Here is a 60,948-nt window from a genome sequence, read left to right on the forward strand (position 1 = left end):
CAAGTCACCCTGAAAGAGGGTCTCCAGCATTTCTGTGGGGCCGCAATCATTGGGGAGCGATGGCTGCTTTCAGCTGCACATTGTTTTAAACAGTAAGTGTTTGTTAGTAGGATCTCTTTGGCAGCTGGGCTCTCTTCTGGAAGGCTCATGTTTTGGTTCCACCGAGGGGAAGTAATTGAGCAGCTGCTGTTGTGGTCTGTTCAGCAGGAGGTGGCAGTGGAGAACCTGAGGGAGGGGTGCCCCATTGGGGCTGAGGCACTCCTGAAAGTCACCTGCCATTCTGCCTCATGTCTGCCTCCACCAAGGCGGGCCCTGCTCCATCCAACCTCAACCCTGGGGGTGGCCCGGGGTGCACGGAAGGTGCACAGGGCATGCTCTGCCTGTGGACAAATGGGCCATCGTTCCTGTTCCTGTATCAGCAGGACCAAGGTAGGACACCTCACTGCCTTCGCAGGCACCACCTCACTCTCAGCCATGGACAGCTCTTCTGTGAAGGTTGGCATCCAACAGGTGGTGCTCCACCCTTCTTACGACCCTGCCCTACTGGACTTCGACGTCGCGGTGCTGGAACTGGTCAGGCCGCTGCGCTTTGGCAGATACATCCAGCCCATCTGCCTCCCATTGGCCGTCCACAAGTTCCCTGTGGGCAGAAAATGCCTGGTTTCGGGCTGGGGCAGCCTCCAGGATGGCAATGGTAGGAAGAGCTTCCTCAGAGTAGATGGGGAACCGGGCATCAGATTGTGTCCTGTGGGTAGAAGAGTGCCCCCCTTGCGTACTGAACCCCATTGGGCAAGATCAGTCTGTGCTACACTGGGCAAGATTGCCCAGGGTCTGGGGTGGTTTGAAATGGGGCCTGGAACTTTGGGCTGACTAGTCTCCTGCAAAGTCTCCTCCTCCTCCTCCTCCTCCTTTTGGGCTTCCAGCTTCTCAGCCAGAGAACCTGCACCAAGCCGCAGTTGGGATCCTTGAGCAGAAGACCTGTGAAGAATTGTACAATGTTTCCCTCTCGGACCAAATGATCTGTGCGGGGTTCCTCGAGGGGAAAGTGGATGCCTGCCAGGTACCAGGAGCACTTCTTCCCCACCCTGGCCCTTTCAGGACTGAGCCCCACCCCCTCCTGGAGGAGAGGGGCATAAAGGCTGAAAGTGTGTTTTGGACAGATATCACCATTTTCCAACAGTGTTCTTTTCCGTTTTCAGTAGCGGGAGTCTAAAGGATACACAACTGGGGAGGCCTTTGGTGCTGAGTTTGGTGGTTTTCTTGAAGATGTTTCATGACCCAACTAGGCATCGGTAACAGTGCTAAAAGACAATAGGGTGTCTAGCACTTGAGATGTTCCTTAGTTGGGTCACAAAACGTCTGGCCGGAAACCACCAAGCTCAGAGAGCAGCACAGGGCCTGCAGTTCAACACTCTTCTGCTGGGTTACATGGACCCTTCGCAGCCGTCTCCCAGACCTGACCCCTCACCTCACCGTTGCTGCTGCTACTCGGAGACAGGATGCCCATTTCCCTGGACCGCTCCCCTTCCTTTGCAATGCAGGGAAAGGCCCCACAGTGCAGTGCGAAGACAGGCTTCCTGGGTGGGAGACAGAGGGGCCCCTGGCAATTATGGCTTCTCTGTGCTGCTACTGCGGGAGAAGCTCATCGGCCCCACCGGGGCAGATGCCAGTGAGGGGAGCCCTTTCTCCATACCCCCTCCTCTCTGGGGTCCTGCTCCTGGCATTCATCTTTTGTCTATGCTGCCTGCTCCACTTTTCTTCCCAGGGAACAACTCAGGCCTGTGTCCCTTTCCCACGCTGCCCATTTGCCACTTTTTGCCAAGCAGGGAACTTGCTGCCAGCTGTCTGGAGGGGGGGATGGTTAAGGGGCTCCTGTGGCCTCCCCACTGAGTATTTAGGGCATTTTCAGGTCCAGGTCCAGCTTGAGAATTCTTTCAGCCTTCTGTTTATGGAGGAATTGCCTTGCCTATAACAGAAGAGGCAATCACCATCAAGCCACTGGCCCTTGCCAAGAGGTGCTTCCTCCTGCCTTCTTTCCAGTGGGACTCGGGGGGACCATTGGCCTGCGAGGAGACCCCAGGAACCTTCTACTTGGCTGGGCTGGTGAGCTGGGGCATTGGCTGCAGGCAGGCCAAGAAGCTGGGGGTCTACGCCCGGATCACCAAGCTCAAGAGTTGGATCCTAGGCATCATTTTGCCCTGTCTCAGCACCGCAGAGCCCCTCGGATCCAGGACCACCACTGCCTCGACCGACTCTGGCCTGGAGCAATGGCCTACACCGCTCGGCCCAAGTGCTGGCCCTGCCAGCTTGACCACACCCGGGCAGGAAGTCAGCGCCTCCCAGGCCACCCAGCCGCCAGGTACAGGGCAGAAAGAAAAGGCTCAGTGTGTAAGTAAATGGGGTGTGCAAGCCAGTGTGGCAGAGCAAGCCCAACAGCAGTCCTCTTCTCCCTCTGCCACAATCGCTTGTGACCTGCCAGGAAATGCCCCCTGGGCAGAGCTGTCCGTCACGACTCTACATTGCCAAGCTCAGCACCTGCCCCTTTTAACCAGCCATGGGTGGGAATTCTGGCTCCCTGTGGGGAGAGGAGCTGGGCTTCCCAGTTGGACTCACCCACTTGTCCCCTCCTTCCCCAGCCGTGCCATGCACCCCCTCCACATTCAAGTGCTCCAGCAAGGTCTGCATCGGGAAAGCAAACCCTGAGTGTGACGGCATCGTTGACTGTGGCAACGGCTGGGATGAGACCAGCTGCAGTGCGTACCTCCCTCACCCTCCAGCCCCACCCCCATTTCACCAGGGGCAGCAACTGGTCTAGTGGGGAGAGAGGACTTTTGAAAAACAGGGACACGGAGATGTCGGGGGGGGGGGCTCCCAATAGGGTGCTGGGAAGTCTCTCTCTGATGAAGAGAGGGGCTGCCAGCCACTTCCCCTGTGATCTCCAGGGGTCCCCCGCTGTCCCCATCATTTCCAAAAATGGCTTGGGCCCAGTTGCACCCGAGGGGCAGGGGGAATCCTGTGGCAGCATGTGGGGGACAAAGGGGAAGGAGGTAGGCTCTGGGTCAGAGCTGCTCTGAGTGTGCTTTAGTTGCAGCCATCACTGACTGGAAATATGGCAGGCGACTGGGGCTGCCCCTGGCACCCATTCCAGCAGAAGGGGGTGGGGAAGAGTTCCTGGGCTGGTCTACCCTCACTTCAGCCCCTGCTTTGGCCCTTTCCGGCAGACTGCGGCTTGGCCCCCACTGCAGCCTTCAGCAAGATCGTGGGGGGCAGCGGTGCAGCACAGGGCGAGTGGCCATGGCAGGCGAGCCTGTGGCTGCGGCGAAGGCAGCACACGTGTGGGGCTGTTGTGATCGCTGAGCGGTGGCTACTCTCAGCTGCTCATTGCTTCGATGTGTGAGTGGGGGGGACTGGAGGAGGGCCCGGACCCCTCCAAGCTGTGCCCCCTCTGTTCCCACTCCGCCAGCCCCACAGAAGGTTGCCCTGGCCACCTCAGGCCTCTTGGGCTCAGCAACCTCCATGGTTACCCTGGCCAGGCCAGAGTGCGGGCGCTGGGGGGGGGGGGGCTCTCCTGAGGCCTCCGAAAGGCTGACAGCCTCGCCTCTTGCAGCTACAGCAACCCCAAGATGTGGGTGGCTGTCCTGGGGACACCCTTCCTGAGCGGCCTTGAGGGGCAAGCGGAGAAGATTGCCCGGATACACAAGCACCCCTTCTACAATGGCTACATGCTGGACTACGACGTGGCCCTGCTGGAGCTGGCTGCCCCCCTGCACTACACCAGCTCCATCCGGCCCATCTGCCTCCCAGACCGCACCCATGCCTTCAGCGAGGGCAGGCCCTGCGTCATCACCGGCTGGGGCTCCACCAAGGAGGGGGGTACGGATGTTTCCGACAAGCCCTGTCCCCATGGGGCACAGCTCAATCTGGGGCCAACCAACTTCTCATCAGACCAAGCCCAGGGTCTTCCGGGGATGCCCTGGCATGGGATTCTTCAGCTCAGGGTAGAAATGTGACGGGGGTCTTGCTACCCACAGGCCTGGTGAGCACACGCCTGCAAAAGGCTGATGTTCAGGTGATCCGACAGCAGGACTGCCGGAGGTTCTACCCCATCCAGATCAGCAGCCGGATGCTCTGTGCTGGCTTCCCGCAGGGGGGCGTCGACAGCTGCTCAGTAAGCTCCACGCAGCAGCAGCAGTGCCCCTATGGCCGCCAGGAATGGCAAAGGGCCTTGGAATACTGCTCTGCAGGGGAGGGGAGAGGCAATTCCTCAAAGTCACCCTACCCTACCCTGTGCTCAGAGCTGCAAGCCCTCATGCTTCTCTCTTGCTCCGTAGGGAGATGCGGGGGGGCCCTTGGCCTGCAGAGAGCCGTCTGGCCGCTGGTTCCTGGCAGGCATCACCAGCTGGGGCTACGGCTGCGCCCGGCCTTCCTTCCCCGGGGTCTATGCCAAGGTGACAGCAGTCCGGGGCTGGATTGCGCAGAACCTCAAGGCGTAACTCCCTACCTACTGGGGCCAGCAGGGGGAGCCAAGGCCCACAGAGACTGACCCCTCATGATCCTACCAAAGCCCTTTCCTAAAAAGGATTCTGCCAGACTGTTCCAGCTGCAGGTACATTAAATGAAAATGATCCACTTGCGAATTTCCATGTGGTTTCTGTGGATCTTCTGGGAGGGGGTGGTTTCTAGCACCTCCAGCCTCCACAGCTTGTCAGGAGGAGCCCCTGCAATGCTCACACAAGCTTTGGGAGCGGGATGGCTTCCCTCCTTTCACCATGCCAAGAAAATGCTGTGTCTTCAGACAACAGGAAATGTGAAAGGAAACTAAGGCCCAAGGAAGGGTGTGTTAACTGGGGCGATCTTCCCTGCATCGGCCCATCTGCCGCTTCCTTCCTCTCTCCAACCCCCAAATGGCAGGATGCACATAATGTGCTCAAGAAGGATTAACAAAACACACTCTGGCAGTTCTCATAACATGTAAGCCTGAACAAATATTCCATGTACTTTTCTCAGCCTCAGGGACAATCAATGCACCACCCACCAGCCATTCTGGCTAGCTCAGCCTCGCCTGCCTCATTTTATCGAAGGACAGATGCTGGCACTCTAGAAATCGAAGTGTCTTCCACTGCTGGCCAATGGAACAAGGCTCGGCGACCACACCCTACTTAACCCAAAGCAGCTTCTCTGCACTCCCACAAAGCAGAGGGACAGCTTTCACTTCTTCAAGGACCCCCCCAAAACCAAGGACCCAGAAGATCAGCAGCTTAAATCCAAGCTCAGACGGGGTGTTGCCTACTCGCTGCCAAAGGGCCAGGGGAAGGGGGCTTTGGCTGTGAAGAGAGCCCAGCACCAGAGAAGGGGCAGGGCAGGCCAGCCTCAAGGAGGGAGGGAGTGAAGGGCCCTCGAAGGCCAGGTCTTAGCAACACAGGCTGTAACAACAGTCTGGGGTCTTCCGTTCCTCTCCAGCTCCAGTGGGAGGCAGGTCCCAGAAAGCAGACCAGCAGCCCCCTCCTCCAATTCAGACACAACTCTGAAAGAGGAAATAAGGACTCCCCCTTCCAGAGCAATATCAGCCTCTCGAGGCTGGCCGGCCTTGCCTCCTGGGGGCTGCAGCCAAGACCTCTGACCGACACAGGCGAGGGGACGACAGAGGGGCATCTGGGTCAACGTTTTAATGGTATCAGGCTGGCCGCTTTAACAGTCCACCGATCTCTCCAAGGGTGATTGCCAGAGTCCCCCTCTCACATGTTGGCCCGCTCCCTCTGCAGACGGGAATTGTAGGCGCGGGAAACCGTGTTCCAGGCGTCCATGTAGCGGTCCATGCACATGGCGATGCACTTCTGTGGGGAAGAGGAGAGAAGAGGCCGAGTCAGGAGGAGGGGGGGGAGGCGGGGGGGAGGGGGGAGGGGCAGCAGCCAACTCGCTCCAAAGGGCCTTTTGGGCCGCAGGGCTCACCTGCTCCGAGTTGTCCAGGGAGCTTCCGGGCTTCCCGATGCATTTCCTGAAACACTTGTCGGTCATCCTCTGCGGGTGGGGGGTAGGGGGCGGGGGGGGAGGAGACCGGAGGGGAGGAAGGAAGGAAGGAAGGAGGTCAGCAGCCTCCCCACCGCCGCCGCCGCCGAAGGGTTCAGGGTCCCAACTGGGTCCGTCCCCCCCCCCCGCAAAGCCCCCTCCCCCGTCAGCAGCCTCTCCCGGGGCTCCCCTCCCCCTCCGCAGAAGGGCCGGGCGGGGGTCTTTAGCCCCACCAGACCCGCCTCCGCCGCACGAGGGCTCCGGGGGGACGCATCCACGGGACCCGCCGCAGGGCCTGCAAGGCGGCGGCGGCGGCTCCCCCTGCTCACCTGCAGCAGCTCCTGCGCGTTGGCCACGGCGATCTGCACCTTCACCTGCTCCATCAGCGCTCCCGGGTCCAGCCGGCCCGACGACGCCCCGGAGCCGAACTCGCCGCCCGCCGCCATCCCGCGCCCTCCCAGGAGCCTGCGCGGCCGCTTCCGTCCCGAGCTCCGCCTCTTCCGAAGCCAAGCTTCCGGCCGCGCTGCCCGCAAGCCCGCCACGGCTCGCGGAGGCCTCGGGCGCCCCCAGCGGCGGAGGGCGGGAGGGCGCGCAGCCGAGCGAACGGGCAGGCAAGCCGATCCCGGTGCCGCCACGCGCCAGACGGGGTGCCAGCGGTCAGGTGGGCCCAGCCGTCCGCCCTCCCGCCCTGGGGTGGCTGCTGGCCTGCCCTGCCATGGGCGTCAGTAGCTTTGGCCGCGTCCGCGGGTGAGGAGTCCCGCGGGGCGATTGCAGGCGCCAATAATAGCAGTGGCAATAATACTTAGACTTACATACCACATTCCAGCCCCCTTTAAGCGGTTCACAGAGTCAGCCTTTTGCCCTCAACAACCTGGACGGGAGGCTGAGTCAGCCTTGAGCCTGGTGAGATTCGAACTGCCAAACTGCAAGCAGCCGGCAGGCAGCAGAAGTAGCCTGCAGTACTGCACTCTAACCGCTGCGCCACCACGGCTCTTTTAAAGGGGAACCTTTGCAGCTGGGGGTTGAATTGGAGGACACCACTGGCGTCCTTGGCGCCAGTGTTGGGCTCCACCCACCCGCCTGGACGTCATTCGCTCACACGTGCGGAAGTGGCGCACGCGTAAGTGAAGCGCACAAGCGAACTGGTAGCAAAGGTAAGTGAAACCCACCCCTGCTTGGTGCCCTCTGGGCTTGGCTGGTTTCTTGCAGGGGTTCTGTGACCCAACTAGGTAACATCATCAGCGCTACTAGGAAGGAAGGGTTTTCTCCCAGTTCATGTCCTTGTTGTCTCTCCCTGTCTCTGTTGGGGCGGGGGTGGATGGGGGCGGAGATCTTAAGGCATTCTTTGGTCAGGCTGTTTACTGTCGGCTTGTTTGGCAGATCCCAGATTGGCGTATTGTTTCCTTTTTGATTATTTATTATTTATTTATTTTATTATTTAAATTTGTATACCGCCCTTCTCCCGAACGACTCAGGGCGGTGAACAGCTAAAATTAAAATACATACAATATGAAATTTAAAATAATTTAAAAACAGAATTAAATTGAATTGGCTTCCCAAAAATTAAAACCCATTACCCTTAAAATAACCCATTAAAATTTTAAGCCAGCCCAGCTTGCTGAAATAGGAAGGTCTTCAAAGCTCGACGGAAGGTCCGGAGGTCCGGGATTAGTTGTATTCCTGGGGGTAGCTCATTCCAGAGGACGGGTGCCCCCACAGAGAAGGCTCTCCCCCTGGGATTATGTTAATCTTGGAGTTTACTTCATCGTTGCAGGCTACATGGAGAAATCCCGTCCCTCTCCTTAGACTTTTCTCCCATCAGCTTTCTTATGGGAGAAAAACGTCCCGTCCCCCCCCCGCTTGCCTTCTTCAGTTCAGGTGTTTCTGTGCCACAGTTGTGTTCCGCTCCAGTTGTGCTTTTCAGAGCCCGAAGCTCTATTGTACCATTCTCCAAATGGGGTAGCCAGAAAGCCCCAGGCAGGACTGCAGATGAAATGCATTACATGTCTGAACAGGATTAATATAGCATGGGTCGTCTTATTTTTAACCCCTTTCCTAATACGCCACTGTATGCTGAATCAGCATAGTTTTTAGAATTTCTTACCCTGCCTTTACTATTTTTATAAATAACTCAAGGAAGTGAAGATAACTAATACTCCTTCCTCTTATTTCCTCCTCATCAGCACTCTGAGGTGGGTTGGGCTGGGAGAGAGAGCAACAGGCCCAAAGTCACCCGGGCAGCATTCATGCCTAAGGCAGGACTAGAACTCAGAATCTCCTGGTTTTTAACCTGGAGCGTTAAGCACTAAACGGAACTCTTCTTGAGTTCTCCATTTTAACCCCGAGAGCTGTTTGCCAGTCAGTTACAGACTCTCTCAGTGCATATGTGAAGTTGGGGCAGGGAGGGTCCCCAAATTGCATCACTTTACACTTACTTACATTAAGCTACATGGGCTCTCAGACTAGCTTTTCACCCAGTGTAAAGCAATCCGTGTGTGTGTGTGTGTGTGTGTGTGTGAGAGAGAGAGAGAGAGAGAGAGAGAGAGAGAGAGAGAGACAGCCCTCCATTTTCACCTCCCTGAAGCAAAATAGGCATTCACAAGCGCGGCAATGTTAATCTATCCTTGGAAGATCATGAAACATCCAGCAAGCCAGAAAGGAAGAGCAGAAGGCAGATCTGAGTCGACAAGGGGCTGATGGCCAGAGCTCAGCTGCCCATGTGGCCTGAGGCAGAAGGAAAGTGGCATGCGCAAAGATGTGCCTCTGCTTGGCACACACACAATGCCAGAACTACGGACACCGAAGCAACCTTGGTGGCATCAGAGCAGAAGAGACAAGGCTTGGGCACTGATGTTCTGAGGATCAGGGATGGGAGCCGCCCCCTTCACGTCAGAACTTCTGGGCAGAGAAGAAGTGGCGCCGCCATTGTGAGTAACCAACCAGCTGGTTCAGCTGGTGCTCAGCTGCAGCCCCAGGAATTGTGGGGTGCTCTCAGTCCGAAGCCACGCCAGCCAATCAATACGACGGAGACCTCCAGCCACTGGTGCAGAAGAAAAGCAAAAGTTGGACAGTTTGGGGTGATATGCAACACCTGGTGGACATCTTTTATTTCTAAGCAGTAAAAAAATGGCATTTTAATCATGGAAGAATAAAAAGATAAACATGTATTTTAACATGTTTTAAACTCTTTTAATTACACATTTTGATGCTGTAAGCCATGCATTCTTTGAGAGTGGGCAACCAGAATAAATCTAATTGATGATGATGATGATGAGGAGGAGGAGGAGGAGGAGGAGGAGGAGGAGGAGGAGGAGGGACTAAAAATAATCTCTGAAATATGGGGGAAATTGTCCTTTGCACATGAAACAAAGCAGGAGACAGACTGTTTTTCGTCGGGCCCTGAAGACCCATTTATTTCAACTAGCTGGGCTGGCTTGAGTTAAATTTTAAGTTGATTTTAAATTGGGTTGTTTTAATTTACGGCCAAAATATTTAATTATTTTAAATTGCTTTTAAATTTTGTATGTTCTGTTTTTTACTTTGGCTGTTCACCGCCCTGAGTCCTATTTGGAGAAGGGCGGTATAGTAATAGGAACAAATAAATAAATAAAATAAATAATCCTGCCAAGAAAATGTAATCTTTCAACAGTTTACAAGATGACTCTGCTATACAAGTCCATCACTGGATAGGCAACACTAAAGTCATGTGGACTTGTTACTTTGCACGCAAAGATGGAAAGGCTCTGTCGAGTCAACCATCCAGACTCCAGCAGCTTCCAGGCACTGGGATAGGACCTCGATGGCCCCACTTGGTCTCCGTTGGAAATTTACAATTGGGAATTGTCAGTGTACATCACATCCTTGGATGGTCTCCCCCAGCAGCTTCCAATAGAGGTTGAATAGCAGCAGTAACAACGTTGAACCTTGAGGGACCCCTGAAAGTGCTAGCTAATCACAACAAGCAAAAAACACACAAAAAAGCAAGAAATAAGTAAGCTGTTGCTAGGAGAAATGACTAGAAAAAGGTGGAGTTTGAAAGAAAAAAGGTCACTTTTCACACCTTTCTAGGTGTGAAAGGAGAGGGGGGGCTAAAGGATGAGGAGTCACACCCCAAGATTTAAGCAGGGAGATGCATCCAGGACCAAAAGGAAGATCAGTCTGCCCCTTGGGCAAAGCAGCCCCTTGGTCTCCCTTGCCCACAGGGGCCCTTCTCCCCCTCATCCTGCCTTGGAAAGATGGTCAAAGTGCTTTGAGGAGACGGGGAGCCTTGAACTCGGGTCTCCCTAGAAGATCTTAGAGATCTTCTCTGCCCACCCTCTTTTGTTCTTCCCCATCCTCTCCCATCTCCTGTTCCACTTGTGACCCACAAGGACACCAGGGTTCTTGTCATATGTACCCCTGGCCTTCTCTTCCGGTTCTCAGCGTTGCCTTGGAGGACCCTGGCAAACAGGAGCATCCAAAGGGGCATACGGCCCGAATAGAAAAATGTGAAGAGGAGCCATTGGAGACGGCCCTGGGATATTCAGAAGAGGAGAGCCCAGAAAGATGAGATTGCTGGCTTGCAGAAGATGGGCAGGATTGTTAAGAGTTGTTCCAAAAACACTGATTTAAATTTCAAGGAAGCTGACTGCTCATAATAAGAACTAGTGATTCACCAAGATACAGAGAATGTGCTGCCCTCAGTTTGGCCTCCCCGTATTCATACCAAATTGGCCCTTGTGATTTCTCTCATCAGAGCTGAAGAATTTTGCATCTGTCCCTCTCAAGGAGGGATAAAAGTTTATGCAACTTTTAAGTTTGTGTTATAAGGGCCTGGTGGCTCAGCAGACTGGTAGCATTGGGATTAACATTCAGCTGTCTGCAATTACCTAACCTTGCATTTATTAAATATTTTTGATCTGTCGTTCTAATGTGAGTCTCTTGTGGACAGATTACATCATTTTTAAACTGTTTCAAATAATGAAATATTTTTCTCCTCTTTTGTGGTGAATTTAGGTCATTAATATTCCAGGTCAAAAATCTAGTTGCCATTCTTGGGCCCCTGGAGCTTTTGGAGCATCTGCTGGAAGTCTCCATGCATTTTACTTTTTGGCCTTGCTCCTCCCACTGCTTCTGTTTTTGTAGTTTCTTGAATCATCTGGAGTTGCTGCACTCTTAATTCTTCTTGACGCTTGGCTGCTGCTCGGGTCTGTCTTTGATCCTTAGGTTCTTCTATTTTTTTTAATATCTCCAAAGCTTGGGCAGTAGTCGAAAGTTGTATTAAGTCTTCTTGAGTAATCAAAGCTCCCCCTTGAGCCTCTGCCAACAATTCTTCCTTCTCCCCTTTCTTGCCCCCTTTTCTGCCTTTAGTACATTGGTGTAGAAATCTCTTGCCTTCCACACTTAGTTAAGACGATGTCTTTCTCCTGAATAATTCACCACTAGTCCAGCTGGAACCTCCCATCTGTACTGTATCTGACGGTTTCTCAATTCTTCCACCAGAAAGCCATAATCCCTTCTGGCTCTCAACATTTTGGGGGGGATTTCTTTCAGTATTAAGATTCAGATTAGGCAAGAGGATTACAGAATAAAGGCATTTGCAGATGATCTGGTTGTTACCCTATCACAACCAATGGAATCAATAATCCTGATGAAGGACATTATACAAGACTATGGTAAAGTTTCAGGTTTTAGACTGAATCCAAAAAAGACTAAAATGATAGCTAAAAACATGACACAAGATCGTAAACATGAGCTTGAAAGGAGGGCAGGTTTTGAGACTGTACCTAAGGTAAAATATCTAGGAGTTCTGGTTGCAGAATCAAACATGAAATTGTTTCAAAATAACTATGAGGTGTTGTGGCGAGAGGTGCAGAAAGACATGGAGACTTGGAAAAAACTGCAGCTGTCTCTACTTGGAAGAATAGCAGCAGTTAAGATGAACATTTTGCCAAGATTTCTTTTTTTGTTTCAAATGATTCCGGTGCTTAAAAGTGATAAACAATTGAAAGTCTGGCAAACTGGACTCAATAAGTTTGTCTGGAACAAGAAAAAGCCGAGAGTGAAATTGAAAATTATCCAAGATGTTCCAGAAAGAGGAGGTCTTAAACTTCCAAACCTACAGCTATATTATGATGCAGCAGCTTTAACTTTAACAAGTGATTGGTTTGGAAGTAAAAAGGCTGGAATATTGAATGCAGAAAGTTTTGATCTTGAATTTGGATGGCATGCTTACTTATTTTATGATGACAAAGTTGATAAAGTATTTAAAAGTCATATACTTAGAGACTCTTTGATGAGAGTTTGGAAGAAGCACCGACTCAAATGGGATTATAAAATACCGCTATGGCTGGATCTTGGTCATACCTTGTGGAATACAAATATAATGTCACTCGGGGGGGGTTTATACAAAGAGGTTCTTTTTACAGATGCGGGCAGATGGCAGCTGAAGACATTGCAGACACTGTTGGACGAAGGGATTAATTTAACTTGGTTACAATATAATCAATTACAATTGAGATGGAAAGAGGACCAAAAAACTGGTATTATGTTGCATGAGGAAGAATTGGTTAGACATATAAAAGAGAAAGGTCCAATGCATATCAAAAGGCTTTATAATGTTTTGCTAGAAAGGGATTCAGAAACTGAATTAGTTAAAGATTGTATGATTAAGTGGGCACAAAATTTTGAAGAACCAGTGATGTTGGAAACATGGGAAAAAATTTGGGTTCAGAATGTTAAATTTACACAGTCGCAGAACCTGAGGGAAAATTTCTATAAAATGTTTTATGGATGGCATTTAGATCCCAAAAAGTTGTCATGTATGTACCCTAATGTTCAGCCAAAATGTTGGAGATGTGAATGTTTGGATGCTACGTATTATCATGTTTGGTGGACCTGTAGGAAAGTTAAGGCTTTTTGGATAAAAATTTGGTGGGTCTGATGTGGCTTGATAAAACGGCCATCCGTTTAATTACATGAATAATTAAATATACATTCTCTTTATTATAGGTTTCCGGTAAAAGTCCTAACAGAAATATTTCTTGTTTCAACTCTATGTTGTTGTATCATCTCTTCCAACTATGTCTTATTTTTTTCCCAGTACTTCTTTGCTTCTTCACATGTGGTGGGGTGGGTTCTACTTCCCTTTACTACCGGTTCACAACGGGTGCACGCATGCACACTTCTGCGCATGTGCAGGAGCTTATGTGCATGCACAGATTGTCAATTATGATGTCCAGACGGGTGGCCGGAGCCTCCCGCTGCTTTTACTACCGGGAGCAACCCACCACAGGTCCACCACATACGATAGTAAGATCCAGGCAGTTGGTGACACTTCCAACATTTAGCTGATTTATCTTTAAACATCTTTGCCAACCTCGCCAGTGGTAAATGCCATCTGTAAAACATCTTATACAAATTCTCTTTATATGCGGTTGACATCGTTAATTTGTAGTTCCTATCCCACAATTTCTGCCATTTATCCAATTCTATCGTATAACCAAAGTTTTTCGCCCATGCTATCGTCTCTTTTACTTGTTCCTCCTCCAATTTCATACCCAATAGATAACTATACAGTTTCTTTATTTCCCTCTCTTCTCTTCCTATTAGGATTTTATCTAATTGCGTTAATTCTTTATAAAAGCCCTGTAATTTAACATCTTTCTCATCTAGACTGTATCCGCACATATGAATACCATGTTATATCGATCCCTTGCTCGCTCATTTCTTCTTTTGTTTTAAGTCCCGCATCTTCATTGAAAATATCTATATATCTTACAATTTTTCCCATATTAAAAATATTTGGGTGAATCAATGCTTCCATTGTTGAAAGCCAAACTGATATCTTCAGGTAATGTTGTTCTTTCATTTTCTCCCACACTAATAATAATGCATTCCTTATATAGTGTCTTTGAAAATATCCATGTATCTTATTTTTCCCATACCATAAAAATGCATGCCACCCCAGTTGTGAATCATGTCCTTCCAAGGTCAATAGTCTTGTATTCTGCAATACAATCCACTCTTTCATCCATGACAGGTTGCTGCCTGATAGTAAAGTTCCCAATTTGGTAGTCCAAAACCTCCTGTACTTCTTATACAATGAGGAGTAAATATTCTGTTCTGGGAGCTGTTTGGCACCCACTGTGTGTATTTGACAAGCAAATGCTACTGTTTTGTCATTCTGCCTTTGAAAGGAGGAAAGCACAACTCAAAAGGGGGAGGGGGAATTATGAACCCCACAATGCCCCTAAAATATAGTTAATGCAGATGACATAAAATGGGAGGGGCTGCCTAATATCCTAGAAGAGAGGAAGATCCGAGCAGTGTGGAGGGAGGGGGAGGCACCTGACAGGGTCAGTTTGGAAGGATCTTTCCCTGCCCAGTGAAGGTTGAAGGGGCTGCAGGAAGGGTCAAGGTGACATCCACAAAGCGACCCTTTCTGATCACTCCAATCAGGGGAGCCCTGCCTTTGTCCCATCCTGAGAAAGCCCCATGCTGTTCCCCCTCCCTCTCTGGGAAATGGATCCAGGGAAGGCCCACGAGGACCATTAGAGGTTGGAAGAGGGGAAAGCGCTGGACAAGCCTCAAGCTAGGGGCTGCAGTCCGCCGTCTTCCCTCTCCCCCCTCTACAGTATGTGGCCACTCTTAAGCTCCCGAGTCCGGCCGAGGGGCGGCTGGTCTTTCGGGCGGTTGGCCCAGAGCTTCTCACAAGCACGGAGGAAGCCCGGCCCGGGCTGCTTCTGGGCTCCCCTCCGGCAGGGAAGGGGGCATTGGAGGTGCCCAGGAGGCGGAAGATTGCCGCACCAGGCGGCTGCCCCGGGCAGCCTTGGCGAGCGAAGGTGAAGGCCTACCTTCTACAAACGGGGAGCCCTCTTCCGCCGCCCGGAGCGCGAGAGGTCAGCAACCCCCGGGCTCCGGCCCCGCTGCCCTCCCTTTGTTCGGGTTCGGGCGTTGGAAGGGGTGGGTTGGGCTGAGCCGGGCGGCGGACGAGACTCCTTTCTCAGCCGCGCAGGGCTCCTCGCGGGCCCTAACCCCGCGTGACTGCAGCCCCCTTGGACGTTTGAGGACGAGAGTGGCGCTTTGGCCCTGGCATGGGTCCTTCTTTTCTTCCCGGGAGCCGTCGGCTGGGCTGGGCGCATTCGGCTTGACGCCAGCGAGAGGGAGCCGGGTCCCCGTATCAGTTTGCCTCCGTCGGCGCGGCTCCATGGCCGCTGCCAGTCAAGCGGGACATCGGGCCGCACGCCGCCCTTTTTGTTCCAAGTCGGGGCGTCCTGTTCCACCGAGGCTCGTTGGCCGAGCCGACGCTCGAAACCTGCCACCGGCCCCGGAACGGACCGCGCCGCGCGAAACGTCTCCCCCGCAGCCCCGGCTGTCCAGGAGGGCGCCCTGTCGGACGCAGCGCGGGCCCACGCACGGCGCGGCAGCGGGAGCGAGCAGGCGGGTGGCGTGGGGGGGGTGTCCAGCCCCAGAGGCGCTCGCGGGGCAGAGCAGCATCCCAGACGCGCCGCACGCCCCGCCCGAACTACAAGGTAACTGGCCGGCGAGGAGGAGAGAGCCAGCGGGGCGAGCAGGCAGGGATCGCCGCCCCCAATGCGCCACCGAGCCCGCCGACGAAGAGGACGGCTGGCACGGGTCATCCTGCCGTTCATCGAGCCGAGAGTTGCTTGCATCTGCTCCGTCTCACCGCCGAAGCCTAGTCCCTCGCCCTGCCCGGTAGGTGCCCGGCGCCTCCCGCTTGGCTTCGCAGCGAAGTCCTGGCGGGAAAGAGGGACTGGCGGGCGGGGGCAGGAACCGCGGCGTTCTGCGGGAGACGGCGCCAATGGCCCCACTCGCTGAGCACCGCAACCGGCCGGGGGTGGGCAAGCAGGCGGGCGGCGGCAGCTTCGTTTATCCGCCGCCGGCCCGCCGCAAGCTTGTCTCCCGCTGCAGCTGCCTGGAACTTTGGGCTCGGAGGGGCGGCTTCTCCGTCGCGGGGCGGGGGCGGCGCGACGCGGAGGCGTTTCTGCTCGGCCTCCTCCTGCGATTCTGCGGGCCAAGAAGAGGTCGGCGGCTGCTCCCTAGGAAGGCGCTTTCGGGGCGAGCGACTAGACACCCCGCCTGGGCCGCGGACTCAAGGGCCGCCGGAGCAGGAGGAGGTCGCTGTGTAGGCGGCGAGGGCAGAGGTGGTCTGCCCCTGGTCCCGGCCAGGCCTTTAGGAAAGAGGGCTGCTGGTCGGGGTGATCCTGCAGGGGTGAGGGCCCAGCGGCCTGCGCTGTCAAATCCCCGGGCGGGCAGCTGGGTGGACCAGGGGCTGCTTCAGATCCTAAACCCTCAGGCACCGGTGCGCGTTACCTGTCGTCCCCCCCCCATCCCAACCCACCCAGCCTTGTTGCTTCCCAGGCCAGGGGCAGTGTGTGTGTGTGTGGGGGGGGAGTTCTTTGGCGAGAGCCCGGTTTGTCCCCGGCTCCCCCGAGAAGAGGATTCTGGGCCGGTGTCTTTCAGAAATCTGGGCTCTTCTTCCCTCCAGGTGCCTTTCTGGCTGCTCTGCGATGTTGGATCCTCTGCTTCCCGGGTGTTTAGGGTCCTTTTCTCTTCCAAAATGCCCTCAGTCAGTGAAGCTTGTTTCCTTGTAAACCACCGGGTGCTCTTAGCTGTGCAGCGTTCCTCCCAGTCTCCCTTCCCCTTTAAACTTCGCCCTCCACTTATCTTTCCCCTCTGAGCCTTTCCGTGGGTGGCATCTCTGGGCTCCAGTGCCCAGAGAGGGAGGCAATGCCAGACCACGTGGATTTTAGGCCTCCAAAGCCCTTTTGCCTCCCCCCCAACCACCAGTCCTGGCTCTCCTCCCCCCACCTTTCAGATCTCTCACAGCAGGGTGGCGGCTTGGGACAGGCGTGACCCTCTGCACAGCTCCCACCCTGACGAATGCAGGGCCAGAATCGAATCCCCTGCAAACGTGATGGGGGTGGGAGTTGCCCTGTCTGTCTGTCTCCGGGTGCTTTTCTCCAATCCAGGGTGCAAATCATTCCAGGGGACTTTCCTAGTGGATTCTCTCTCTTCTGGCAAGCTGCCATCTTTGCAGGTTGATTTGGCAGTGAGGTTTGACATGCAATTGTCTCCGTCCACTTTGTGCCACCTGTGACCCAAGGGCCAGCTGCACCCTTCTGCTGCATGTCCAATTGCCCAGAGCTGTCCAGTCCTGGGAAGGGCTGATCCGGCAGCACATTTGCAGGAGGTTCTGTTCTGTGTCCAGCTCCCTCTGGCTCTACTCCTGCCTGGGCAGTGGGACAGAGAAGCGCTTAGGCCGCCCTTCCCACTTTCCCCAGGCTCCTGGGTCAGAGCCTGGCTAAGCGCTCCTCTGGGCGGGGGAGGGGGCTGCTCCCCTCCAAGTGGAAATTGTGCAAAACTGCTCCAAAGAGGACAGTGAGTGGGCCGAGGTGATCCGAATGCAGAGCAGTCAGACTGCCTCCCTCTGGCCCTGAGAGAACCGGGCCTGTCCCAGGGCATCTCCTTCTGCTTAGCCAGGGCAGAGGAGTGGGCGCCTTGAGAAACCCTCCCGGTCTCCCAGCTGCTGCTGGGTCATTTTCCTCTTCCCTGCCCCCCCTCGCCATGACAGGCCTTTTTAATGTGGAAGATGATGGGCAGAGCAAGCGTCTGCCGAAATTAAGTGGTGTTCCAAGCCGGGGGGGGGGGGGTTAAGATCAGGGCCTGGCCTGTGCACATCTAGTTTGTATTCCTTAAGAGAACATCTGGGGTGCCATTTTTAGGGTGCACGTCTCCCAGTCTTGTCTTCCATATCCTTTCCCTCTCTTTCCACCTGACAGGGTCTCCTCTCTGGTAGGTTATGCAGGTCCTTTAGGCGGCCACTCCCTATCTAAGGTGGGGGAAGGGTTGCCATGTTCCTAGTGTGGCTCGGCCCATGGAGGCAGGCCCCACACACGTTGCCTTTGTGCCCCTCGGATTCCTGGAGGGGAGCTAAGGGGTGGAGAGGAGGCTGGGCTCACCTGCCTGCCTCAGTCAGGCTCAGCTTCCTGATCAATCAGGGGTGGCCGTCGGGGGTGGGGGGGGCTCTTCCATGGATGCTGAGGACAGGCAACCCCCTCATATCTGAGAAAAGGAAGGAGCCCTCCGAAAGGATCAAGCAGTATGTGTGTGGGGGAGGGGGTGACTGTTCCTTGAGCCAGGATGCAGGGCAGAGAGAGCCATGCTGGCATTTTTACATGGCCTCTTGGGTTTCAAGGAATGCCAGCCTTAAAGATGGCAGTGGTCCCACGAGACAATTACTCCCTGGGTGCCCCCCCCCATTGCTTTTCCAAATCAGCCAAGCTGCAGCCCTCAAACTGTAGCTGTGCCTTGTATAATGTGCTCTTTTGAAGGCACTGCCATGAAGGAAGACTGCGGGGGAGGAGATCCCACATGGCCAGGGAACATTTCTCAAGTGGATCAGAATACTTTTGATTCATTCAGCTTGCTACCTGCCCAGTCCTGGTCAGGGATCGATGGGAGAATGCAGAGATCAAGCAGCCTTGCCCCGCTACCTTTTGGACCAAGGAGAGATGGTCCTGAGTGGATCCATTTCCTGGGTGAGCATCCCCACCTGAGCTTTGCAAGAGGCTGACCTCCCCATGTTACCTGCCGGAAAACACACCTTGAAGGAGAAAATTTCACAACAAAACTCCTTGGTCTGTCAATCTAGCTCTTTTTCTGGGTGGGGGTCCAGACAGGGCTGTCCTGAAAGGGTGTGTGTGGGAGGGCTGCAGATGGAAAAGGGCTAATTGGGCAAAGCAGGACCCAGCCACCTCTCATGGGGGGCTTCTCCACTGACCTTCCTAGAGGGGCCTTTCCCCACCCCCAGGTCTCCCAAGCATTTACTCTGCTGCCTCTTGCAGCAGCAGGTCTAAGCAGTGATGGAACTCAATTTTTTTACTACCGTTCCATGGGCGTGGTGTGGTGGGCATGGTGTGGCTTTGTGGGCGTGGTAGGGGAAGGATACGGCAAAATCTCCATTCCCTCCCCACTCCTGGGGGAAGGATACTGCACAATCACTCCTGGGGAAGGATATTGCAAAATCTCCATTCCCACCTCATTCTGGGGCTAGCCAGAGGTGGTATTCGCCAGCTCTCCAAACTTCTCAAAATTTTCGCTACCGGTTCTCCAGAACCTGTCAGAACCTGCTGAATAGCACCCCTGGGTCTAAGGCTGCTTAAAGGCCAGAGGGCACTAAGGAATGCATGAGGAAGGTCAGGGTCTCTTCCCACAATCCCAGTTAGCCCCAAGGAGCGGATGGAGGATGTCAGTGGCTCCCCTCTCAAACACACGGGCAGCTTTTAAGGTGAGTAAGGCAAATTTAGGGCACATGGAGAAAACATATCATGCAAAACCTCCAGTATCAGAGCTAATCTACTTCTCGTGTGTGTACTTTCAATTTCCGAGGGGGACCTCATTTCTATTGCAGAAGCCTTGCTCTGTCCCAACCTCTGATTGCCTGGGGGGGGGGGTGTTTCCGTTTCCACCTCCTGTGCCTTTCCACACAATGTGGAGCAAGAGGGCTTGCCTGTTCTCCCCCCCCCCCCACGCACATACCCCAAGCCTTGCTGGGTTCTGTTGGATCGTCCCTTGGATCATCTCCCCCCTCCCCCCTCTGTAGCTCTTCCTTTCTCCTGTCCTGGGAGGCTCATCCAGATTCTCTGGCTGGAGGGGTCCAGCAGTCCAAGGAAGGCCTTTTTTACATGCCTTACATGTAAAGAGTTTGGGGGGGGGAGTCAACTCTCTGAGGTGGCTGCAGGTTGTGGGAGTCAGGTGGAGGTTAGGTGGGACCACAGATGGATCTGAGAAACGGGGGCCCTGGACTCTTTGCTTACAGCTCCCCACTTTCAGAAAGCCACTCAGATGCCTTCCCCCTCCCTCCTCTACCTGAGGCACACAGCCACACCTTGGGGGGATTTATTGGAAAGTACGTCTTCACTGGATGAAGAGAGAGTTCTGGATCTGTACGAAAACAACCAAGTTCAGAGAGCACCAAGGTCCCCTCTTTTTAACCCTGATTACAATATTCTCCTTTATTGGAATTTTAGAAGGATTTTGGATCAGGCAGTCCCACAGAAAGGGCTGCCAACCTCTGCTTGGGAGCCTCCAGTGATGGAGCACTCCCAACTTCTGCAGGCAGGTTGATCCATGTAGCTCTCAGGGACAGGAAATCTGTCCCTCGTGGCACCTTGCCCAAATGGGAGTCTACTGATGGACACCCATTTGGACTTCACTCTTGCAGCTGCCTTCTGCCAGCATGCCCTCCTACGCCACCTCGGCTGCCCTTTTCTTTGGTTAGGTCATGGTCCAGCATGGCATGCTGCTGACCTCTCTGGCTGCTTCCTCAGCCTCTGGCTGGGTTTCAGAGCTGACTTTGCTACCCCTTCAGCTGTTTTGCCCCTGCATGTTTTCTGGGGTCGACTCTAGTCATTCCAGGTCTCCCAAACTTCTTGCTTCCTGTAATAGGCACAAATGTTTCCCAGGGAACTTCAGGCATTGGGAGAAGAGAGGGAGGCTGCCTACGCAGTGGCTCTGATCCCCATTACCTCGTGAGGAAGTCACCCCATCACAGAGAGGGAGGCTAGCAGAAGACGGTCCCCCCAATTCCTGAATGGAGGCTCCAGATTCCATTCACTTCCTCCAATTCCCCGTGGTGCCCTCCTGTCTGGGAGACCTTTCATCCCCAGACAACGGGGGGGGGGGGGCTGCGAGTGAAGGTGGGAGCCATCACTTGACTGCAGAAGCCTGCCATGTACCCATACCAGATTTGGGGCAGGGGGCCAAAACAGAGGCTGGGCCATTGGGGGTGACCATGCAGATGCTTGTGTCACCCTCTCCCCCCCATGTTCTGCCTTGAATGTGGGAGGCTTTGTGAACCTTTGCAACTGGCAGAGGAGACCCAGCCTAACTGTGGTCAGTCATGGGTACACAGCCTCAGGCAAGTCCTTATGCTGAGATGACCCCCCCAAAAGAAATACCCAGCCCAGTCCAGGTAGGAGATGGTGGCGAAGGGTGCTGAAACCCAGGCCTCCTCCCCCACAGATCTATGGGTGCCAGCAGTGAGGAGAAGCCCTCTGTTCGGATGGTTCCAGAACTGGGAGGGAGCCCCTGCTTTGGGATGGCCACCCCAGGCCTCAGCATCCGCTAAACGAAGGCCAGACTCTAATCCTGTTTCCAGCCTCTCCTTGCAATCCCCAGCTGCCCCTTCTGCACACACACCCCAGCCTTGCTCCCCCTCTGGCTTGCTGAGCATTCCCCACCCCCAGCAGGCAGGCAGATGGTTGTTGAGCCTCCAAGACAGCAAGACCCAGGGATCCTTGCAGGGCTCAGAGACCCCCCCCTCTTCCCTCAGCACCTGTTCCTGGGGAGGATGGGGCCCAGAATGACAGGGGGCAATCCCTCATTCCAGCCACCTCCCACGAACCTCCCTTACAGCCTGGCAGAAAGAGGGAAGCCATCAGCTGCTCCCTCCCTCGCCCTGTTCCCCTTTCGGGAGCTGCCTGGACATCCCTCCATGCTCCTGGCTGGCCGGGGAGGGCTTCACTGCAACTAGGATTTTTTAAAAATAGCTCTGGCCTTGGTGACACAAACAAAGCAGCTCCCCTTCAAGGCTGGCAGCTGTTTTATCCGCTGGAAGAATTTCAGGAAGAGTGAAGCCACGCTCCAGGAGCTGCACATTCCAGATGTCTCCATAGGTAGACTTTCCAGGTACGGATAAAAGAAAATATTTGCAGCTCAGGGTTGAACTGAGGGGGCCCTTGGTGCTCTCTGAGCTAGGTTGTTTTCTTGCAGAGGTTTCATTACCCAAACTAGGTAACACCATCAGAGTTAGAAGGGAGGGGGGTTTGCTCTCAGTTGAGGTTCTCCCTGTCCCTGTTACTGGGGGTGGTCTTAAGAGATTCTTTGGTTGGGCGGTTTACTGTTGGCTTGTTTGGCAGTTTCTTGATAGGGGTATTGCTTACTACTGCTGGTCTGAGGTTAATCCTGGAGTTAATCTATGCTCATCTGGGTGGAGAAGTATTTTGGACTTTTTGTTCCCTTTTTGGTTTGCTGAGTGTCTCTTTTGCTCAGGATGTAGGTCTCATTTATGTGTCCCATTGATGGCCAACTTGTCAGGGTGCCAGGCTTCTGGAAATCCCCTGGCATTTTTGGACTTGGTTTGGTCTACGATGGTCACAGTTTCCCAGTTGAAACTATGGTTACGTCTGTCCATAGGTTGTGAAAGAGTTTTCACCGTGTCTTCTGACTGGCAGAACTCATGGATGAGTTCAGCCAGTCTTCTGCCAGTTTGCCCTACGTACCGGTGGTTGCACTCATCGCATTGTATGTGGTAGATGACTCCTGTTTTTTTCCTCTGGGGCTGCTGCGTCTTTTTTACTTAGGACATTTGTGGGGAGGGGGTTGGCTTTAGTTGGTTTGTGTGCTGTGCTGATTCCATGTGGTTGTAATAGTATGTTGGTGGTTTCTGAGATGTTTTTGATATATGGCAGTATGGTTCTTTTTACAGCTTGTGTTGGTTGTACTATATACCATGCAACCCAATATAGCAGAATCAACACAAGCTATAAAGCCCCTGCTAAATGAACTCAAAGATTAACATCAAACCAACAATCAAAAAGTAAACAAGACCCCAATCCAGGAATGGTCAAACAACCCAACCAAAGAACCTCGAAGAGCAGCCCCACCAGCACTGACAGGGCGAGACAGAAGAATCTAAACTGAGAGCAAACCCCACTCCCTTCTAACACTGATGATATTACCTAGTTGGGTAATGAAACGTCTGCAAGGGAAGAACCCAGCTCTGAGAGCCCTGAGGACCCCTCAGATTCTTCAGGTCTCGCCCCCACTCTGCACTGCCTGCTGTGTCAAGCCTGCTGCAAATGGTGCTTTCTAGGTTTTCTGCAAACATGTCCCCCCCCCATGGAAGCTGGAAAGCACCACCCTGTTCAGCAGCTGGAAACAAGAGCGTGGTCCTTTTGCTCAACCTCTGCCCACCCCCTCGCTACAGTGACTCATGTCAACTATTGTTGAGAAGGGGGCAGCAGTAGGAAGGAAGGGCCCATCTTGCTTTCCACAGTGAATTTCTATTTGCTAGGATAAACATTTAGACGACAACCCTTTAAAGCTTTTCTCCCAATGGGCGGAATGGAAGGCGAATCTATGCTGAAAACGCAGAGAGGCCGGGAGGCTGCCGTGGATTCCAGACAAGGTCTCCTCCCTGCCTGCGTGAAAACCTTTGAAAACCCAGAACAACCATTCATTGACCGCTGTGTTTGTGCCACTCAGCCCAGCCAACTTGTGAATGGTTGAAAGGCTGGCAGACCGTCCGGCCTCGGTGTGAAACCCTCCGGAGAGCAGCCGATCTTTAGACTGGTGAGGAGAACAAGGCTGCATAGAGGCAGCTTCCAGGCAAGCAGTTGGTCAGCCTGAGTGAATAAATCCAGTGGCAGGAGTGAATAAAACCTGGGCAGGAGGGGGCTGCCAGCCCAGAGTCATTCCTGCTCGGGTGGAAAACACCCTCCATGCCCCTCCAGCACCCCTGCAGTGTTGCCGGCCTTCCCCAGGCAGTCAGGCTCTGCTGCCATGGATGCAACTGGAGCTGAAAATCCCTGCTGTGGCCGGACTTCAGGTGGCAGGTCACCAGCCACTGTCTGCCAGCTGGGCACCTTGCCTTTCTTCTCCCAAGTGGCCTCTGCCTATGATTTCCCTGCCACCGCATGAAGCGCCTTTCCTCCGAGCCTAACAGACAGAATGGAGACACCAGGCATCCGCGCCTGCACAGGGCCCCTCCTGACTGGCTCTCTGAAGCAGGAGAGTCCGGGGTGGGGGTGAGGGGTGGGACCTGGCTTCTCAGATGCTCACCAGGCAGCTACACAGAGACCAGTTCCGGAATATGCCTTGCTCTTCAGCACCCCTCCATGGGGCGGGGAGGGGGAGGCAGGTCCCAGGAGGCAGGCAGGGGGAAAGGGGTCCCTGCACCCTCAAAGCTACGTTTGCTGCACGTTTTCCTGAACATCAGAAGAGAAGCTGGGCAAGGCCAGATAGGAGCCTGGCCCATCTAGTCCAGCTGCCTGTTCTCTCCATGGCCCACCAACTGCCCAAGGAAGTACCTGCCAAGGGATGGTCTTCAAGGGCAGCCGGTGCCACCAAGCCCTTGATCCTCGCATGACGTCTGCCCATGAATCTGAAGCCAGCCAAGCCAGGATCCTGGCTGCCTCTCACTGTACTTTGAGAGAGAACCAAGCAAGGACCAGCTGCCCCTCTACAATTGGAGGACCAGCTGCCCCCGAAACAATCCCTCCAAACTTCTCTCCAGCAAATCTGCTGTTTTTAGTGACGTTTTAGTTGTTGTATGTCCTGTGCTCCCCCCGCCAGCAGTTGTGTGTTTGGATCACTGCCAGCAGGAGTGGGGATCCCTTGCTTTGTGGTTTCTGCTATGGAAACGTTGGGCTGACCCAGTTCTCGTTCTGATCTGACCGGGAGGGAGCTGGACCTCCTCTGACCAACTGAAGGCAAGGCTGAAAGCCTTGATTAGGCTCCAGCCTTGGCCGTGCAGGGGGCGAGGGGGCGGGTAGGCAAGAACACAAGCGGTGTTTGGATTGTGTCTGGACTGAAAGGGTGCCTCTACATCTGACCACAGCAGTGCAATGCAGCACTGGGCCTAAGCCAGCCCCCCTTCTTTCTCCCCGGAAGCTGACAACAGCCCAGCACTGAGGTCCTGATGTGATTCTGGCCCTTTCCACCTGCGGAGCCAGCAGCGGCCTTTTCCCAAGCAGACAATCCACCCAGGGCTCCCTCACCTGCAAGGTGCTGGCCCGTTGCTAGGCAACCATGATCAAGGTAATTTGATGCCTCCTCTTCTCCTTGAAAAGCAGGTGGGAAGGGGATGTGCCTCTGCATCACTGCAACCATTCTGGTCCCTTTGATCTGGTGCTCTTAAGCGCCTGCCCAGCACCTCCCCACCAGGCAGCCACTGCTGGAGGCCTGGGCAGCGTGGGCGGAGGGGGGGAGCCCTGCTCTCCAGCTGTTTCAGGGAAGTTCAGTGCAGAGATGGCAGCCACGGGTTGCACTTAGTTGCTGGCTGTCACAGAACAGCTAGGGCGGGATGGGGAAAGGGGGCAATCCTTGGGCAGAGGGCGAAGAGCAGGCACACCTTCATAGGGAACTGAATCGCTGTCACCTCAGCGCCTTCCTCGCAGCAGAGACAAGAGCCCCGGGGGAGCGCCTGTGCCAGATCTCGGCGCTGCTATCCAGAACAAAAGGCTCCCGGGGCCTCACCTCCATTGTGGAAGACAGGCTGGGACAGAGAGACCCATTTAGAGGTGCCCCCGCTGTCGTCCTTGGCCTGGGAATCGAGAGCACCGCCCAGGGGGCTGAAGACTGCTGCCATCCATGGCAGCTTCTCGGCTCCGTCTCTGCCAGGGATGGACCGGCTGCAACTGAGGATGAGCGGGTGGGACTGGCAAGGCTCCTTGCTGGTTTTTGGGCAGCGAGGAAGGCTGGAGCTTCTTCCTTCCAGCCCACACTTGGAGGGGGGAGCAGCGAGGCACTGGCCAGCCCACGCAGGAGCCTACCACAGTCCTTCCGGCGGGAGAAGGTGCCCCCTTGGCCTCCGCTGCCTGCGCAGGACAAGCAGCTGCAATGGCCAGGGCTCCAAGGGAAACACGGAAGGGGTCTGAGACCCACAAGCCCGCTTAGATGGCGAGGTCATCTTCTCCCCATCCAGCCTTCTCCGAGGAAGCCCTACCCCCTGCACAAAGATCTCTCTGACAAATTGAAAGACAAAAAGGACAAGTACAAAAAATGGAAAGAAGGAGACATAACTAAGGCAGGATATCAGCAGATAGCCAGAATCTGCAAAGACGAAGTCAGGCAAGCAAAAGCTCAGAATGAACAAAGACTTACAACAAAAGTCAAAGATAACCAAAAAAGTTTCTTCCAACATATAAATAACAAGAAAAAAATCAAGGAAACAGTTGGTCCACTAAAGAGAGAAGGAGAAGATAGCAAGGAAGTAACAGGCGACAGAGAAAGTAGAGCTGCTTAACTCATTCTTTGCTTCGGTCTTCACGCAAAAAGAAACTATAGCCCAACCTATCAGAAACATAACTGTAAAAAACAGATTGGAAATAAAAGTTAAAATGAGCAAAACATTAGTAAGAGAACACCTGTCTGATCTTGAAGATACTGGAAAAGATAATAATAAAAAAAAAACAACAGCTGCCAACTCCTAGAAACAAGTAAAGTAATAACTAGCAGTCAGCACAGGTTTGTTAAAAACAGATCATGCCAAACCAGTCTTATTTCATTCTTCAACATAGTGACTAAATTAGTAGACCAGCGAAATACTGTAGACATAATAGACTTCGGCAAGGCATTTGACAAAGTAGACCACAACCTCCTTCTTCATAAGCTAGAAAAAGGTGGGATAGCTAGCTTCACCACCAGATGGATTCGCCACTGGCTGACTAACGGTACTCAACGAGTAGTCCTTTATGGGGTCTAAGTCTACATGGAGAGAAGTAAGCAGTGGGGTGCCACAAGGTTCCATCTTAGGCCCAGTACTCTTCAATATCTTCATAAACGACTTAGATGAGGGAATAGAAGGGGAACTTACCAAATTTGCAGATGATACTAAGCTGGCAGGAATAGCTGACACCCAAGAAGATAGACTTAAGATCCAGACGGATCTTGACAGACTTGAACGCTGGGCCCTATCTAACAAAATGAAATTCAATTCAATTCAATGTAGAGAAAAGTAAAGTCCTGCACTTAGGTAAGAAAAACCAAAAGTACACATATAAACTGGGGGAAACCAGGCTTAATAGCAGTGACTGTGAGAGGGATCTTGGAGTCTTAGTGGACAACCAGCTAAATAGGAGCCAGCCGTGTGCAGCGGCAGCCAAAAAAGCCAACACGATCCTAAATTGCATTAACAGAGGGATACAATCAAGATCAAGGGAGGTAATAATACCACTTTATAAAGCCCTAGCAAGACCTCACCTAGAGTACTACATCTAGTTTTGGTCACACTATAAAAAAGATGTTGTGACTCTAGAAAAAGTGCAGAGAAGAGCAACCAGGATGATTAGGGGACTGGAGACTAAAACATATGAAGAACGGTTGCAGGAACTGGTCATGGCTAGTCTAGTGAAGAGAAGGATGGGGAGACATGAAAGCTGTCTTCCAAGACATGAGGGGCTGCCACAGAGAGGAGGAGGGGGGTCAAGCTGTTTTCCAAAGCACCTGAAGGCCAGACAAGGAATAATGGGTGGAAACTGCCCAAGGAGAGATTCAACCTAGAAATGGGGAGGAACTTTCTGACAGTGAGAACAATCAACCAATGGAACAGAAGTTGCCTTCGGAAGTTGTGGGAGCTTCATCACTTGAGACTTTCAAGAAAAGAATCGACTGCCATTTGTTAGAAATGGTGTAGGGTCTCCTGCTTGGATGGAGGGTTGGACTAGATGACCTATAATGTCCCTTCCAACTCTGTTAATCTGTAAAATTCCCTCCTGCTCCCACCCAAAGAGCAGGCAATGGGGGGGGAGGTAGTATTACTGCTTCCTGGCAGCTACCGAGTTCTGCAACCTGCATAATGGATGAAGAGCCATAATCCTATGCCCGTATCTGCCAGGTTCCTGTTGGCCAATTCCAAGGAGGCAGATTCTTCATGTCTAGGTTGACTCCCACCCGGCTCTCCCAAACTCCCTGCTGACTGGAAGCCCTCTTGACATCCCCCCACCCCTAGCAGTTGAACTTGGAGAGCTCACAGCCCCTTGCTGCCCCCCTTCTCTTCTTGGTTCTTGACCTATAAAAATTAAGGACTGAACTCCCCACCCCTCCAGAGGAAATTGGTGTGTGTGTGTGTGTATGTTATTCTAGGACATGTTGCGGGCAACTCTGTAAAGCACTATGAAGTGGTATATAAGTCTGTGCTATTGCTATACCTGGTCACAGTCCAGATGGGACAGGGCAAAGGATGGGTGGTGCTAGAATTCCCAATTTCCTAGGCCATTCCAGAGTTTGATACGGTCAACCGAGTGGGAGACCTTTCTATGATCAATGAGGCAGATATGGACTCCAGGTCAGTCTTTTTATTTATTTTTATTTTTATTTATTTTATTAAATTTCTATACCGCCCTACTCCCAAAGGACTCAGAGCGGTGAACAGCCACAGGATAAAACACATACATACAAAAATTTAAAATAGAATAAAAACGAATTAAATAAGTTGGCTGAACAATTTAAAATACCCCATAATTTAAAAACAAATTAAAATTTACATTTAAAAAGGGGAGAAGATTTAGGCCAGGCCAGCTTGATGAAATAAAAAAGTCTTAAGCGCGCAACGGAAGGTGCGCAGATCCAGGATCCTCTATATCTCCGGGGGGAGCTCGTTCCAGATCATAGGTGCCCCCACAGAGAAGGCTCTCCCCCTGGGGGCCGCCAGTCGACATTGTTTGGCTGATGGCACCCGGAGGAGCCCCTCTCTATGGGAGCATACTGGCCGGTGGGAGGCTATTGGTGGTAGCAGGCGGTCCCGTAGGTGCTCTAAAGATGGTAACCAAAACCTTGAAGCGCACTCGGAAGACCACCGGGAGCCAGTGCAGGTTGCGCAGGAGAGGCGTTACATGGGAACTCCACGTCGCTCTCATAACCACCCGCGCGGCCGCACTCTGCACCAGTTGGCGCCTCCGAGTGCACCTCAAGGGGAGCCCCATGTAGAGAGTGTTAGAATAGTCCAGACGAGAGGTGATGAGGGCATGAGTGACTGTGTGTAGAGAGTCCCGATCTAGAAAGGGACGCAACTGGCGGATCAGGTGAACCTGATGAAAAATCCTCCCGGTCACGGCCGTCAAGTGCTCTTCTAAAGACAGCCGTGAATCCAGGAGGACGCCCAAGTTGCGAGCCCTTTCTGTCTTTGGCCCTCTCAGTTACCCAGCATGCATCATCCGGCTCTTGCCCCTCAGACTTTCCTAAAACTGGCCTGAGCATCTGTCAGCCACCTGCTTTTCCATATCATGACCCTAAGTGCTATTTTGCTGGCATCTGAAATTAAAGATATTGTCCTAATGGTTCTTCATGCTGAAGGTGGATTGACATCTCTATAGCGCAGAGTCTCAGTGCGCTTCTTTCATCTGTTTCTCTCTGACTGTCAGGGTCCTTAGCAGACGCATCCGAGGTTGGGTTTTCGCCAGACCCAAAAATCCAGTCAAATCCAATTCTTTAATTGATTAGCCTGCAACTGGTCCATGGTTTAGAACCATAAATGAGCCTAGAAGTGATGGTTGTAAGTCATGAAAGTTTTAAAACGGGTCACCCACTTTACCACCCGAGAGTCTGGGGTGTGGCTGCCGTGAACCTCTTCCTTCTCTCCCTCCCCCCCCGCTTCAGCTGGGGGCTCCTCCATTCTCTTAATCTGGGCTTCTCTCTGGAATGCAAGGCCTCCTCCCTGGGGAAAGCTCTGTGCTGCCAAGACTCCCCCCCAACGCCCCCCCCCGCTCCTTCCCCAGGTGCACTGCCCATCACACCTGCTTAGTATGGAAGATTTTCTTTGGGTTTCTTTCCTTGAGTGGCAACATCAGCAACTAAATGTCCTGAACACTTTAACTTACCTATGTTGTAAATCCTACAAGGGCCCAGGAAGCTCCTCGGCGATTCCAATCTGGGAGCTCCATCACTCCATCACTCTCTCCACATTTGGCTCGTGTTCTCTATGCATGGAAGTTTCTTGGTTAAAAACCCAGAGAGGCTTCTTATGGCCTCCTCCAATTGCCATTGTTACTAAAGTGAGTTCAGCTTCCAGCATCTTCCTGTATTACTGCTGCCCAAAGAGGTGTTTGCTGGCTTAAGTTGGCAGCTGAGATGACCATCACATCTTGGGTGACCCAGCTGGGATCAGCCACTTAATTTGGCAAAGGCTTGATTTGGCTTCTAGTAATCGACACCCTGCTTTCCAAATTCTCACAGGCTGATTTCACTATAGTCTGTCCAGAGACAACCTGCCTTTTTTGTAGTTTGTAGGACACCTACTTTTTTGAAGAAAGGGACAACCAGGGGTCCCTTCATGCAGTACTTCATCCTTTCGGCAGGGCAAAGGGCATCACAGGCCACCAGCTCCTTTATCCAGTGCACTGGGCTGTGATTCACCCGCTCCTGTAGAGGGGCCGGCCTCCCACTTGGCAGAGTCCTCAGGGCTGCATCATCAATTCCCACATGGATCAGGAGAAAGGAGTGGTCAGTGGTCATTAAGAGCCTGGGGGGGGCAGGATCGGAGCCCATCTCTCAGCATAGACTGCCCAGCTGATGGCTAGTTTCAGCTGTCTCTGGGGGAGTCTCCAGTCAACACACACACACACACATGCCCCGCCTGCTTGTCCTCCTTTCTCTTCAGGGCAGTGAGGCCTCCCCTCTCTCCATCGTTCAGATTCAGGGCAGCTGCTCTTCACCAGGGAGCCCAGAAGCATCAGGAGGTGGGTGGTGCAGCTGATCTCTGGACCTGTTCAGAGAAGAGCTGGACCGTTGCATCGTAGCCTTCTTTGTTCCCCATCCCTGCCGGGCGGGCTTCTTATTGCTGCTGGCCCTTCAAGAACATTTCCTAAAGCTGTTCAGGAAATCTTTTCTGTTTCTCTTCCCGGAGGGTCATCAGCCTGCACTGACAGTTCATGTAATTCTTCTTGTCTCCAGGGATAATAATTAAAAAATGAACATAGACTTGGAAAAAGTAGTTGAAAATAAGGAGGTCCAAATACTGTAGGATTTTCAAATACAGACTGACAAGTCTTGGCTCATAACACACCAGACTTAACTGTGATGAAAAGGAAGCGTGGATAACTGATGTGGAGACTTCTGTAGAAGACAAATAATTGGAGATCACAGATACCAGGTTATGGAAATCAAAACTGAAAGATGATGGCATAAACCAGCTCTGGTGGTCCCAGTGGTTATCAGCACAGTGGGTGCCATACCAAAAAGCCTTGGACTACACAATCTGTGTTTACAAAATCTCCATCTGTCAGTTGCAGAAGGCTACCCTGTCTGCACACATACAACGCCAATACATTACAACATCTTTGGCTCTTGGGAAGAACTCGGTGCGCATGAAGACCAAAACTCAGGAACTGGCAGCTGTGATCTCTCAGTCGTGCACATTAGAATAATAATAAGCTTTACTCGGAACAGCTTATGTCCTGCCATGATACAGTTAATATTGGAAAATAATGTCATCTGCTTATCCCAGGTCCCCTTCTAGAAGAGAATCACAAAATATGAAGACCTGCAAATAGAACAACTGTGGCAAAAGGCAAACTGTAATAACAGACCAAAATTAATAGGAGCCTTAGGTGCAGACATCTGGACACCGCAACACCTTCAGCGTTGACTGACTCGCCATCAGTCAATTGCGAAAGTAGAATGGGATGTGTGAAGGGCTTTGGGGTTGGGAGGGGAAGTGATGCTACCCTAGGAAACAATCTGACAAAAGGGGCAGGAGCCCCCAGTCACTGATCAGACATGGAAAGAGACCAAGGGAGGACCTGCCCTAATGGATCAAGCAGTTAAAAGTGGCCGAGGAAAGTTCTGCACCTCCAGATCTGCAAGATTCTGTTAATGTAGCTTTACAATAAAAGGAAGTTTTAGATAAACCAGTTCAGTTTTCTTGGTTTATCTGGGCCCCGCCTCCACTCTGAAGTGCTTGATCACTTGAGGGAGGGTCTCTGCCTCTCCCCCCTCAATGGCATGGCTGAAGAGCCAGCTCTTCACAGCTGAGCGGGGGCCTCATTCCAGAGAGAGAGCAGGCCCTGCACCTGGGGAAGGCGCTTGCCAGGGTCCTGAGAGATGGCATCGTTTAATCACAGGAAGCTGGAGCGTGCCAACCCTGCAGGGGCTCTTCAGCTGGACAGATACTGAGTGAGGGAGAGGGGTGGTCCTGCCAGCAATCAGGTTCTGTGCTGGGTGGGGCTTTATGGATAGCAACCAGCACCTCTGGCATATCCCTTGCAAGTTCCCAAGAGCACTTCCGCCATCACCATTTTCTGCGGGTGAGCCACCACGGGCGAGAGCAAAAGTGGTCCTCCCTTCCGGCTCTCATTCATGGCCGGCTCAGTGAGCTGAGTCCCGGGGGGGGGGACAGCTTTCTTTGCCTTAGATTTCCCCTGAAGCGGTCTCAACTAGGTCAGCAGGAAGCCTGGCCCTGATTGGAGCGCTGCTGCAGCAGGCAGTCATTTTCCAAGGCTTCTGAGGAGCTCCAGCTTCACCCTCTGTGGGAAGGGGAGGCCCCGGGGCTTATGGAACCAGCATGAGAACACTAAGCAGGGCACTGGAATGGGGACTTTTCTTTCTTTTTTCTAGGTCACGCGGTTCAGAGCTGCAGAGGTGACCTCAAAATCTTTGAGCCCAGAGCAGGGAGATAGAAGGGACTCAGACAGGCACCTCCCTAATTCACTGCAGCAGGAAGAGGTTTGGCACAAGCAGATTTGCAAGATTCTGTCCTTAAACCCGAGTGCCCAGCAAGCGGGGGAGGGGGGGGGCAGGCATTGGCTCCTGGTGTTGCAAGGAGCAAAGGGAAGAAACGGCCTGCAGCAGCTCTTGGTGGTCTCTTTGGGCTGCAGGGGGAAGAGTCCCCTGGAAGCAAGGAGGCCCTCTTTGCCCAGCCAAAAAAAACAGCTGCAGAGCTCCTTCCGTCTCCTCATCTAGCCCTGCCCATGAAGCCCCCTCCCCTCAAATGCTCTGCCTGGGGAATTAGCCCAGAGGGTCAGTTTCACTGAGGAAGCCCTGGCAGCCAAAGACTGGGGGAAGCACAACTTTGGAGGTCTTCACGCCTTCTGGAAAACCTACCAGCAGCCAGGGGGCTTCCCAGACTCCAAGTTGCCCTTGGGAGATAACAAGGGGTCCCCATCCCACTGTCTGGGGAGGAGGGTTTTCTGCCCTCTCTCCCTCAGATACAAAGCCCCCCCCCCCGCCACCTACGAGTCATTCTGAAATAGTAAAAAAAACAAGGCAACATGGAATAATTCAGTATCTTCACAAAGAAGAAAGCTAAATTATGGGTATTTCTGCCAGCTTGGCATTATTTTGTGACTGTAGCTACAGTATTTATGGATTAAACTACAAAGGATGGATCCTGGAACATCGCCTCCGATGTTTGTGATCTGCAAAGACGAGAAAAACCACTTGGGGCTGTGGACTAGGACAGGGCCTTGGGGGGTGGGGATAGCAGGAGGGAGGAGGTGCTCAAAAAGGGGGCATGCACCCATGCGCGCGTACACACACACACACAAGTCCTGTGAGGCTTCAGTTTTGGCTAGACACTTTGGAGGGTGGCCCAGACCATCTCTTGGGCCAAGCAGAGAGAGATGCTCAGAGGGGGAGCCAATTCAAGACTCCAAAGTGAGGCCTGAGGGAACAGCACATGCCCTGCCAGGGTCTGAGTAACCCCCCCCTTCTCTCTCTCTCTCTCTCTCTTTCCCAGGTGCGTGGGAAGATGGTAAGGGGTCTGTAGGACCATGCCCCACACAATGCGAAGTGGCTTTCTCCTCCTGGCCTCCTGCTGCTCCCTCCTGAGTGTTGCCCCGGGGTGGGCCTGCCCGGCACGTTGCGAGTGCATCCCTCAGCTCAAGTCTGTCACCTGCCATCGGAAACGCCTCACGTCCGTCCCGGAGGGAATCCCGACCGAGACCAGGATCCTGGAGCTGAACAAGAACCGCATCCGCTGCTTAAACGCGGGCGAGCTCTCCTCCTTTGCCATGCTGGAAGAGCTGGACTTCAGCGAGAATGTCATCTCCAGCGTGGAGCCCGGGGCCTTCGGCAACCTCTTCAATCTGCAAGTCTTGCGGCTTCGGCACAACCAACTCAAGCTGATCCCTGCGGGCGTCTTCCACAAACTGACCAACCTCAGCCTCCTGGACATCAGCGAGAACAAAATCGTCATCCTTCTGGACTACGCATTTCAAGACCTGAGAAACCTGAAGCACCTCGAAGTCGGGGACAATGACCTGGTCTACATCTCCCGAAAGGCCTTTTCCGGCCTGCTCAGCCTCCGGGAGCTGACCATCGAGAAGTGCAACCTGACGGACCTCTCTGCTGAGTCCCTCTCTCGCCTGCAAAACCTGGAGGTCCTCAGGCTCAGGCACCTTGGTGTCGGCCTGCTGGAAGACCAGAACTTCCGGAGACTCGGCCGCCTGTGGCTTCTGGAAATCGACAACTGGCCGTTGCTGGAGGACATTTCGCCCAACGCTTTCCAGGGCCTCAACCTCACCTCCCTCTTTGTCACCTTCACTAACATTACAGCTGTGCCAACCGCAGCCCTGAGGAGCCTGGGGCACCTCGCGTACCTCAACCTCTCCTACAACCCCATCAGCACTGTGCCAAGGGGCTCCTTCCGGGACCTCACCCGGCTGAGGGAGCTGCACATGGTGGGCACGCTGCTGATCTCCGTGGAGCCCCAGGCGCTCTCTGGGCTGAGGCAGATCCGCCTCCTGAACCTCTCCAACAATCTCTTATCCACCCTGGAAGAGAGCATCTTCCACTCCGTCAACACCCTGGAGACTCTCCGGGTGGACCAGAACCCCCTCATCTGTGACTGCCGCCTGCTGTGGATCCTCCAGCGCCGGAAGACGCTGAACTTCGACGGGCAGCCGCCCATGTGCTCCTCGCCCCTTGAGATCCAGGGCAACGCGCTGCATGACTTCCCAGACTCCGTTCTCTTCGAGTACTTCACCTGCCAAAAGCCCAAAATCCGGAACCGCCAACTCCAGCGCGTGACAGCTCATGAGGGGCAGGCGGTGTCCTTCCAGTGCCAGGCAGAGGGGGAGCCCGTGCCCTCCATCAGCTGGGTCTCTCCGCAGCATCGGATGATCACCTCCAAGAGTTTGGGCCGGGCCACCGTCTCGCCCGGTGGAACATTGGAGATCCGCTACGCCCAGGCCCAGGACAGCGGCACCTACATTTGCATTGCCAGCAACACTGCCGGCAACGACACCTACTTTGCCACCCTGACCGTCAAAGGGCCCTCTGCTGACGGCATCCTGGTTGCCAACCGGACATCGTTGCTGGGCGAGTTCAATGACACTTTCCACAACGACACCCGGGTCTTCATCAAGTTCACCCTGGACCTCAAGACCATCCTGGTGTCCACAGCCATGGGCTGCATCACCTTTCTGGGGGTGGTACTCTTCTGCTTCCTGCTCCTCTTTGTCTGGAGTCGGGGCCGGGGGCAGCACAAGAACAACTTTGCCGGGGAGTACTCCTTCCGCAAGGTGGACGGCCCCACCTCAGCTTCCGGGCAGGGCGGAGCCAGGAAATTCAATATGAAGATGATTTGAAGGCCCGTTGCCGAAGGAGACTCTGTGCGGCAAGGTCCACTCCCTGTGAACAGCGGGACTCCGCAGGAAGGCTGCCACTGCCCTGCTCCACATCAGCTGAGCTGCACGGCTGGGGGGTGGGGACACGGCAGCGTCAAGATCAAGGGCTTGTGACCCACTCCTCACTCACACTCTGCATGAGCCCTTGTAAGGCCAGGCATTGCCTCAGCCCCTCCTCACGCCTCTCCCCCTGGGGTTGGGGCCAAAGAGTTAGGCTGCTGCTGGTCCAGATGCTCAGCCTGCAGGCTTACCAGCGCTCCTTTGGCAAACAAGTGGTCAGCTCCCTCCCACTGCCTGGGGCAGATGACCAGAGCAGCTTTGGCTGGGTGGGAGGGTCTTTGTCCCACTCAGGACATCGGCTGCCCCCCCTACAGTCCGCCTCACTGTGCTTCCATCTCCTCCCCCCATGTCTCTTGGCCAGGTGGGGAATACAAGCGGGTGGGGGGGGTTGGGAATCCCCCCCTTGGAGCTGAGTCAGCGTTTTCTATTTCAACTATGCATTTTTCAACCACTGAGAGCATTCCGTTGGGGCTCGGAGGCCCCTATTTTTTTAGCAACAATTTTGAAAAAACCCAGGTTTAGTCGATGGGTTCGTTTTTAAACGGTTTTATATGCGTGTTGACCTTCTTCCTAGGTGGGAGGGCTGCAAGGGAGGGGGGGAGCTACTCCGCCCTGCCTCCTCTTGGCCCATCCAAGCACAGCTGAGCACCGGCAGCCATGGCCCCGAAGGGTTTGCAGGGGCAGGTCAACAGAGGGCCGCTGGCTGGCCGGGAGCACCTCTCTCTCCCCTGCCAGGATTCAGGGGTGGCAAAGAGCAAAACCCGGAATCTCTCAGATTTCCCCAAAGCCTCCCGGGCTGCAGCGAGACAAGGGCTTCCACGGTGTCCTGAAGGGGGCGCTGCTGAGCCCCGGGCGGCCATCCTCCGCCTGCCTTCAGGGGGTGGGGGCGAGGAGGTCGAGCGCGCCAGACTGGAAGGGGCTTCCGCATCCCCTCCCTTTGGGGCGAGCGCCCCGGCTCTCCCCTTGGCAGCTAAGGGCAGTTCTTACACATTGCAATTAGCTATAACGTCTCCGGTCTTGGCTGAGCAAGATGTCTGACCACACCAATGAAGGCTTAGTTAACAAGCCATAGTTTAACCAGGAATCGCTTAGCATGCCGCTGAGACCAGCTTGCATGCACGTGTGCGCCTGTGTCCCCAGCCGTGCCACGGCCGCTGTCCCTCCCCGTGACCGCCCAGTATCCCTCCAGCAGTCCTCCGGGCCGGCGGACGAAGCCCCTTCGTCAGAGGCACGGGAAGGGGTCGGGGGCGCCCGCGCTTCCTTTTGCTGTGGACCCCCTGGCAGGGGAGGCTGGATGCGGGTGCGGCCCAAGGCAGAGGGGAGCCGCATCCGCGCACGGGCGTCTTTCTGCCGCTGCCGGCCAGAGGGGCTTCTGGGGGGGAGGCTCCGCCTGGAAGGAGAAGGCGCAGAGGGAGAAACGGAGACTCTCTTCTATCACTCTCCTCCCACGGCGGGGAGAGGAGCAGATTTGCATCCAAGCAAAGGCACAGGAATGGAGGAAGGAGCCTGCACGTCTGAGTGCTTTTTCAGCTGGTCCTTCTCATCAAAGCGAGCCTCCAAAGCCCCCCACCCCCGCCAGTTACAGGTCTGGGGGAAGAGGTTTCAGACGGGGTGGGCAAACCGCACACACACCCCCACCGGGGAGGATCCTCCTCCTTCGCCCATATTCCCCTCCGTTCCCTCTGCCCCCTCCCCGTGCACAACTGCTCCCAAACTCATCCCACATTGGGACACAAGGCCCATTGTGCGAAGCAGCGCTCGCCCCCCCCCCCAACAGCATGCGGCTGCAGCCGGGTCTCTTTCGGGACAAGGGCCGCAACGCAGCAGCGCTCTTCGTCTTCTCTTGTGCCGGAGTGATGGTGGTGATGCTGGAGTTGGACTGGGCAGGCCTGGGTTCAAATTGGCCTTCACCCACGGGGCCTCCTTGGTGACTTTGGGCCAGCCTACCTTGCAGGGCTGTTGTGCAAAAGAACACAAGTCTTGACTTATTTCTCCCACCCCCAAGACCACCAATCGTAGGGAGGGCTGCGTGTAGGAAGACCCCGGCGAAGGGGGGGGGGCTCTGAGCTGTCGGTCGGCAAAATTTCTGCCCCCCCCTTCTGGCTCGGGGTCTGCTCTGCCAGCCCCCCCCATAACAATAACTTTTTCCCAAGCGGGGGGAGGGGCACAGCTGGGAGAAAGGGGGTCCTGCATAGGAGGGGGGTCTCCTTCCTTCCCGAGCCCCATTCCGGGAAGAAGAGCCCGTCGCAGACACCCAAGCACGACTCTCTTCCTGCTGACTTAATAAAGAAGCCCGTTTCACACGAGCTCCGCTCCTCCTCTTTTTATTCGGGCTCCAGAAAACTACGGCGGCAATTGAGGCTTCCTCTTCGCCCTTTGCTTGCTCGCCCGCCCGCCCCCTCGGAAGGTTTGCGAAGGGCGCCCGCCGGCTCTTTCTGGCGCTCCGTTCCCACGGACAACACGCAGAGGCTTCGCGGGAGCGCGCAGTTGACGCGTGTCGCGGGGACCCAATTCCGAGGAAGGCGCGCCGCCCTCCTGCCAGAGCAAAGGGGAACCGGGATCCCCGCCGCCGCCGCCGCCCCAGAGACCATCCAGCCTGACGCGCTCCGAGCCACGACCCGTCGTCTCCTCGGCCTCCCGTTCGGCCTCCTCCAAGGCCCGGCGCCAAGCGGAGGGAGGGAGAGCGGGAGGCGCAGGGCCACGACAGGCGGAAGAACGCGAGGACTGCGCGGACGGCCGAGCGCCGCCTCCGCGGGAGACCCGCCGCGTCGGGCGGAGAACGGCGGCCGCTCGCTTCGAGGGTCCAAGATGGCGGCCTCGCGCCGAACTACATCCCCCGGTAGGCGCCGCGCGGCCCCACCGATTGGACGCGCGCCGTTTCCCGAGGTGCCCCGCGAGGGGCGTCGCCTTCGGCCGTCCGTTGGCGCGCGCCGCCATTTCGTGGGATTGAATGACCCGCGCCCGCCCGGCGGCCTCCGCTCGCGCCATGGCCGCCGCCGCCGCCGCCGCCCCCCCGGCCGCCCCCCCCGCGACGCCCCTCTCGCCCGCGCGGCTCTCGCGGCTGCAGGAGAAGGAGGAGCTGCGGCACCTCAACGACCGCCTGGCCCACTACATCGAGCGGGTGCGCGCGCTGGAGCTGGAGAACGACCGGCTGCTGCTGCGCGTCTCCGAGAAGGAGGAGGTGGTCACGCGCGAGGTGGGTGCGGGGCGGAGGGCGCGGGCGGCCGGGCGGGGGGGGGGCCGGAGGAGGAGAGGGCCGGGGGCGTCACGGAGGCTCTCTCGCCCCCCCCCCCGGCAGGTGACGGGCATCAAGGCGCTGTACGAGGCGGAGCTGGGCGACACCCGGCGGGCCCTGGACGAGACGGCCCGAGAGCGGGCCAGGCTCCAGATCGAGGCCGGGAAGCTGCGCGCCGAGTTCGAGGAGCTGCGGCGGAGGTGGGCCCGGTGGCGGGGGAGGGGGAGCCGCCAGGGTGGTATTCCCGGCGGGGCGGCAGGGAGGAGGTCGGAGGGGGGGAGGGAGGGGAAGCGGAAAGCGCTGGGAAACCACCACCCCCCCTCCCACCGCTTGTTCTTGATCCCGGGAGAGGGGGGGGCAGGGGGGTTTTTTAGGCATTCCAGCCCTCTGAGCCCCGAAGGAAGCGGGGCAGCTGCCGGTCTCCGCCTGGCACGCGGGGGAGGCGGGGGCTCCTGGCTGGGCCTCTGGGCTCCCCCGGGCCTCCAGCCCGGACTCGGCTCTTCCAGACAGGCGGCATTTGGGGCTCTGCCCCTTTGGCTCCCTCCCTCCCCGAGGGCCTCACAGGCAGCCGCACGTGGGCAAAGCCCAGCGTTACCCCTGGGTCGCACCCGCCTGATCAGGGTGGAGCCTTTGGGCCTCATCCCCTCCCCTCCCCTCCCCTCCCCTCCCCTTATGGCGGGTGGGCGGGGGAGGACAGAAGCTGCTGCTGCTGCTGCTGCTGCTGTGTTAGCCGGAGGGGAAGAGCTTGCAGCCGTGCGCTTCCTGGGTCTGCTGGGGAGACCTTTCAGCTTCTCCCCCTTTTTGCCCCCTTGCAAAAGCCCCTGGGAGCCACAGCAGCTGCGGGGGGTTCTGTTGGCAGGCAGTTGCTTGTTTGGGCACCGTGTCCCCCACTGCTTGCTCTTTTTGGCTAGGGGAGCCATGGAAGGGCAGGTGCCGAGTTGGAGCATGGCTCTCTGCCAGCCGTGTCTGTGCCCATGTGCTCCCCACCTGCTAACAGAGGCGCCACTTGAGCCTGGGCAGCCCAGGGATGCATGCTTATCAAAGGTTTGTGATGATAATGCTAAAAGTAGTTTTTTGCTAAGTTTGTCTGAAGCTTACAAATCAGAGCGAATGAATCCTGCACAGATCCCAGTTTTATACTTTAATCAAATTGCTTAATATTTGAAAGTTGGTTCTGACGCTCTCAAATTAAACATTGCAGGGAAATGCTTGCTTATCCTCTGCTTAAACTCATCCCTGCGCTGTTTCTGCCCCCCAAGGCTTCCTTCATGTGGGCCTACCTCTTTCTCGGCCCAGGGAACAGACTGGCCTGAGCTGAGAAGGGACAGAAGCACCCGGGAGTTGCCCCATCTTGGATGCCTGGAAGCATTATGCAAGGGGGCCCCCCGAGGGAGGGGTGGGGGAGGCTCTCTTCTGCTTCCTCCCTTAGCTGGACAATCCTTTTTTCTTTCCTCAGCTACAAAAAGAAGGATGGGGAGTGGTCCACCTCCCAGGGTCGCATCAAGGAGCTGGAGGTGCTCTTCCATCGGAGCGAGGCAGAGCTCACGGCCACTCTGAGTGAGAAGCAGAGCCTGGAGGCTGAGGTGGCTGATGCTCGGGCCCAGCTGGCAAAGGTACAGGCATGGCAGGCCGGAGGGTAGCTGCTGAGTGAAAATGTGGCGGGCGATTGGGATTAGTCCTTGTAATGGTCCAGCAGCTGAGAGAGGAGCCAGAGTGGCCTCTGTAGCGTGGCTCGTTTCTCCTGGGTAACCTCAGAAACCACACACTGCCACATGTGTCGAGTGAAGCTGGGCGGCAGCAAGAGATTTTAGTGAATCAGTTGCTTCTGCGAATGAGATGACAGTTGGATGTGAGAGTCTTCATGACAGACTTCCGCAAGTGGATCTCCCTCATGGAAATTATCTCTCTGGATCGCAGGTGGGGGGGAGGATGATCACCAAAGCCTACAAGGAGAAAAGGGCCACAAAGCTGCCAAACCCTTCCAGTTCTGAAATGTACACGCCCTTGGCCTTGATTGGTCCCTAGCTGGGCAGGGAGCACACAAAAGGAGATAAAAAGACGAAAAGGGTTGCTGCCAAGACACGGGTATGGTTCCCTGGGAGGTCGCAGAGGGAACGATGGCAAGCCCCATTGAGAGCCCTGGGGTAAATCGGAGGGATGGGGATGGGGCTGCAATCCAAAGAGGAGGATGGGAGATTAGAGAGGGTTCAGGGGGTGAAGGGTCTAAATTGTCAAGAGAGCAGAAAGAATGGGCCCAGGAGGGGTGGATTTTCCTTCCTTATAGAGGTCTTCGAGTAGTGCCTGGGGTGGCCATCTATCCAGATGCATAATGGTTCCTGCGCGGAGCAGGGTGGGACTAGATGGGCTCTGAGATCCCTTGCTTCTGTGATTGGGTGGAGCTGTGTGGACTGCAGGGCTTTCTCTCGCCCCACTGGCCTGAAAACACCCTTTGTCTAGAGGCCTCGGCCCAAGCTTCCTCCCACTTTCCCTCGGTGGGGGGGGGCTGTTTGGGGAGAAGTCTACGGAGTGAGGCTGCACTGAGCTCCTGTGGAAGCACAAAAAGGGGGCCGTGGGGAGCCCATCTCTCCCCCAGAGGTCACCGAGGAGGACCTGTGGTGCTCCTTGGGAGGAACCCGCTTGGTGCCAGCTCACCATCCTCATCAGAGGCTCTTTGGCTACCTCGGGATGCGGCTGTCTGTGTGGTTTTTGAAGTGGCCGTCTCCCCTCTGAGCGCTCTCCTGCTCCTCAACCCGCAGGACAGCCAGAGGGGCTGGGAGGGGAGAGCTGGTGCTCGGGTGGGGGGTTTACCTGGGAGAGGGACCCTGGCTGCAGTGGGCATCTCTTCCCACTTGGCTCTAATGGCCGTCCAGAGGCTTCTCCTGGAGCAGGGAGAAAGGGAATTCTGGGCTTTGCTTGGGGAGGGGGCAGGTGAGGCAGGAGCCGCCTGGGGAGTGGGGAGAGGCTTGGACGGGCCTGTCCTCCGTGGTCTGCAGTTAAGAGGGTTGGAGATGCTCCCTGGTGAGGGTGGGGGCCATAGAGGCGGTCTCTCCTGTCCGCCCAAGTGAGCTCAGCCTGCCTGGCAAATGAGCAGCTACCCCCACCCCCGAGACTCTGAAAGGTCCAGCTGCAGCCGGCTGAGCGCTCTTGTCCGGCCTATCCCCAGTCAGAGGACGCCCACGCCGTGGCCAAGAAGCAGCTGGAGAAGGAGACCCTCCTGCGGGTGGACCTGGAGAACCGCTGCCAGAGCCTGCAAGAGGAGCTCGACTTCAGGAAGAGCATCTTCGAGGAGGTGGGTGGGCGGGGGGGGCTGCCCTTGGGCGAGGGGCTGCTTCCTGAAGGGCCCCCCATAAGGGGAGCCACGCAGGCCCATGGTGCTGACCCAGCCACTCCCTCCTCTTAGGAAGTGAGGGAGACTCAGAAATGGCACGAGCGCCACCTGGTGGAGGTGGACAGCAGCTGCCAGAAGGAGTACGAGTCGAAGATTGGCCAAGCCCTGGAAGACCTGCGCAGGCAGCACGACCACCAGGTGCAGCTTTACAAGCTGGAATTGGAGCAGACCTATCAGGCCAAGGTGAGGGCCTTCCCCATGGGGGGCAGAGAGGCGGTAGGCCAGCCTTGTCCTGGGGAATGGGGGCATCTTGAGACCAGCGGGGCCCCTGGCTTGAAGCCCTATCCTGGGCCCTCCCTGGGGGGGCCCTCCCCTCTCGCAGAGAAGCCCACAGACTGGGCAATGTGCTGCCCTTTTCTCAGCTGGAGAACGCCAAGCTCTGCTCGGATCAGAACGAACGGGCAGCCAGTGCCGCTCGGGAGGAGCTGAATGAGGCCCGCATGCGGATCGAAGCTCTCAGCTATCAGCTCTCTGGGCTGCAGAAGCAGGTGAGGCTCTCGCCAGTTCCAGGCTCAGGCTTGCCTGGGGGAGATGCTGCGGGTGGTGTCGGCCCCTCCGATCCGCGTGGACCTGTTTTGGGTGAAGGGCAGCGTTGTCTCTGGTGACCAGCCTCGGTGCCCTGGAGAAGGAAAGTGGGGGTCCCTAAAAGCCCCTCTCCCCGCCCCTCAGGTGAGCACAGCGGAAGAGAGGATGCGGGACCTGGAGGAGCTGATGGCTGGAGAGCAGGAGAAACTGCGGAAGATGCTGGACGCCAAAGAGCGGGAGATGACGGACATGCGGGAGCAGATGCAGCAGCAGCTAATGGAGTACCAGGAGCTGCTGGATGTCAAGCTCGCCCTGGACATGGAGATCAGCGCGTACCGGAAGCTGCTGGAAGGGGAAGAGGAAAGGTAGGCGTCCCCTAGGCCCAGAGAAGGCGGCTAGAAGCAGCCCCTTTAGGGGGGTGGGGAAGAAAGGCCGGGGTCCCAGGAGCCCCCCTTCTTGGCCAGGCATGACTCTGCCCATGGCCCAGTTCCCTCTTGCTTCCCTGCCAGGCTCAAGCTGTCCCCCAGCCCTCCGTCCCGCATCACCGTCTCCCGGGCCACCTCCTCCAGCACCTCGGGCACTCGCTCTTCACGGGGCAAGAGGAAGCGGGCGGAGGCCGAGGAGCTGCCAGGACAGACACCTAGCGGGAGTGCCCGCGGGGGGGGCAGCACTGGCAGCAGCCTCCAGGTCAGCCAGCAGGCCTCAGCCAAGGGCAGCATCAGCATTGAGGGAGTGGACCCCGAGGGGAAGTTCGTTCAGCTGAAGAACCATTCTGACAAGGTAGGCTCCCCTGACTGCCTTGTCTCCCCCCCCCCCATGACTCCGCTCCTAGGGCAGGGGGCTGAACCACCCCCGCCGCCTCCTTCCGCAGGACCAGTCTCTTGGCAGCTGGAGGCTGAAGAGGAAGATTGGGGAGGGAGAGGAGATGGCATACAAATTTACTCCGAAGTACGTCCTCCGGGCCGGGCAGACGGTGACGGTAAGTCCTGGAGCGCCCTGCCCTGTGGCCAAAGGTGGTCAGGTCAGCGCTGTAACCTTCTTATTTCTTCAGGGCCTTTTACAGCCCCTCAACTCTTTGGGGATTTCATTTCTGCTCCTTACCCCCCCCCCGCCCCCCGGGCACCCAATGCTGAGCGGGTGCCCAATGCCAGGCTCTGGGTGGGCTCCGGCTGGCCAGGATGGGAGAGCTGGGCAAGTGCCAAGTGTGTTTGTCTTCCTAGATCTGGGCCGCTGAGGCTGGGGTGGCACACAGCCCTCCCTCGGTGCTGGTCTGGAAGAACCAGGGCAGCTGGGGCACCGGGGACCACATCCACACGTGTCTGGTGAACTCTGAGGGAGAGGTATGTTGGGGAAGGGGCACAGAGGAGGGGGTAGGAAAGGGGGCTCCGAAGCATCTTGGGGTCAGCTAGAGGAAGGAGATAAACTGCAAAGTGGCACGACCCCAGGGGAAGAAAGCTCTCCCGACACAGGGAGCTGCTCCAATCTGCACTGGGAGCCGCCCCCCTCCCCTACAGGTGCTGGGAGAAGTAGCACCCCTACGGTCCTCCCAATTTCCATTCCCAGAGTTGGCTCCCATTGTGTCCAGCCATGTCAGGTTATCCAGAAGTGGAGATTTTGGGTTGTGGGAAGCTGTCTTTCCACTGATGCTACCCACCCACCTGGGAGAAGGGGGGGGGGCTGGGAGGGGTTAATTCACACCCTGCATTGAGCCCAGGTTGGACTCCAGCCTTCCGCCTCAGGTGCTCCACAGAAACTGCCCTGCTCAGGGGAGGGGGCTTGAGGTGGTGGTCGCTTCTTGCTCGGCATCCCCAAACCCTGGTGGGTGAATTGGGGGGGGGGGTGTTACCCTGCTTGTATTACATCCCTGGTCTTAAGTATCCCCCTCCTGAGGCTTCTCCTTTGGATGGCGCCCTTCTTCCTCTCCCTGCTAGGAAGTGGCTGTGCGGAGTCTGACCCAGCTGACGACCGGGCTGCAGGAGAATGGGGAGGAGGAAGAGGAGGAGGAGGAGGCTGAGTTTGGGGAGGAAGATCTCTTCCACCAGCAGGTAGCCTCTGAAAGCGGCTCAACTGAGGGGAACAGCTCGCCTGTGGGGCAGCAAGAAGGGCGAGGCAGAGCCACTCCTGGGCAGAAGGTGCCCGCAGAGAGGTGGCTCCCCTTCTGGTACGTAGTGGGACTGCCCTCACCAGGGGGACCCCAGGAGGCCTTTGGCAAGAGACCCTCAGAACCACACATAGCCCCCTGTGCATGGTGGTGGTGGTGGTGCAGGAGCCAGAGCAGGGCGGAGGGATTTTGGGGGACCTCCCTCTTCAGGCTGCCTTTCCTCTTCTCCTAGGGGGACCCCAGGACCACTTCCAGAGGATGCGCCCTCATGTGAAAGGAAGGAACCCTTTGTCTCCCCCCCCCCCTTCCCCCCTTTTTTTCTTTCACCTGCATTTCTGGGAAACTATTTTTCTAAGTCTTCTATGGCTTATTTTTACTTTGAGCGGAACTGAGTTTTAAAAAGCAGAAAGTGGGTCTGCCCAGGTTGCCTCTTGTGTGGCTGTTTTTTAGCCCCGAGCAGAAGATTGGGGGGGGGGGAGGCAGGGCGTCTCCTGTAGCAGCTGCAGGGAAGAAGAGCTTGAACCGAGGGAGGGGGGCGGGGGGGCTGGATTCCACCTTGGAAGAAGAAAGTGATTCCAAACTCTCGGCTTCCTGCGTCCAGAGCCTTTTGCCTCAGTTCAAACAGCACAGAAGGGGACATGGCAGCTCTGGGACAACCCGGGGGCCCGGCCAGTCTCAGTGGCCTGGGTGGGTGGGGTGGGGCACTTGCATGGCCTCCGCCTGAGTATCTCTGACCAGCTTCTGACCTGTTGAGAATCTTTCTTGTGACCGGATGGGCCAGCGCTCGGGAGCCATGGCAGGAGGATGGGACACAGGTGAGCGGGTGATACCCCACCCCACCCCGTCCCCTTCAGGGATGGGCAGTAAAGGACTGGTTGGAGATGGGACAAGCCTGGCCTGATGATAAGGTTGAATCCAGAGGGGATCCGGCATAAAAAATGCTGGCCTCTGCCAAGAGCTGAGGGCAGCACCCTCTGGAACTTGGCCTGATTTTTCTTAGGTGTTGTGAAGAAAAGAACCCTTACAGAACCAGTTATTTGCTGACAGATCATAGAAATACCATTGAAATCCGATCTGGCCAACTTTTTGTATGAGGGGGGTTGGATTATAAAGTGGTTTTGAGTTGCCAGAGGCCGTTTCAGCTGGGATTCCTGGCCCTCGGGGTGAACACATCCCAATTTTAGTCAGCTCTCATGGTCCAAAAATTACATTTGTGTTTGGCGCTGATCTTCCTCTTTGAACACTAGCCTTGAAACACACTGCCTTGGTTCTTCATTTAAAAAAAAAAAATGACAAAATTTTAATGAAAATTAAGCCTTGAATTTCGGTGAGCTACATTCCCAAGGGTTGCTTGCTAGTCCATCACCTTAGATGGCCACATCGAAGGGCTGGACTGTCACTTTGGCCACTCTGTCCTGAGGACTTCCTGATGAGATCCCGTTGAGGCTCTCACTTGCTCTGAAATCGAAAAGAACTCAGAAGGGCCTTGAGAGTCTCCAAAACTGGGAAGACCCCCAAATTCATAGAGCACAAAGGGACGTCTGACCAGAGTGACTTTTCTGTGGCTTTAGCTCCAGTGTGAGGACATTTTTGGCAGGAGTAAGATGCAATATCAAAGAGAATATTTAACAAAGGAAAAAATAGGATGTCTGAGATGGTGCTTAGCTTGTAGCAGGATTGTGACTAGGACAAAACAGAGATAATGTTTAAGCAGCAAACATTACAGAGATTTTTAAATACTACATAATGTGTTAATCTGTGTGAACTAATGTAAAAGTGTTTTAGATGTAGAAGCTCCTAGCCACTTTCTGTAGAGCTGCTAGTGTTACAGCTCGGAAAAGGGGGCTTGATGTGGGATAAGATTGCATAAATTCTTGTCTATTCCTCTCCCACACCCACACACACACAATCCTGCAGCTCAGTTTGCAGGAGGGAGGCAGGATGGACCACAGCCATGCTTCCTGCGTGATTCAGGATTGGGAGGAGGGGGTCTGTCCGAGTCCATCCTCTGGTGCCTTGACTGTGGACCCTCTGCCTCCCAGCGCATCAGCTGCAACACACACACACACACCCTTCCCCTGCCTGGACCTTGGGGCTGGCCTTCCCCTTAACGGACTCCAACATGGAGAGGCTGAGCTGGAGGTCACCCATTGACCTGTCCTCGGGGCAGGAAGTGGAGGCAGAGGGGGACAGTTTCAAGGGCACCCTCCCGTAGACCTGCCTGCCTGCCTTTCTTTACCCACATGTGCACACACACACACACCTTCCCCACAGTTTGTGGTTGCTAATAGTGGAGACACATTGAGGTACAGATTCTTTGGGGGGGGGATATTTGGACTGCCTTCATCTTTCTCTGGGTTTTTTGCGCTGTTCCCTGGAAGTGCTGGGGGGGAGGAGGCAACCAGGGTTAGCTGGGAGATCCATTTAGCACCTGACCAGCATTTGGTTTTGACGTGGTTTGGTTGGTTTACTCTAGAAATACTCCTTGCTTTATACTTTATACAAAATGTGACTTTTAAAATTTATTTTAAGCCCATGTTTACACATAGTTATTGACAAATCTTAACACCCCTTTGAAATACACTGGATATTGGGAGGGGCTCTTTGGACCTGTTCAGTTTCATCCTTGACAGCCCCAGCTTTCCTCAACAAATCAGCTGGCCAGCTTGGACCCCATGAACTGGAGCTGAGGCTAGCTCCTCTCTAGCCTTTTCCCTTCTCTCCACTGTCCTGAACACAACACACCCCGGGGGTGGGGGGGGCACCTTCCGTGCATGGAGGAGTGCTGGGAGTGCTCAGCCAGCCTGGCAGGATCACACTACATTTTGCAAGCAATATGCTTTCTGAAAGGCCTTGTGATTACAAAATCCATTTCCTTATTAGAAGTCTATTTTTGTAGCGGTGTGTTTTTTGTTTACTGGGGAGTTTTGTTTCCCAAAATGGGAACAGCTGAAAGGATCCGCTCACGGTGGTGGTGGTGGGGTACTTGACGTTGGCCAGTGCATCATGTCTTCAGGGGGAAACAGACCTCGTGGTTTTTGTGTTCTTATGGATATGCATGCTCAGTGTCTGTCTTTTTCAGCAATTTATAATACATTTTTTGGATGAAACTTTTTGTACAACACTTAATAAATGTTTTGCATTTTTATCTGGACTCTTGCAGCAAATTGCGAACAGCAGTTCAGAGTGTCTATAGCTCCACAGGATGCTGGAAGCTCTCCCCACCCCCAATTGGTTCTGGGCCAGAGGGATGCTGGGGGTGGGGTTCCTCTGAGCTGGGAGGGGGTGAGAGGAATCTTTAAGCATTTCTCCTGCGCTGTTTTCAAGCCTTTGGGCAGGGAGATTTGCCTTTTACTCCTCTACCCAAAGCCAAGAAGAAAAGCTCAAAGGTTGGGTGCGTGCACATTCAGACGCACCATGCACATGCTAGGAGGAAGTGCCCACGGCAGCCCCCCACCCTCTGGGCAGCCAAAGGTGGCAGCTGTGGAGACCCAGCAGAAAATCGCCTCAAGTGGATGGCATCTCTGGGCAGGTCAAGTCTGCAGCTGCCCTTTCCTCAGTCCTCCCTGGGGGGATTTAAACTCGGGGGCTGGTTGCATCTACTCTGCAGTGGTCCTGCGGAAACGGCTCCAGAGCAGTTCCTGGTCGCCTCAAAGTTCAAGGCTGAGGAGCGCAGAGAAAGCAACAGGATTCGGGGACGAGCCTAAACCAATCGCAGAAACTGTCTGGTCTAAGGAAGAGAAAGGAGTATTGAGGACATGATAGCCGACTTCTAATGTCCGAGGGGGTCAACCTATTCTCCAAAGCACCTGAAGGGCAGGACGAGGAAACAGAAACTCAAGGAGGGAAGCAACCTAAAACTAAGAAGTTTCCTGACAATATCGGTGGAAAGGCTTGTCTCCAAAAGTTGTAGGTGCTCCATCACTGGAGGTTTTTAAGAAGAGACTGGGCAACCATGTCCGGAATGGTAAGAGTCGCCTTGGGCAGGACTACAAGGCCTCCCAGGTCTCTTCCACCTGTTATTCGTTGCGCTCGTTTGTGTTGGGCGGCGCTCCGCTATCCAGCAGCACTGCCGGTCTTGTCAGGGCAGCCGATCCGCCTAAACCCTGCTTGGCCAGAAACCGGGCGCGAAGGCAGTTCTCTGCCCTGGGACGGTCCAGGGTCGTGGTGGGCCGCTGCCCCTCCCCCAAAGAGCCAGGGTCTGAGTCAAGAAGAGGCCAGCGCGCCGGAGCTCGAGCTGGAGCCCTCCGACTCCGCCAAGAGTAGCTTTTGATTGGGACTCGGTCCCCCCCTTGCAAGCCTCGGCTGAGCAAGGGAGGCGGCTTCTTGGGTCGGCAGGACGGACGTCGGAGTCAGAAAGGGAACAGGAGACCGGGGGCCGCTCCCTACCCCGGGGACCCCCAGATTCGTGGGGCGGGTCTTTCCAGCTGGCAAGCGGCCTGGGCGGCAGAGGCGCCTCCCTTCTGCCCTGCCTCCCCCAACCCCAGTATATAAGAGCTCTGGCACGTGCTCCGGGCTGGCCAGACGCTCGGGGAGCAGCGGGAGGGGGAGGGGGAGGCGGGCAGGAGGCTGCGGGGCCGAGACCGGGATGGGTCTGACTGCCGCCGCCCGGAGGAGAGCCGAGGGGGACACCTTGAAATACTTCGTGGAGGATCCCGGCACCGGGACGCTTTACAAGCGGGGACAGCTTTTGGGACAGGTAAGCCGCCCTCGCCCTGGAGGCTGCGCGGGGCGCCGGGCGGCTGTAGATCTTCCGAGGGCCGCGCCGGAGACTGGGCAAGCTGCCCTGAGCGGACACCGTGAAGCGTTCCGGGTCCTATCGACGTTTCGCCCAGCCACGGCGGCGGGGAAGGGGCAGCTGCGGTCTCCTCTTTCAAGTCCCGAAGCGACGAGCGAGCCAAGGTCACAGGCGGGGAGCCGCTCGGCCCGCCTTGCCTGCGCGCCCCGGGAGCCCGGAGCGCCAAGTCCTGCTTGCTATCGCCGCTGCAGCCGGCGGGCGGCGGGGCTTGTTCGCTTCCCGCAGCCTGCTCTCAAAGAGCGTCTTTTCCCCCTAAAAACCTGCCCAAATATCGGCTGCTTTCTGCAGAGCCGGAAGACTGAAATCCTGGCCGGGCGGTAAGGCGACTCCCGCCTTCAAAGCGTGCCCGTCTTCTCCCGGGCTTCCCTAATGGCAGAAAGGCTGCCATCCTTCGGGTGGAGCTGGCTCTGAGTGCAACTGGCCCATCAATGGCCATTGCTTTCTCGCTTTCCCAAGGGTTGGAGAGGCCGGTCAAAACTGACAGTTTCAGCCCTGGGATGGGATCAGAGTTGGGGATTTGTGTGTATGGGGGGGGGGGTTAAGCAAAGGTCTTATCTTCAGACCCAGAACAACCCAAGTGCTCTAGGAAGGAGGGACCAGAGGCTGCTTCTGGCTGACAAGCCCCCTTCTCTGCCTCCCCGCTCCCAGGGAGCATTTGGACAATGCTACACATTTACCGACACGTCCACCAACAGAATCTATGCCGTGAAAGTGTTCTCTCAACAGCGAGTCGCAAGGCTGGGGAACCGAGGAAAGGTAAAATGGATTAGAGTGAGGGGGCTTGGTGGTCTTCTGCCAGATTCCTCTCCCCGGAGATCAGCTCCCACAAAGGGAGCGCCAACCCTGCCTTATCGGAGTCAACATAGGGAAGCGGGGCGGCATGAAAATCTCATAAAATAAATGAATGAATCTTCCCCTGGTTGCAAGTTCCCTGGGCTGGGCTGTCTCTGGATGGGGGTGGAGGTGGGGGAAGCCGAATTGGGGTGCCCAGCCAGGAGCTGAAGAGTTTAGGCACAACTACCCACCTGACCATCTCCTGCAGGCAAGGCTTGTCCACACAACTTCCCCTCTTCAGCTTCCTTCAGTTCTGCCAAAGCGTTTCTGTCTTTGCCAGCCCATGCGCTCACACTCCACGGGTGGGATCTTCTGTCCACTGACTGTTGCTTGAAGACCATGGGCAATGAAAGTTCTGGAAAGGGTTGTAAATCAGAAATGGCTGGCGGCCCCAAATGCTTTCCCCGCTGGGCAAGCCTTTGGGATGAAGGGATGGGGCCGGGGCAGGGTCCCACAGACCCCCACCGACAAGCCAAGTGCTGTAGGCACTGAGAAGGGCTCACACAGAGACAGCTTCCTTTTAGGAGGGTGGATGAGTGGGGGGAAGCTGTCTGCTGAGTTGAGAGGAAGGATCTGGGCTTGGTGGCTTCCCGTGGCTGCGTAGCTCTTTCTTTCTCACTTTGGGTACCGACCTTGGATGTCTTCTTGAGTCTCCTTCCCAGGTGTGCTGAGTTTCAGCTGATTCTAGCACTTCTGCTCTCGCACGTGCACAAGTGTGTCTTTGAAACGTCTTAGGCTTGTGACTTGGCTTAACTCTTTGCAGGTTCAACGAGAGATCGAGCTGCACAGCCAGCTTCACCACAGGAACGTTGTGGGGTTCCACCGACATTTCGCTGACCAGGAGAACATTTACCTGGTGCTGGAATACTGCAGTAGGAAGGTTAGGGAAGTGGCCCTTTTTTCCCCCTTGCCCATGGGAATATTTAATGGGGAAGCTAAACAGAAGCTCCCAGAGTGAGGATCAGGCTGCCAACCTGGGCAGCTTCTACAGGGTTTGCTTGCACTGTTTTATACCCTCACAAGAAGCCCGAGAGGTCAGGATGAGAAAGAAGGAGCTTGAAAGCAGAACATGGCCTGAGGTCAGGGAAACGGCCACCACTGGCTAAGGAACCTTGAAGTGGTCAGAAGCTTTAATAGCATGGGGTTGCCCAAGGCATAGAACGCTCTTTTTTCTTTTTCAAAAAAGTTTTTTATTTTTATTTCTCATAAGCAAATTTACATGTACAGTCATTTATCCATCATTTTTCATTCATCTTATCTTTTAACTTTCTTTTTTTTTTTTTTTACTTTTTTGGGGCTGCTCTTTTACCATTTACCTTTACTACAACCTTTCTTCTCTTCCCCTTCTCTTCCTTCCTCTTTCTCCTCCCATTTTCTTTTTTCTTCCTCTCCTTCTCTTTCCTACTTCCCCTTCCCTTCCCCCACTCCTCTCTTCTTCCCCCTTCCAACCTTCTCTTCTACTCCTCTTTCCCCTCCCTTTTCTTCCTCTCCTTTTCCCTTTCTCCTCTCCTCTCTTCTCCTTTCCTCTCTCTCTACTCCTTCCCCTCTCTCCTGTTGTTTCCCTTTTCAGTTCAATCTAAAGTGGTATTCGAGCAGCCCCAATTTTCTAATTATGTTTATTTCATTTCAATTTCTTATTCAATTAATATTTATTTTTATTTCATCATTTGTGTACATTTTTATAATATCTCACTTTTTTCCCTTTTACCCCTCCCCCCCTTTCTCCTTTTACTTGGCATTATCTGGGTATCTATTTTTTTTAATTGTTTTCTCCCATCTGTTCTCTGTTTTATCTCTGTACCCTTATTCATATTTCCTTTCTAACCAATCATAAAATTTTCCCCATGTCTTGAATGTCTCAATGTTAATCTATTCATTTCTCCACATTCTAAAATTTTCTTTATAATTTCTCCTTCCAACGGGATTCTATCTGCTTTCCAATTTTGTGCAAATACAATTCTAACCGCTGTTATTATATGAATAATCAAATACGTATCTTCTTTACTGTAATTCTCTGGTAAAATTCCTAGTAAGAATATTTCTGGCTTTAATTCTATATGTTGCTGCAACATTCCCTCTAACCATGTTTGTATTTTCACCCAATAATGTTTTGCTTCTTTACACAATCACCACATATGATAGTATGATCCCGGTAACTGGTGACATTTCCAACACTTAGCTGATTTATCTTTAAACATCTTAGCTAATCTTTCTGGTGGCATATGCCATCTATAAAATATCTTATACAAATTTTCTTTATAAGCTATTGCCATTGTTAATTTATAGTTTCTTTCCCAAAGTTGTTGCCATTTCTCCAATTCTATGGTGTATCCAAAATTCTTTGCCCATGCTATCATTGTTTCTTTTACTTCTTCATCTTCTAGTCTGATCCGCAATAAATAATTATATAGTTTCTTAATCATTTTCTCATCTGTTCCTGTCAATATTTCATCCAGTTCTGATTTCCCCAAGTTAAAGCCATATTGTTTACGATCTGCTTCATATCTTGATAGAACGCTGTCCTTTCTATGGGGAGACCCGCCTGCCCCTTGCGTGAGCCCCCTCCTCCTCAGCCCCTCTCTTCCTTCTAGTCCCTGGCCCACATTCTGAAGATCCGGAGGACGCTGACGGAGCCAGAGGTGCGGTTTTACCTGAAGCAAATCACAAGCGGCCTGCAGTACCTCCACCAGCAAGGGATCATCCACCGTGACCTCAAACTGAGTAGGTGGCAAAGACTTGGGGGGGGGTCAAGAGGAGCCCCAGTGCTGGGCAGTGGCCCCCAATCTGCCCTGGGCTCCAGGAGTCCTCTTCCTGGGAAATCGCCATCGGATGCAGCTTGTGGTCAACGTTTCTTTATCTATATCCCATCCAGAAGCTCAGACAACAACCAAAACCATAAAAAAGTGGAGGGGGAAAATCCAGTCAAGGACATAGCAAATAGAATAAAAAGAAAACAGACTAAGAACCTGGATGATTCCTCCAAGCTGGCTTGAACCTGGTGGACAGTTTGCTTTCCTGAGTGCCAGCGCAAGAGGCTGGAGGGGCCACCCTGCCCAGGCCCCTCCTCCTGGGGGGGGGCATGAAGATCAGGCCACAAGGAGATGAGTGCCTTCACAGGGGGGAGGACCCTTTTCAGGAGCTCCACCCTTGTGGATGAGGGCTCTGGGAGCCCCCCCCCAGGGTTGCTGGGGGCTTGGGAAGCTCTAGGGAAGCAGGACAATCTTTCTGGGCACCGTCAGGACCTGGCCCTCAGACCGTCCGTGCCCCATACGCTCCCTTTCCAGGCAATGTGTTCATCACCAAGCGCATGCAGGTAAAGATTGGCGACCTGGGCCTGGCAACGCGTGAGGAGCGGGCGTACTGGAGGAGAGGGTAAGTGTTGATTGCAGGGGAGGGGAGGGGCGGGGGCAGGACCTGAGGGGGGAGGTTCATCTGCCAGATCTGATGGCTGCCTGGGAAGCCACTGAGCAGCTCTGCCAGTCGGGAGCCTTGGAGGGCAGGGAGGTTCCTACATGCCAGAATAGGCAAGCCCCACCTGCTCTGCAGACCCTGCATATCAATACCCCCACGTGCTTAATGGGTTCTGTCATAGGGAACCTGCCAGTAGCTACATGTGAATTTCCGAATTCAACTTTCTTCTCTACAGGGTAGTCTGTGGGACCCCCAATTACCTGGCCCCCGAAGTCATAGCTAAGAAGGGGCACTCCTTCAAGTCAGACATTTGGGCCCTGGGCTGCATCATGTAAGTGATTCCCACAGCAAAGGAGGGGTTCCTTTCGCTCTGGGGGGAGGCTGGGCAGTGGTCGGGTTCTGCTGACAGGGTGGGTGGGTGGGTGGGTCAGGGCACATTTGCCTGGCCTTTTCCTCCCCAGGTACACCGCCCTTGCTGGCTTCCCCCCCTTCGAGATCACACACAAGCAGGAGCTGTTCCAGAGAATCCAAGAGGGGTGCTACCCGCTTCCTGGCCACCTCTCCCCAGCCGCCTGCAGCCTGATTGGGAGGCTGCTGGCTCCTGACCCATCCGGCCGCCCCAGCCTGGAAGAAGTGCTTGGCCACCCCTTCTTCACCCAGGTGTGTCTGACTGCCCTTTGGAGTAAGGAGGGCAAGGCCGGGGGGGGGAGTGGGAGTGGGAGGGCAGGCGGGGGTGGGTGGGTCCTGATTGCAGCCAGCTCCCCTCAGGATGATATGGCTGCTCTGAAGACTGCCTTCTCCTCGGTTGATTGAGGCTCTTAGGGCTTGAAGGAATTTGGTTCCTCCTTGACAGAGACCCCTTTGCTCCTTCTCCGGGCCCTCCTGCTCAAGTGGGAGGGGGGTTGCAAGGAACTCTACAGAAGGCAATATGCAATAATAATACTATAAAATCATGTCTAAACCCATATTAAAGCAATTTTCAATCAATCAAAGCGAGCAGAATTAAAACAGGATGAACATAAAAGTCCACATAGAATTCAAAATCCAAATGATCATCAGAAGAGCCTTCCCTGCTCTCCTAAAATTTGGGAGGCAGCTGGATCCTGGAAGAAATTTGACCCAGAGAGGGTCTTCTGGCTGCCCTCTCCCCTTGCAAGGCAGGCGTCCCTGGGCTGAAGGAGCAGGAGGGCTGTGCTGGGTTCCCTCAAGAGCTGATGGGTTGGGGGGGGGATTTCTGGGAAATGAATTCCTGGGGCTTGGGTCAGGGGTGCTTAGGTGAATTCTTGGGGTGGGGGCCAGAGCGCCTAAGAGCCTCCAGCAGGTGAGCTGCTGCAATCTGACCAGCCCACACCCCCATGAACCCTCATTGTGCTCCCCGGTTAGTCCCTGGGGCTGCCCAGGTAGAGTGTGGGGCTAGTAATCCATTCTGACGGGCATGGCCATCGACCCCCAGCCTCCCCACGGATTCTGTCCCCTCATCTCACCTGCCTGCCCCCCTGAAAGGACTCGGGAGACCCGGCCCTCCCCAGCTGTCACTCAGGGCAGATTCCAACCTCCCCCTCAAGGGTCCTGGGCAGGAGCGTAACTTGGCTTCCGTTCTGCCTCTCTCCGCAGCACTTCATCCCGGCCAGGCTCCCCTCACGTGCTTGTCGTTCTGTCCCCATTTTCCCTTTTGCCAACCCGCTTGGGAAATTCTTCCAGAAAACAGCCATGCTCCTTTTCCGGGGTGCCCCTTGCCAGGGCCCCCAGGCTGGTGAGTGCTCTTGGAAGGAAAAGGTGAGGAGGGATTTGGGAGAGGGAGGGGGAGGACAAGGGAGAGGGGAGCCAATTCTCCTACCCTTCTCCCAGTCTCTTTGCAGGTAACAAACTAGGTTTCTAGTCCTCAATATACTACAGAAGGAAAGCATGTCTAATAGTGTCCCTCTACTGCTGCTCCCCCCTGCAGTGAGCCCTGCACCCCAAGAACAGGAGGAGACACCGCAGCTGCAAGGAGAGGGGCCTGTTGCCCCTCCCCACTTGGTAAGAAAGCCCCCCCCCACACACACCCCGGCTGCACCAGGGTATTCTCAAGCGTCATCTCTGGGGCTTTGTGGAGCTCATTATCGTAATGATTATTCAGAGGACTCTCATAGTCTGGGAGTTTTCTGATGGTTGGGTGCTAAGGGAGAGCCCGGGAGTCACGCGGATTGGGGATCCTTTTCCCAGTTGAAACCAGTCCTCCCCACTTTGCTGGGATCGTGGTTTGGTACCACTTGCCCTTCTTTCTTTTCCTGATGGTGTATTTATTGATTTGATGTACCTGACTGGACTTCCCTCCATCCAGTCAACTCTCTTGTCTGCCACCTATGCGTTGTACGCTTAGTGTGACCTGAAGCCCTTTTCCCTCAGTCTTCCCATCTGCCAACTGGGAATATTGTTTTTAATCATGGAGCCAAATTTATATATATCTTTTTAATTGTATTTTAATGTTTGTAGTTTATGTTTTTACTTGGCTGTTCACCGCCCTGAGTCCTCAGGGAGAAGGGTGGTATACAAATTTAAAAATAAATAAATAAATAAATCAATAAATCAATCAATAAATAAATAAATCAATCAATCAATCAATCAATCAATCAATCAATGCAGACCTTCCTATCCTTTCCATGGCAGCTTCTGCAATGTTGTTCTACCACCTCCATTTAAATTGGGGCCCCACCAGGCTGCCTTTGCCAGGGGTCTCTTGAGAGCGCCCGCCTGGCTCTTTCCAGCATGGCACCCCTCCCTCCCAGCTCTGGCCTTTGCAGAGGGTCCAGGGAGGAGCTGCTCCCAAAGGTCACAGCTGGAAGGCATTTGGGGGGGGTCTAGTTTCGGCATCCCTGCTTTCTGTGATTCACGGGTTGCTTTCATATTGCCCCCCCCCCACGACCCTGAAGGAAGAAGCCAAAGAGGGGAGCACAGACCCCATGGAGGAGCCCAGCTGCCTTTCCCCCCTCTTGCTCCGGAGAGGCTCCCTGCGCAGCCGGCTGCCCGAAGGTGAGTGGAGCTGCAGGGAGGGCAGCGGACATGCAAGGGAAAGCAAACACCTCCACCACTGTTTCTCTCCCTCCCTCCCTCCCTCCCTCCCTCCCTGGCAGATGCTGCCTGGGGCCCCGGTAGAGTGCTGGAGAGTGTAGACCGAAGGCTGTGCCGCTGCTTGCAGATGGCCCCCCTGGGTAAGGCTGCTGCCTGTCTGCCCCCACTCTCCCTTGGGTCTGCCTTGTCTTCTCCTGGAGGCTTGGTCCCCTCTTCTGTCTCCCTCGGAGGGACTGGCCCAAAGGCTGGGAGCTCCCGCCCAAGCGGCTTCCACCCCTCTGGCTATGTTGTGCCAGCTCCCCTCCCTTCCCTGTTGTCATTTGGCAGCCCTGGGGGTGAGGCCTCTCTGCAGCTGCCCCCAGGCCCCTCCAGAAGGACCCAAAGACCTGGCTTCTGTGTGGGCACTGAGTGGCAGGAGAGGCTTCAGGGTTTTGTGCTGTTATTTGTTGCGAGCCAAGGTCATTTTATATTACATAGATAATATGTAATATATCCTGCCCCTCTAGGAAGGGGTGGCTGGGCACCGTGCCAGGTCAGGAGCTCCAGTGCTATCCTTGGCACAGAGCTTCCACGGGCATTTTTTACTACACAATAGACCTGCACCGAGTCTTGGAGGACTGGAAATTCGACAGGGCCGGGGTGGGTGCTGCGCCTCCATCCCATTTGGGCTGAGCAGGGCACCTCTCTCTGCAGTGGAAGAGCTGCCCGAAGGCCTGCGCAATGCCCATCCTGCCCACATGGCCACCAAGTGGGTGGACTACTCCAATAAGTATGGGTTTGGCTACCTGCTATCCAATGGCTCAACTGCGGTGCTGCTCCCCGATGGGACCCACATGGCCTTTTGCCCCCAGCACCAGTGAGTGCCCCCTTTGTGAGTCAGGCACAACCATGCTGTGTCTGGTTTGGGTGAGGGCAAAGAGGCCCAAGCCCCGGGTAGGGGGCAGGGTGGACCCAGTCATGATCCTGGAGAGAAGGGGACCCCCAGGTGCTGACCTGGCCTCTCCTGTCTGCAGCAGCTCCGGCGAGGGTCCTTTCGGGTGCCCACCCTACATTTTGGCAATTCCTCCTTTGGTTTCCCCCCCAGGCGCATCTGCTACTGCAGTGAGGTGGAGAAGGCCGTGTCCTTTGGGTGGCGAGAGGTGCCACTTTGCTTGGCCATGAAGAGGCGTGTCCTTCACTTCTTCACTCAGTACATGCAGAGGTGGCTGCAGGAGGTGAGAAGCTGGGAAGGGGGAAGCGGAATATGGATCAGAGAGAGAGGGCTGTGGGACCCCCACGATAGGCCTCTGCCCCCTGGTGACCCTGCCTCTTTTGCCAGGGGGGCCCACGCCAGACCAGCCCCGCCAGACCAGCGAGGGCCCTTTCCCTCCTGCATTTTGCAAAATCCGACAAAGCCCTCCTGATGCTCTTCAGTGATGGCACCCTCCAGGTAGGAGGAGGCCGGCCCCAGCTGCAGTGGGCTGGCCCTTCACACCTACTCGGGCGGGGAGGGAGGTCGTGGGTTGCCTCCAACCACCCAAAGTGGAGAGGAAGGTTAGGGCCTGCGAGGACCAGCAAAGGACGCTGGAGATCCCTTAAGCAGCCACCTTCCCTAACCCCCCCCACCCTCCCGCGGGTTGGCCTGCCTGAACAATACTCGGGCACAAGCGAGATGTCAACCCTCGGGCACCAGCTGATGCCACTCCATACAGACAGCATCCATAAAAGGTTGAAAAGAGAAAGGCAGAAATTGTTCAATGAGAAGATGGGCCTTCCGAGGAGGCCAGGGGGCTTTGCTGAAGCCAGAAGGGATGGAGGCAGTGGTGGGATTCACCAGTTTGCACCACTTCGAGAGAACCGGTTGTTAACTTTCTGAGCAGTTCGGTGAACTGGTTGTTGGAAGAAATCATTAGGGCAGAGAACCGATTGTTAAATTATTTGAATCCCACCACTGGATGGAGGGCTGTGGGGCTCAGGCTGCTTTGCAGGAGGAGCAGCTGCGGTGTCTCAGGGTTAGCACCGTCTCCGCGGCCCCTTCCCTCTCAGCCTCTGCTGGATTCATGGAAGAGAAAAGGGCCACTGAGGGTTGGTTTCGGCTTCTGGACGCGGCCTTGTGTCAATCCCAACCTCCAATTCCTGGGATTCGGTTTTCTTGAGTACATTGAGCCGGGATGGTGGCAGAAGGAGCCACCAAACGTGGCAGCCCCCCCCCCATTTCAAAAGCTACACAAAGGGGCTTTTAAATGGCCAAAGGCCTTGGCTGCTTCATAACGTGCAAAGCCAAGGGGTGGGACAAGGTTAAACTACAATCCTGGTATGGAGACGGGGCCTCCCCTAGCGGGTGGAGGATGGTGCCAGCTTCCCCTTGCCCAATTCTGCCAGCAGACCTCCCCGCCATCCCTTGTCTCTCCCAGGTGAATTTCTACCACGACCGCACCAAGATTGTGCTCAGCTGCTCGGCCGAAGGAGAGGACCTCTTGACCTTCGTGGACCGCCAGCGTTGCAGCACCACCTTCCTTCTGGGCACCCTGGCACGGCAGGGCTGGACGCTGCCCCTACGCAAACGGGTGCAATACGCCCTGCACTTGCTGCACTGCCTCTAGCAGCCGCTCCCCTCCCCACCCCCACCCTGGCCCAATTGGCCAGCCAGGGCCCAGCTCTTCTGGCCATGACCTCCGCTGGAGGACCTGGGCGTCCTAGAGAAGGCCTTTATGGCTCACCTTCCTTCCACGGACCCCAGGCGGCACATGTAGGCCTCCCACAACAACCCTTCTGCGGGGCAGGCCAGCCAAGAGAGGAGCTCTGGCCCCAATTCCCAGGCAACGTCTGTGGGCAAAAGGGGGGCAGAGCTGGGTCTCCCTCTTCTATACCAGCATCTTCCCCCCAAGGGTCTCTGGGTGGGAATGGTGCCTTAGCCCCCCGGAACAGGCTGGGTGAGGGTGCAGCCCGGTGGTCTCTTCAGCTATTGTGGGGAGGCTCTGCAAGCACAGTGGGGTGGGGCAGCCCTTGGCCATCCGGATCAGCCCTCGTGGCTGCTGGAGGGCAGAGTCCAAATGGGTGGGAGTGGCTGCTTGGCTGAGAGGGCAGCAGACGGGGTTCAGACAGTCTCGGGTTTGCAGGACTGTGGGGCTACAGAAGGGCAGGAAAGCAGGGGGATGTGTCAGAGAGAGAAGCAGGTACGTTGGGGGCAAGTGGCATGGGAGCCCTGCAGAGAGGACAAGGCAAGGCAGGCGCAGGGAGGGAGCGTTTGGGGGGCAGGGCAGCAGAGGCTGCAGGCAGACAGTCTCTGGTGCTTGGCCCAGGGTGGAAATCCTTAAGGCCAGCTGGCTCCCTTGGGCCATACGGGAGTTACTTTCTCAGAGTTGGCTTGGAGCAGCCCGTAAGGGGTCCCATGAGGTATGGAAGGGGCCCCCTTGGCTGACTGCCATTAGTGAGGCGAGAGGCAGCTGGGCAGGGCAGGCCCGCCTGATTCTTTTGAAGTCTCCCAGTCACCCCAGGGGGCCCGAGACATGTTTCCTTGGCAGTGCCAACATTATTATTTATTAAATGCATGTGTGCCAAATCTTTTCAGTCTCACAGCAGCTTACAAGAAGTTTGAACACAATACGATTAGAAGAAACCTGAAGTCAAATGACATTATGACACAACCACAACAAACAAACAGGCCCAAAACAGGAGCAAACCTGCTGTAAATACACCAACATCTTGTCCTGCCTGGGTCAGAGTTGCCCCCTCCAACGAGAAAGGCCGTCCCCCAGCAGTGGCTTATCCTGGAGCCTGGGCAGAGCTTCTCGATGGGGAAAAGCCTGCAAGCGGCCTGTGGCAAGCAGCCTCACCAGGACCCGAACTGCCACGTCAGGCCAGCTGCTGAGAATGGGGAGGCCCAGCAGCATCTTGCAAAGTGGCTTGGGCCTCAGAGGGTCCTCAGCAGGAGAGACCTGGCAGGGATGCAAGGAGGAGCTCAGGGCCCCACAGCTGCTCACCCGGACATGAGGCAACGGGAGAGATTGAATAGAATAGAATTTTTTATTGGCCAAGTGTGACTGGACACACAAGGAATTTGCCTTGGTGCCTATGCTCTCAGTGTACATAAAAGAAAAGATACGGTCATCAAGAATCATAAGGTACAACACTTAATGATAAGTCCTAGGGTACAAATAAGCAAACTGCAGGTCCTCCCCCGCCCACATCGGGAGAGGCTGTTTCCCCTCC

General features: G+C 55.1%; 5 protein-coding genes across 15 annotated transcripts in view; 4 read left to right on the plus strand and 1 right to left on the minus strand.

The window, feature by feature from the left end:
• The window catches only part of TMPRSS9 (transmembrane serine protease 9), a 9,888-nt gene extending 5,259 nt beyond the window's left edge, over positions 1–4,629 (plus strand). The window contains exons 11-19 of one of the 2 annotated variants that reach the window (XM_087892837.1): positions 1–92; positions 420–694; positions 924–1,060; positions 2,041–2,359; positions 2,637–2,753; positions 3,222–3,393; positions 3,608–3,873; positions 4,032–4,168; positions 4,332–4,629. The exon at positions 1–92 is cut by the window's left edge and continues 80 nt beyond it. In XM_087892837.1, the coding sequence (XP_087748963.1) occupies positions 1–92; positions 420–694; positions 924–1,060; positions 2,041–2,359; positions 2,637–2,753; positions 3,222–3,393; positions 3,608–3,873; positions 4,032–4,168; positions 4,332–4,493 (1,677 nt within the window). In that variant the 3' untranslated portion in view covers positions 4,494–4,629. The remainder of the gene's footprint in view (positions 93–419; positions 695–923; positions 1,061–2,040; positions 2,360–2,636; positions 2,754–3,221; positions 3,394–3,607; positions 3,874–4,031; positions 4,169–4,331) is intronic. The other variant, XM_034425842.2, reaches the window with a different exon arrangement.
• Positions 4,630–5,651: 1,022 nt separating this feature from the next.
• On the minus strand, positions 5,652–6,496 carry TIMM13 (translocase of inner mitochondrial membrane 13). The gene is made up of 3 exons (XM_034425843.3): positions 6,336–6,496; positions 5,950–6,018; positions 5,652–5,834 (listed from the first exon to the last, which is right to left on the minus strand). The coding sequence occupies exons 1-3, from the start codon at positions 6,450–6,452 to the stop codon at positions 5,736–5,738; spliced, it is 285 nt and encodes a 94-aa protein (XP_034281734.1). The 5' UTR covers positions 6,453–6,496; the 3' UTR covers positions 5,652–5,735.
• Positions 6,497–15,414: 8,918 nt separating this feature from the next.
• Positions 15,415–37,720, plus strand: LINGO3 (leucine rich repeat and Ig domain containing 3). 2 transcript variants are annotated; one of them, XM_034425844.3, is made up of 2 exons: positions 15,415–15,702; positions 33,464–37,720. In XM_034425844.3, exon 2 carries the CDS (start codon positions 33,498–33,500, stop codon positions 35,313–35,315), a length of 1,818 nt encoding a protein of 605 aa, XP_034281735.2. In that variant the 5' UTR covers positions 15,415–15,702; positions 33,464–33,497; the 3' UTR covers positions 35,316–37,720. The 2 variants fall into 2 exon arrangements, with proteins under 2 accessions (XP_034281735.2, XP_034281737.2); XM_034425846.3 differs by lacking the exon at positions 15,415–15,702 and adding an exon at positions 21,394–21,699.
• A 577-nt stretch (positions 37,721–38,297) lies between these two features.
• LMNB2 (lamin B2) lies at positions 38,298–47,811 on the plus strand. Of its 4 annotated transcripts, none has more exons than XM_034425827.3 (12): positions 38,298–38,610; positions 38,713–38,849; positions 40,106–40,262; positions 41,813–41,938; positions 42,050–42,220; positions 42,400–42,525; positions 42,707–42,927; positions 43,072–43,342; positions 43,434–43,541; positions 43,783–43,902; positions 44,494–44,607; positions 44,896–47,811. In XM_034425827.3, the coding sequence occupies exons 1-12, from the start codon at positions 38,365–38,367 to the stop codon at positions 44,935–44,937; spliced, it is 1,839 nt and encodes a 612-aa protein (XP_034281718.2). In that variant the 5' UTR covers positions 38,298–38,364; the 3' UTR covers positions 44,938–47,811. The 4 variants fall into 4 exon arrangements, with proteins under 4 accessions (XP_034281718.2, XP_087748972.1, XP_087748975.1 ...); XM_087892846.1 differs by having other exon boundaries at positions 38,303–38,610; positions 44,494–44,723; XM_087892849.1 differs by lacking the exon at positions 44,896–47,811 and adding an exon at positions 44,750–44,878 and having other exon boundaries at positions 38,303–38,610.
• A 1,209-nt stretch (positions 47,812–49,020) lies between these two features.
• LOC117670576 (inactive serine/threonine-protein kinase PLK5-like) lies at positions 49,021–60,298 on the plus strand. 6 transcript variants are annotated; one of them, XM_034425847.2, is made up of 15 exons: positions 49,021–49,362; positions 50,023–50,217; positions 51,059–51,175; positions 52,887–53,016; positions 53,580–53,667; positions 53,942–54,037; positions 54,168–54,366; positions 55,321–55,459; positions 55,652–55,725; positions 56,619–56,718; positions 56,820–56,897; positions 57,451–57,613; positions 57,842–57,971; positions 58,076–58,186; positions 59,151–60,298. In XM_034425847.2, the coding sequence occupies exons 1-15, from the start codon at positions 49,252–49,254 to the stop codon at positions 59,337–59,339; spliced, it is 1,920 nt and encodes a 639-aa protein (XP_034281738.1). In that variant the 5' UTR covers positions 49,021–49,251; the 3' UTR covers positions 59,340–60,298. The 6 variants fall into 6 exon arrangements, with proteins under 6 accessions (XP_034281738.1, XP_034281739.1, XP_034281741.1 ...); XM_034425849.2 differs by having other exon boundaries at positions 49,177–49,362; positions 50,110–50,217; XM_034425848.2 differs by lacking the exon at positions 56,820–56,897.
• The last annotated feature ends 650 nt before the right edge of the window (positions 60,299–60,948 follow it).

Source organism: Pantherophis guttatus, chromosome 1 (genome assembly GCF_059756535.1).
Source record: "Pantherophis guttatus breed Tessera chromosome 1, ASM5975653v1, whole genome shotgun sequence".
NCBI lineage: Eukaryota > Metazoa > Chordata > Lepidosauria > Squamata > Colubridae > Pantherophis > Pantherophis guttatus.

Bases quoted from the DNA above. Each gene is read 5' to 3' on its own strand.
- TIMM13 (XM_034425843.3), bottom strand. From the start codon at position 6,452: ATGGCGGCGGGCGGCGAGTTCGGCTCCGGGGCGTCGTCGGGCCGGCTG. The intron at 6,019-6,335 runs GTGAGCAGGGGG...CCCCACCCGCAG, and splicing joins ACGCGCAGGAGCTGCTGCAG to AGGATGACCGACAAGTGTTT. The intron at 5,835-5,949 runs GTGAGCCCTGCG...TCTTCCCCACAG, and splicing joins CCCTGGACAACTCGGAGCAG to AAGTGCATCGCCATGTGCAT.
- LINGO3 (XM_034425844.3), top strand. From the start codon at position 33,498: ATGCCCCACACAATGCGAAGTGGCTTTCTCCTCCTGGCCTCCTGCTGC.
- LMNB2 (XM_087892846.1), top strand. From the start codon at position 38,365: ATGACCCGCGCCCGCCCGGCGGCCTCCGCTCGCGCCATGGCCGCCGCC. The intron at 42,928-43,071 runs GTAGGCGTCCCC...CTTCCCTGCCAG, and splicing joins CTGGAAGGGGAAGAGGAAAG to GCTCAAGCTGTCCCCCAGCC. The intron at 44,724-44,895 runs GTACGTAGTGGG...CTCTTCTCCTAG, and splicing joins GAGAGGTGGCTCCCCTTCTG to GGGGACCCCAGGACCACTTC.
- LOC117670576 (XM_034425847.2), top strand. From the start codon at position 49,252: ATGGGTCTGACTGCCGCCGCCCGGAGGAGAGCCGAGGGGGACACCTTG. The intron at 57,614-57,841 runs GTGAGTGCCCCC...TTTCCCCCCCAG, and splicing joins GCCTTTTGCCCCCAGCACCA to GCGCATCTGCTACTGCAGTG. The intron at 57,972-58,075 runs GTGAGAAGCTGG...CTCTTTTGCCAG, and splicing joins TGCAGAGGTGGCTGCAGGAG to GGGGGCCCACGCCAGACCAG.